General features: G+C 37.3%; 3 long non-coding RNA genes across 5 annotated transcripts; 2 read left to right on the plus strand and 1 right to left on the minus strand.

Moving 5' to 3' along the window:
- Positions 1 to 17,235: 17,235 nt before the first annotated feature.
- Positions 17,236 to 44,033, minus strand: LINC01830 (long intergenic non-protein coding RNA 1830). 3 transcript variants are annotated; one of them, NR_187228.1, is made up of 4 exons: positions 35,594 to 35,619; positions 30,333 to 30,402; positions 29,421 to 29,650; positions 17,236 to 17,731 (listed from the first exon to the last, which is right to left on the minus strand). It is a non-coding gene; the product is annotated as a long intergenic non-protein coding RNA 1830 (long non-coding RNA). The 3 variants fall into 3 exon arrangements; NR_187227.1 differs by lacking the exons at positions 29,421 to 29,650; positions 35,594 to 35,619 and adding an exon at positions 43,949 to 44,033; NR_187229.1 differs by lacking the exon at positions 29,421 to 29,650.
- Positions 35,776 to 37,585, plus strand: LINC01884 (long intergenic non-protein coding RNA 1884). Its single transcript, NR_110577.1, has 3 exons — positions 35,776 to 35,822; positions 36,302 to 36,485; positions 37,377 to 37,585. It is a non-coding gene; the product is annotated as a long intergenic non-protein coding RNA 1884 (long non-coding RNA).
- LOC107985857 (uncharacterized) lies at positions 42,031 to 48,081 on the plus strand. Its single transcript, XR_001739331.2, has 3 exons — positions 42,031 to 42,105; positions 42,729 to 42,852; positions 47,933 to 48,081. It is a non-coding gene; the product is annotated as an uncharacterized LOC107985857 (long non-coding RNA).
- The last annotated feature ends 24,008 nt before the right edge of the window (positions 48,082 to 72,089 follow it).

The following is a 72,089-nucleotide window of genomic DNA, read 5'->3' on the forward strand; positions in this document are numbered from 1 at the left end:
GAACAGCACAGCATATGCTCTGCAAGTACTTCCAAGAACCACCTATATCTTGGCACTTAAATACTTCACAACAGAGAAAATGTGCTGATAATTTATATATTCAATATGTGTTCATGTGTGTACATGCCCAACATTCACACACACAGAGCCAACACTCAGCAAACTCTGCATCACTAAAACTTAGCTTATGGGCCCTGCTTCCATTTCGTATGCTTTCCCTATTCCTAGTATCACCATACTCTCTTCTTTCTTCAGTCTTTAGCCCTGTTCTTAGGATTGTGTTCTTACATCAGTTTCTTACCCCTTCAGCAAACTCCAGGGTTCTTAGGGAACCCAATTGCTAATCCCCATCATGTAGAATAAAAAGCTCTTTCCTCTTTTTAGAAGAATTTCATGCATAACTAAGTATGGCAGGGAAAGTCTTTTATGACCTTGACCTCGTAGAATATAGTCCGCTACTTAGTAATTTTAATACTTAGTTTCTGTATACCTAAAACCAGGCATGGTCACGTGGAGGTACACTGGCATATACACACCCCACCAATACCAAGATCTGTGAGTTAAAACAGACCGACAGAAATGCCTCCTTTATTCTCCCTCTGCTTCAGTCTTTAGTCCCCACTGCCTCTGGTAAGTAGGACAATGGCCATCATTTCACCACAGCAAAGCAAACAAAGGAAGTGACACTAAGGATGCCCTAGATGGGGATTGCCTGTCTTCAAGTTTTAGACTTCTGATTTGGATTACTTTCAGAGCTAGTGTTACTCAATGGACTTGAAAACAAACTCATTTTGCAGTTATTTTCAGGAGGAATCTGTATCCTATCTCCAATATCCATGTGACTCTAAGCAGTTCACCTCTTCTCACTGTAACCTCTTCTACAAAACATCCCCAATGTCATTGTCTGCTCCAAATTTACACTTATTGTAATAAAGTAGACTAGGCAGTGAGTTCACAAACCTCTGGGTGTCTCAATCCTTCGTTAGCAAATTCTTGCCAGCATAGCTGTATGCATGACAACTCCCAACTCCTCCTCACACACTGATGTACAACACAACACACAGATACCCAGACCTACACATTCCCATTGTCCCCAAGACATCCAGAACTGTGCCCAGTCCCACACAGATGCATCTGCACACAAAAATGCACACCCTGGGTGCAAACATAGTCTCCACATATATTTATGCAAGTGTTTTATAAACAGCAAAACCTTGCTAATTCACAAGCCTCTTTGGCTGGTGGATTACTGGAGTGTGCAGATTAGAATTAAAACAAATGATTACAAAGTCAAGGATAGCCCATTGCCAAACACATTCTGTTCTTTTGCTTAGTGTTGTAGTTTTGCCTTAATTTATGGTAATCCTACCCACGCTGCAAGTTAATGTATGGCTGGTTCATAAATGGAGTGCAATCTACTACTCCATTTTGGCTGGGAAGGAAGAGAAGACCGCCAGGTTTTTAAACAAGTCTTAAAAAAAACAAAAATTACAGTTCTGCCACATATTAATGTGAGAATAGATGAGATTCCTCACTGTTCATATATATGGTGTATGTGGACAAATATATATACTCATAATGAAGTCCCAGTTCTGTGAAAACTCTTAGAACAGATGTTGAGTTTAATTTCTGTCATAATATATGATAGTTTGGTTTAATAAAAAAGAATTTACAGACTTCAGTAGCTTCATGTCCAAGGGCTATATCTCTGCACCAACTGTCATTTACTCCATCATGTCTCTCCCCTTCATTTCATGTGGGATTTCAGACCCATATTCAGTCCTTCATCCTTCTACCCTGTCTTGTGGTTTCTTCTTCCATGACAGGAACTGATGAAACTCTTTAATTGTGTCTATCTCTCTATATATTACACACAGAATTCAATACAAACTCAAAGTAGATTTTCACCAGAACCTCACGCCAACCAAGCTTTCCTTCAGTTTCCAGCCAGCCTTGCTTATACTTCAATCTAAGAACATACCATAAATATTCTACTTTCTTCAATTTCCTGATTCATCCCCATTGAGTTCAAATATACATGAATTTTTCTTAGCCTGAATTTTTTCCTCGACTAGAAACAGGTCATAATTTATCTTTCCCATGCATAGAATTTCTGATAAGTAATATGTATTTCTTCCCACTAGAAAAAAATCCCCGTTGTACCTGAATCCCACCCATCTTATGGAACAGCATTGTTTAAAAACTTTGGATTGAAATGTAATGTATCTACAGCATGGTACACAGATCACAAGTGTTCAGCTATTTGAATTTTCAGGATTTGAATACACTCATCTAAGTAACTCCCTAGCTCAAAAGAAAGAATATTACTAGAACCACTGAAATCCCCCTGCTGGCCTCACGGTCACTATCCTCTATTCCAGGAGTTGATAGAAAACTAACTGTCATCTATTACCACCAATTAATTTTGTCTTTTTGGGAACTTTATATAAGTGAAATAATGGGATATTTATCTTTTCATATCTTATTTCTTTCAGTCAATGCTGTATTTGAAAGTCAACCATATTACTGTATGCAGTTGTAGTTCATTCATTCTCATTGCTGTGTAGCACTCCATTGTACAAATAAACCACATTTTTTTCTCCCTGTTGGTGGATAGTTGGGTAATTATTTTTATGGTATTATTAATAGTTCTGCTATGTACCTTGTTATGCAGGGTTTTTGGTGAATATGTATAAATTTTTATAGGAAAATACCAGAAATGGAATTGCTAAGTCATAGGATGTACAGTGTATGTATGTTCAACTGGAGTACATACACCCAACAGTAGTTTAAAGTCAATGGCTCTAAGAATGTAAGCCCTTATCATCACTGTCTGAGTGTCCCAAGGTCCTACACACACACCAACACACAGTGTTTAGGGTCATTTTTTTAAAAAAGCAGTGTTGATGATAGTGTAGTAGTATAAACACATTATTACATTTTGATTCACATTTCCCTGACTGAGCACAATTTTATACATTTATTCATCATTTGACATCCTCTATTGTGAAGTGCCTAAGGATTTAAAATTAAGCATCTTTTCATTTGTTTATCGGCTATTTGGATATCCTCCTTCAAGGAGTTCAAGTTTTTGCATATTTTCCTACAGAATAATCTGTCTTTGTGTGTGTGTGATTGGTAGGAGTTCTTTATATTTTCTGAATAGGAGCCCTTGTTGGATAGGCATATTGTGAATAACTTCTCCCAATTGAGGGTTGCCTTTTTTCTCTGTTAGTGCCTTCTTTTGATGATATGAAATGAGATGTCAATCATAATACAATTCATTTATCATTTTAACTTTTATGATTAGTGCTTTTTCTGTCCTATTTAAGAAACTGCTATTGCCTTACTCCAAGGCAGGACATTTTTAAGTTTTTTTTATAGCCTGTATTTAATTTGATCCTCAGGACATACCTGTGAAGTAGGCAGAAGAGGTATCATTTTGTCCATGTTACAGAAGAAGAACATGGACTGAGAGAGGAGAGTGAGTAAGACAGTTCTCAAAGCAAGTCTTCTGACTCCAGCTTCTGAATATCCTGGAAACCAAAGTATACTCCAATCTCTTATGATTCCTAAACTTGGGTCACTATTCATGCCAGAACTAAACCTCTCCATGGCATGGCCTGAAAGGACACTGCTTGGGAAATGTAAAGCCAAGAAGAAGGTCATGGTTATGGGCATTTACAGCAAGTGATTCACATTAAAATATGATGGTATTCCCATCACCTAAACCTGAGGCCTCTGCTCTACAAGAGTAGATGTAGAAGTTTTTAAGAAAAAGCCAAAGTCCACTTCTCTTTTAACCATTGAATGAGGCAGAGAGGAGTGAGATCCCTCCTGTTCTCATTACAGCTATATATACATATTTTTAAATAAGGAGATGAGGTGGGAAAGAGAGAGGGAAATGAGTGAGAGTTACAGAGAGGAGACTGAAATAAGAAAGAGTAGTACAGAAGGAGAGAAAGAGGAGGAAGAGATTAAGAAATGTGAAAGACAGTGAGTCAGAGAGAGACAAAGATGAGTGAAAATGGAGAGAGCAGAGATGAAATAAGAAAGATTGAGAGAGGAAGGGAAGAGGAAAAGAGAAAAAAAATTGTTAAAGAAAACTAAAGAGAAAGAGGCTTGCCATCTATAAGCACTGTGATCTTGGCCATACTGTTTTATCTCTTTAGTCTTCACCTTTTTAAAATGGAGATAATAACACATACCCACTGTGGCTGCTGTTGGAATGAAAAAGAGATAATGCAGGTAAATGTATTTGCTCAATCACCCCTCTGTGATGGTGGCTTAAATAAAAAATTTGTTAGACAAAACTATTTTAAAAAGCTTCAAGACTGGCCAAATCATGAAGTCAATGATGGATAGTATGTTTACATCTACAGCCTACCAAATAGAATTCTTCGTTTTGCCATTAACAAAAATTGATTTGATGACTCCTTGTATATATAAATCCATGGCTACATCTGGAGGTATCTGGACTCACTCCATGCTTAGCTTTAGGAATGATGAACAACTTTAAATTAAGTGCCAAAGCTCAATAAGCCACTGAGTTTCATTAACACTCTTATTAATGATCAGATTACATGTTAAACAGAGATAATTACTTTCTTGATGACAAATAGGAAGATGTCGTAATCACCAGGTATAAAAAATAATACCCCCAGAAAAAAAGATATAAAAAGGGACCAAAGTGTAGCAATTTTCCTTTATCAGACTCTTTGAAAAATTTTCAACTAAGTAAGTTTTGGCACGTGCACACACAAACACAAACAAAACATCTTATTATTCTAGGAGAAATGCCTTCTCTTACAAGGTGTTTGAAATAATTCTGGAATTTAGGAAACTTCTTGGGAAATGAATAGAGTGGACTATCTATGGCTTGGTCACCATTTCTGTTTTCATAAGACTAACACCTTCTCTCCAGCCCTATTTGTTTTTTTCACTTTCCTGGGCTCCCTATGTATTTGTCTTTTCTATAGTTGCTATGTGTCTCCAGAATTGTTTCATTCATTTAATCACTGAAAAATTATGTATCATTTAATAAATAATCCTGAGCACCCTGTTGGGATTAGAAACATAAAGTTGGAGGAGGGATGGAAAGCTATGGCAGATCTCTTTCTTGGCTCTCAGAGCCTAGCTCAGGTGTCCATTCCTGAAACTGATAAAGAGGTAGAAAAGCTTATTCAAAGAGAAAGCAAGTCCCGTTGTTGATATTTTGCAGCTCTACACCTAATGGGGAATAGGAGGTGTTTTTTAAAAGTAATTTCAGAAGCCTCAGAAACCATATCTTGACCTCCATAAGCACTGTTGCCTGGGGCAACAAAAGTTCTCAGACTCAGTTCTCCTCTGCGCTCAGGGAAATAATAATGCCTTATTATTCTGACGTACAGAACGACAAAGAAATTTCTTTGCATTTACTTTTTCTGATGCTTACAAAATCTTCCCTCTCTCCCTGCTAGTTCTATTTTCAGATGATAGAAAAAGGAATTTTTTTAAAAATGCATCTCTTTAAAAGGTCAAGGGAAAACTTGAAAAACTGAAAATCACTTGGAGACATCTAAAGTCTGCTTCTATATATGAAAGTGCATTTAAAAGAGTTTATAAAATGAATTTTTAAAAATTAGTATATGCAGCTATTAGGAAAACATTCCATACCTTAATATTGATGTACCACTTGAAAAGGGAGACTTTTAGATGTGCTCATGGAATACACTAGGGAAAGATGAAGAGCTGCATACACTGATCCCTAAAGCCAAACTTAGAGGGGTCATTGGGGTCCTAACCTCAATAATCCAGGCCAGAAAATGTCAGACGGGGTCATCCCAGGAAAAAGTTGTGTTCTATTTGGTGTCTAGGGAGATGCTTTCTGAGGGTGCCTAGGGAGTAGTGTAACTTTAAAGGGGACCCACAGACCTACGGGGAACCCTATAAAGGTGAGGGAGGGATGGAGAGCCATGGTGGATAGCTTTCCCCATCCAAGTTCCCAGAAGGTCCTCTGCCCAGAAAGAAGCCAGATGGAGGGTCTGACTTCACAGCCAGGCTGTCCTTAATCTTGACTATAGCCCTACCCCACGCAGTGCTACCTACAGTCCTCTCTCCCAATGCAGTCCTAGCTCCCTGCTCACCTCTGTGCAGGCAGTACCAGAACACAGTACTGGCTCCTTTCTATTCTCCCCAGAAATTCCCCAAAATGACTCTGATTTGCAAAGGTCTGTGAGATTGAGATTGAAGTTACCCTAGAAACATCTCAAAGGTGAGAGAAGAGGAATGAAAAGAACCTGAGTGGAAATTTGGGAAACTGAAGCATAGTATTTGCTTAGGTATTGCTTGTCTATTTGCCTTGAGGTGTTTCGAAAGCACAGTGCTCTCATTCGCAAAGCTATCAGGGGCCCATACACACAACTGCACTCTCTTCTTGTGTATAAACACACAACACACTATTTTCCACACCAGACAAACGCATCACATTATAAAACTTTTTAACATTGCTTGTTTCTACAAAAGCATGTGGTTAAGTGAGTTTGCTATAACTTAACTCCTTTTTATATACCTACTGATAATTTATTTTGATCTACCACTGCTTTTTCCTTTTTAAGCAAAGATTATGCCTCTCAATATGGAATTGTAATCTCTTCTTCTGGTTCCACAATGAAGGACACACCATATTGTCTTAAAGGGGAACTAACATCACTTTATCTAACACATGAAAATAAAGATCAAGTTCACAATAGAGATTAAAGGACTTGGGAAGTTCTTGAAGGGAAGTTCTTGAAAGGTTTGTAAAGCCAAGCTTGGAGTCACAGAGGGTATTTTTTGCAGCACTCTAAAGCTGCATTCAACTGACCAGTATTTTCCAACCCTGGAGGCTACATCCCTGAATAATCACACGCTACCACCACTTTCTTTCTGAGATGTTGACAGTCAAAACAACTTCCCTTTTCTCTACTGTAGAGCTTCTGCTTTCCAAAGAAAATTTTCCCTGATAATTAATTCTCATTTCTCCTCTGTACCAAAACAGAAACACTACCATCTTGTTTATTAAGTTTTCACCAGGAAGGGAGAATGTGAGAATCTTCCTGTAAACGTAGGCTGGGGGGAGTCAACAGGTGCAATCTAGAAAGTAAACATAGGTTAATGAAGCACAAATAGTGTTTGGAGCTAAGAATGTCCTTGGGACATTTTAAACCATATCTAAGGATTACGCTTACTGGAAGCTCTGCTGGCCTCCTATCCACACAGCTGATATCACATAGGTCATACTGCAGGGTTAATTTCACTTCTGCCAATTAAAGATCCCCAGCCCCAAACTCTAGAACCTCAGCATCATTACGTCACACTTGTTTCTTCTCTGGCCCCTAATGTTAGGCCCCATGCTAGTGACCTCTCTGCTTTGTTCCATTTGGAGCACTAGTTGTATAAGTAGATACTTGCCTGGTGACTTCTATCAGAATCTCTGTGTATAATTCTGAAAGAGGTAGGAGCTCGCTTACCTGGGCCCACTTGCCATGCTAGCCTTTCTTTATCATAGAGTGTGATGTATCTTAGTGTGATTTGTCCTTTTATTTGTCCTTCTCTAGTAAAAGTCTGTTTGGGAGTTCCCCAGGTAAGAAATGGTGTTTACTCATTTCTGTCCTTGGCCCCCAGATTGTTTCTCATATATAATAGCCTATTATGAATCATTTTATATATTAACTTTTAATTTATTTGACCCTACAGAGCCATCGGGTTTTGAACTAATTGACAGAAGAAATTAGATCTCACTCACTTCAATATTAATCTTCAACTTTGTGCTCAAAATTAAGCACACTCCTATCTTATTTAGCAAAATAAAATTATAAAAGTACGTACTTTAAAATCCACTTAGAAAATATCTATGGCCAGAAATATTTGCAAAAATTAGAAACTCATGTGTTACTTTATTCATAACTTTATTTATTTCATACATATTGAGCCCCTGCTGTGGGCCAGACATTGTGCATGTTATTATTTCATTTAATGTACTCACTCCTGAACCTTTCAATAATACAGTGCACTTTTTGAATACAAAATAAAGTTTTACAAGGGAAGAAAACTCCTGGACCTTTTAAATACCTGGTTATCAATGGCAAATATATCAATTTAATATCAAAATTGAGGTATGAAAAACAAACTCCATTATGGCATCTCATCATTCATTCCTTTTCCCACCAATTCCCTTGTGGCTTACTCAAGTATTCCTGACATGAATGGTGCTGGAGTGGTCACAGCTCATAAGTGAAGCTTCTCCTATCCAGATTTCATTGTCATTAGAATTTACTCTATTGTCAACAAAGCAATACTGCTGATGGTTGGAGAAAAACAACTGCCACGGTATCCAAGTGTGGGAGAAAGCTTTGTTTGAGCTTGGCTCACTTTTTGGAAGAAAGGATAAAAGGCTGCAGAGTTCAAGTGCACAGGACGTGCCTTGATTCCTGCAAGATGGGGTGCAGAACTCAAGTGCCTAGCCTGTTAAGAAGGCTCTCCTAGAGCAGCCTCCCAGGAAAGCAGCCCTCTAGTGAAAAAAGACAGCATAATATCTCTGAGTGGCCATTCCATGACACGCCAGGCTCAGAGAAACAGTTTCACGGGTTGCTAGTACAGTATGGCATCGCCTGTTAAGATTGTGGTCAATGACGGACTACATATATGATGGTAGTACCATAAGATTATAATGGAACTGAAAAATTCTTATCACTTGGTGATGTAGTAGCCATCATGAGGTCATAATACAATGTATTACTCACATGTTTGTGGTTTTCTGATGTAAACAAACCTACTGTACTGCTAGTCATATAGAAGCATAGCACATATAGAAGCATATATTATGCTCCTATATGTCATATAGAAGCATAGCACATAGTCATATAGAAGCATAGCACATAGTCATATAGAAGCATAGCACATAGAATTATGTACAGTACATAATACTTGATAATGTTAAGAAATGACTGTGTTACTGGCTTATGTATTTACTATACTATACTTTTTATTATTATTTTATAGTGTACTGAGTGTCTTTATTTAAAAAAAAAAAATAGTTAGCTGTAAAACAGCCTCAGGCAGGTCCTTTAGGAGGTACTCCAGAAGAAGGCGTAATTACCTGAGGAGATGACAGCTCCATATGTGTTATGGCCCCTTGAAGACCTTTCAGTGGACAAGATATGGAGGTGGAAGACAGTGATATTAATAATCCTGACTCCGTGTAGGCCGAGGCTAACGTGTGTTGTTTGTGTTTGAGTTTTTAACAAAAATTTTAAAAAGTTAAAAAAATAGACATTTTAAAAATAGAAAAAAAAGCTTATAGAATAAGGACACAAAAATATGTTTGTACAGCTGCACAATGTGTTTGTGTTTTAAGCTAAATGTTATTACAAAAGAGTCAAATTTTTTAAAAAAGTTAAAAGATTATAAAGTTACAGCAAGCTAAAGTTAATTTATTATTGAAAAGTTCTTATAAATGTAGTGTGCCTTCTGTCTATAATGTTTATAAAGTGATAGTGTATAGTGTACAGTAATGTCCTAGGCCTTCATATTCACTCACCACTCACTAACTCTCCCAGAGCAATTTCCACCCTATACAGGTGTACCATTTTTTATCTTTCATACTATATTTGTATTGTAACATTTCTATATTTAGATACACAAATACTTACCATCGTGTTATAATTGCCTACAGTATTTAGTACAGAAACATGCTGTACAGGTTTTTAGCCTAGGAGCAAAACTGTCCCCTGCATCCTAGGTATGTAGTAAGCTACGGCATCTAAGTCTGTGTAAGTACACTCTGCGACGTTCACACAACAATGTAATCGCCTAATGATGCATTTCTCAGAACATATCCCCGTCGTTAAGCAACACATGACTGTATCTCATTGATTGTGTCAAATTAGAGCTGGCTAACCAGAACTGACAGTGATTCATTCAAAATAAAGTGTCAGGAAAAATCAAAGCTTGGGCTTCTTTTTCCCGCCTCTAAGCAATACAGACTTGCCTATCATTTTTAATATATGAGAAATGGATGGAAAAGTAACCTTATCGATAATCAGTGAAAGGATGAAAGATGCCTCTCCTTAAAGTTTAGAAGTCTTCAATGCTTCCCCACCCCCACCATCTAAATGGTACAGTTTTAAAACCTGCACCTTTTCTTAGTATAAGGCCCTCCACAGTCCCCACCCTCTTCCCCAAATTCAATATGAAGCAAACAAGTCATCTCCCTGGAATGTATCTCCTCTCCATTCTTTATAATTGTCTCTGTTCCGCTTAACATGCAAAGCCAATCTCAACACATACCTTCCTATAGTCACTATGCTGACCACGGTATTCACTGAGGACTCACTTTTCTAAATTGTCTAAGCCACTCTTAAACTACCAGGGCAGCTATTGCCCAGCACTAGGTCCTGTAGATAGGCTATCCTCTCTAAGAAGGCACAAGTCTTTCAAAAGTAGAATCTTCTATTTATTCCGTTTGGCATCACAAAATTCTGAAACCCAGACATCTTAAAACAACATAAATTCATTCTCTCTTCTTCCTGGAAGTTAGAAGACCAAGACCAAGGTATCCACAGAGCCAGTCTCTCTCTGAAGGGTCTACGGAAGGATCTGTTCCATTCCTTTCTCTTAGTTTCGGGTATTGCTGGCAATGCCTGGCATTACTTGCTTACAACTGCATAACTCCAATTTCTGCCCCCAACTTCACATGGCCAACTTCCCTCTGTGTCTGTATCTTTCTAAGCCCTCTCTTTTTCTGATAAGAACACCAGTCATATTGGATTTAGGCCCCATCCTATCCAGTCTGTCCTCATCTTACCTTAACCAGTTACATCTGCAAAGACCCTATTTCCAAGTAGGGTCACTTTCTGAGGTTCTAAATACACATACATTGGGTGAGGGGCGAGCACTATTCAAAGCAGTACAGAGCTATACCTCATCCTGCTTTGATGCTTAGTGTCTTCCTTCCACTAGGAGAATTTAAGGACTCAGCTGCAACGATGACACTATTTGTGGAGCACGTGTTGTATAAGGTCATATGCTGGACTATGCTGTAGACCCTTTATGTACCAACTCTGACACAGAAGGGCAGGGAAAGTACCCTTCCTAGAAGACTTGATTGTGGTAAGAAAAAGCCAATGCCTTTGTTACGGTAATTGCTTTTGACCTGCTCTTCTGGGAGACCTCTGGTAAGGTACAATGGAGTTCACCTAAGCAAAGTTTTAGTGGAAGAGATCAGGAATAATTAAGGCAGGGAGGGTGGGGAGAGGAAACAATCATGGAGAAGTCTCATCTTCAAGCATGGGAAATGTCAAGCCGGATTCACTCTGTGTAAAGGTCAGCCCTAACATGCCAACCTTTTAAATTTTTATTTGAAGGACTGTGTTTAAAATACCATGCTACAAATTTGCTAAACAAAGAAAAAAAAAACAATTCACTCTGAGAGAACCACGTATATAGCCACAGAAGACAGAGACACCACATTAGGGCACAAAACTAAATAAGAACAATGGAAATTCCCTGAAGTTTTAGGGAAGCAAATGAAAGAGCACAGGAACTTTTTTAAACATGTAGGAGAAAACTTTGGTGAAGGAAAGCAAGCAAACAACAAATGAAACTTCACTTATCTTGGAGCCAAGAAACTTGTTTTCCTGTTTTAGTTTGCTATTTGCTGGCTTTGTGACATTCAGCAGATAAAGACATTTCACTTTTCTCTACTATGGAGTAACACTTGGCTTACACACTGTAAATTATTGCTTTGTGCAACAAAATGAATCAAATGTTTTCAGAAATCATTAATTATTCGACAAATACTTGTGATTTTTTGATACTTTCAGATAAGTAGTTACGTATTATCTTAATGATTACCAACATTGCAACCAAATGTTGTCTGCCATTTTGAAGTAATACAAATCTGTTCTTGAGAAAAGTCCTAAGGGATCAAGCCAAACTTGTTTCCTAGCAGAGGCGTTTCACAAAAGGTTAGGCAAAATTGAAAGCCATCATCAGACATTTAAAAATAAGGTTTTAAAAGCTGACCTAGTTGTTGAACAAATAGATGTGTTTATTGAATACCTACTATGTGTATGTGTTGCCTAGGATTGAAGGAGAAGCAGAGCTGAAAAAATCAATATCCCTGAGCCTAAAAAGATCAGAATACAGCCATACGCTATTACAAAATGTCAAGGTAATATATAAAGAATACAGAGGTAAGGAAAAATAAGAGCTGGTTAATTTTAGAGTCAAAAGAGATCCCTATGAATATAAATAGTTAAGGAACCATCATAGAGGAAAAGGTGGTAAGCTAGATAGTAAAAGATACCTTGGTGATAATTTTGATTCCATATAATAGAACAAATACTTAAACACTTGGATGGAATAGAGGTTGGAAAGTATGAGGATGAGGAAGGAGGGAAAGAGAGAAAAATGCTTTAGTTTTAATCCTAAAGGCATTATCAGTTTAAGTACTTCTCTGTGACTGAGGTTATTATCCACAATATCAGGGTGGACCCTCATGTCAGACTGAAACCAAATGGATTTTAGCACATTTGCCAGACCTAGAAGAAAACTTAATGAGAGATGTTAATATCTTTACGGTCTGTTCATTCTAAATAGGAAAGAAGATAGGAGGTGAAGACTGAACCCATTTGCCTTTGAGGGAGCAGGACACTTAGACAGCATTCTCACTCTTTGTGGCCAAATGAATTAATTCATCTATTTCTTATAATCTTCTTAATGGTAAAATATCTGCATGTGTAAAAAATTATTGTTTTATATATTTACACACACATATATTCAAATGAATGTATGTAGATATACGACTACACTAGTATCTGTGGGAAAAAGAGAAAAAAATCCTTTATGAGAGATGAAGTATAAAAAATGAGAATGGAATTCGGAGTTGCAAAGTGGATGCTTTTTTAGAAGATTGAACGGAAGAAAATGATCAGACTGAAATTAGCTGGATTGGAACAATGCTTTCTAAAAAGTGACCTATTCTGAGATGGGAAGATCATACCCTTTCAAGAAGAGACAATCAGCTTTTGTGTGTTATGTCATTGTAAAAGCCACTTAGAGAAACGCAGCCCAGCACTTGCTTTTGAGAGGAGATGGTAAGATGACAAAACGATGAACTTAATGGACTATGAGATATTTTTAAATAGCATTTTTCATTTTAAATGTGGATCCAAAACCAATGCTTATAGAATGAGGACTGAAAGCTTTAGTTCAAACCAGCAAGGCCTTCTCCAGTATCTGCACCGAAAGCTCTCTGACAAGAATACACTTGATTTTCAACCAGCAAGAGACTAGTTATTCCATTTAGGGAAATGACATCCTGATGACCTAAAATTACCCTTGCAGTTTCTGCAGACTGTAGCTTCAGCAATGTGTCTATTCTGGGTTGCACAAAAAAAGAGTTTCGCTATGGCTTTTGGAGAACCCTTCCTGGGGAGTATCATGCTTTTCCCAGCTTCTTTGCTAAAGGTGACATGAATGTCTATCAACATGGCACTTACCAGCCACCAGGGTTGGTAATTCATTCATTCAGGAAGACTTTGTGAATGTTTACCATGTGCCAGACTCTGTGTTAGATGCTGGTTATACAGATTAAAAATATAGTGTCTGTCCTCAACAGCTTAACACCCTTTGGGAAGGAGAGTCAAGTAAACAGACAATTAGAATACAGCAGAGCGATGGCCAGCTAACTGGATTCCTGAAAATGTGTTTGACTTCATCCTATCCTCTCTTTTCTCATTCATTTCCTAACACTGCAGTCTGGCCCAGGCTCCTGCCTGATACTGATCTTCCAGGACTACACAACCTGCCAATCCAATGGCCAGTTTAACCTGCGCCACACCCATTTTCCAACAGTATTTGTCACTTTGCATCACCCACTAACTTTCTCAATTATCTCTTTTCTTGGTTCCCAGGACTGTGCAATATCTTGAATTTTCTCCTTATAACTTTGAAAAAACAATTCTTTCTAAGTTTCCTCATGTAGAGTCATTTCCATTATTTAGCCCCTAAATGTTAAGACTACATAGAATTTTGTTAGTTCTTTCAATATGTGCTTTCTTTATATAATTTCATCTCTTAGCCTCCCAAACAAAACATAACCTCCAAATCACTCCCATATATATTCCATTGTCAGTTTTGTCCATGAGACTTTGGAAATGCCTCCAAGCTTCCATTCAAGATGGTAAACAGAGCTTATATATTTAACTACACCATAGTAAATTTCCATTTATATTCACAGTGTTATGTAAAAACATATACATTTTAAAAAACTGCATCAGTGTTACCAAACAGGGAAGGATGCCATTCACATATTCAATATTGTGAGGGTGTTTTTCCAAGATTTATTATAGGTCTTGGATTACTAGATTGAAAAATTACTAGCCTATGATTCAATGCATGGGAAGGCAATCCCCCAGATCTCCAAAACACTCATGGCAGAATTGGAGAAATGGGTAAGACCTGGGCAATCAAGAGAGTCCAAATCTCACAATTTGAATGACTTCAGCATGGACACCAGGAAAATCCTTGAGAGTCCCAGGCTTGGACTCTTACTCTGGGGCTCTTTGACCATAGACAGTCTCACGAATAATGCCAAATAAAATGGGGACATTTTCTCAACAAGCCACTGACATTGGCCTGTCTACTCTGTTCTATTTCCTGTACTTTTACATTGCCAGATAAAGATACCAGTCCTTGTAAGTGAGGAGTAGGAAGGGAGCTAAAGTTACAGGCATTCATGCAGTAGGAAGGTTTGAGTCTTCTGACACGGGTTTATTTCTCTGTTTGTGGGTGTTTGTCACTTGCATCTGTTGTAGCAGCCAACATTTATCAGGGACTCAGTTATTGTTTATTGGGCAATGCAAATGTCCATGTTGTGAGACTCTTACAGGAAGGCTTCCTCCAAAACCAGGCACACCAACAGGGCAAGCTCTGTGTGCCTCGGTCCACTCTCTGCTCCAATTACATTTCTAAAAGATCAGACTTGACCCCAATGCCCCACCCCTTCTCCTCCAGCTCCTGCTGCCTGCACTGATGGACCCTACTGCCTGGTTGGCATATCACTTGGTTTACAGCAACTGGAAAGAGGAATATAATGTAACAAACCTTGCTGCTATTTACAAGATAGTTCTTTCTTTGTTTTTACTCCCTCAAGTTGGTTGTAACACTGAAGTTAGCTGGGCTACTGCCTCATATCCCTAACTGAAATGACTTTGCTCAATGCTGTGGTTTGAATGTGTGTGCCGTGGTTTGAATGTGTGTGCCACCACCCCCAAATTAACATGCTGAAGCCTAGTCACCAATGCGAGGCTATTAGAAGGCAGGGCCTTTGGGAGGTGATTAGATCATGAGGGTGGAACCTTCATAAATGGGATTATGACCTTATAAAATAGGCCCAGAGAGCTGCCTTTTCCCTTTTATCCTATGGGGACACAGTAAGAGGATGCCATCTATAAATCAGAAAGCAGAGTCTCACCAGATACTGAATTTGCCAGTGCCCTGATCATGGACCCTCCAGCCTTCAGAATTGTGAGAAATTTCTGTTGTTTATAAGCTACTTATATAAGCTATATGGCATTTTGTGGTAGCAGCCCAAATGAACTAAGACACTTATCAACAAACCCTCTTCAGTAAAGTCCTACTTTAAAAAGTGTGCACCCTATGCCATGGTGTATCAGTCAATTATTACCATAATCATTTTGTGTGACAAACAACCTCAAGATCTTAATGGATTACAACAGTAACTACTTATTTTCCTTGCTTCTGTGAGTCAGGTATGGCTTTACTAGGATAGGATGGGCTTGGCTACAGGTCAGATTAGCATTGTTCCAACCATTTTTTCTTTTGCAGGCAACAGACACCTGAGCCATGTACTCCTCCTGATGGATCGCAGGAGCATAAGATGGTAAGCCGAAACACAGAATACATCACAAAGCCCATCCTTGAAACTAGGACAATGTCCATCAGCTACAAGCCCTATGATTAAGTCCATCAAAGGTGAAGTAGATGGAACTCCATATAGACAAAAATAAAGGTGACAGGTAAGAATAGGAAACGGTTGAAGTGGATGAGATAAAATTCTAACCTTATGAATAATTTCAGGAATATAACAAGTGTCTTTCCAAGTTATGGTTGGCTATGTATGATAGATTTATTTATTTATCCCAATTTTGCCCTCCCTCCAAGGTATGAGATTATACATTTACCCCCTTTATAGTATGGCTTCTTAGTTACTGGATCTTGGGTTAGTCTAGCCTTCAATTTGATACTGTAAACAAGATGTTTTATGCTGATTCTTTTCTTATCTATGCTGATGCAAATTTCTCCTAATATGTATCCTGGTGTGATACACACACACATTATTTGACACCCATATATCTATGTATATATGTATAGGTCTGCATATATATTTGTGCAAGCATAAATTTGTAAGGGAGGGGAATTAAATGCATAAGGCTTAAATTGCCATCTTGAACCAGAAGACCTTTGGGTGTAATTTTTCCATGTTTGTTTAAGTGTGTTTCTCCCAAAGAGACTGTATATCATCTTGGTATTCTAAGCACATAATATTGTTCCAGGACTAGTCATATAAATAAATAAATAAATAAATAAATAAATAAATAAATAAATATATGTGTGTGTGTGTGTGTGTGTGTGTGTGTGTGTATACACTCAACAAATGTTCAAATTAAATTATTAATCAAATTAATGATTTGGCTATTCTTTCCAAACATTTTATGACGATAAAAACTTAAATCCTGTACTAAAATCTTGCATCTTTTCATCCCATTCATTCTGTGACCCAGCAGCTTAATCCTGCCTTGCTGACCTTGTATATTCTCTAGTTCCATGATGCCTCCTTTAAGGTGGGGTGAAATATGTAGCAAATAACTCAGGGTAAAGGCACAATTATCTGTTAACAGAATTTAAGAGATGTGAGTTTTTATCAGAGATGGTACATAACAAAAGTTAGTATCAGTAAACTGTGGTTCTAACTTTTATGCTACTGTTGGACTTTTTAAACCCCTTCACCTCTCTAACCTCAGATTTCCCAAAAGAAAATGGAAACACGTTTTTAGAAGCTACTTTTCCTCCCCACCTTACCTGGCTATATCAAATGAAATGTTTGAGAATATGCTATGAATAAGAAGTGTTACAAAAATATGATCTGCAAGTATTAAAAGAGAAATTTAATAAATCCAGAGACTATTGTTTAGAAAGTAATTATTACTTGTGTCTCTCAGGGCAAGGAGAAGGGAACAGAAGGATACGGAGAAGCTATTTGTAGTTCACCCCTGCCTAGATAAAATGACTTTAAACACAGTATACAATCGCAGAATAAGAAGTATCCCTCAAGATATAAAATTCTTCCCATATTACCTCCCCCATCATCCACATCCAAGAATCCAGCATGGGGGCAGGTAAAGGGGAAAGAAGATCAGCAACTTCAGAAGGGGGTCTCTATGGGAGGGAATTGTCAGAGTCTGTCAGCCTCACTCAACCTTCAGGGTTCTGGTTAATGCATTTTGACAGGGAAGAGAGTTGATTCTGAATAAATGAATCCTTTCATGTAGAGAACTTCTGGGGAGCAGTGCAGAGTGAAAAAAACCAGCACCCATGACTTCCTCATGTGGAATTCTGGGCTGATGCTCCATCTGACTCCAGGTAATCACGGGGCATTTCTTTCAAAGCCATCCATATTTCTGGGCTGGAAAAAAAAAGTTTCAAAGACTAAACCCCATGCTGAGGAGCTGATTTCTTATAACAATAGCTAATGATGAGTGTTCTTGAAACCCCTTTTTAATCAAAGGACAGGGATTGTCAGAGCAGATATCACTGTATTAAGTCCAAACTAAAAGCCTGGTCAGGGCTTCTATACTATAGTTAAAACCATTAATAAAGGCAGCTCTAAGATATTTCTGTGAGAGATTCAGAAAGAACACTAATTAACCCAGACAGGGAATCTTCCAAAGATGTATTCCTTCTGTTGAAGAATATCCTGTATTGGCATTTTTGTGAATCATTCTTGACATTTTGCCAGTTCTGCTGTCAGCTTTCAAGGGATACAGAAATAGTGAGTAGATTTTTAAGAGCAAAAATCTATAAAACAAAGTCTGATTACAACACTACTGGCTGGCTTAAAAACAAACACAGAGATGATCATTAAAAAACAAAACTTCTAGCAAAGTCTCCTGTGGTAAAATAGCTTCATCTTGTTGGTATGAGACCATGTCTGAAGGAGCCAACTTAGATTGAATTACAGTGTTCTCTGGATTACAAGTGTAAAAGTGTTTTGTGTTATTGTTTAGTGAACATGTCTGGGTGAGCAGACAGTCATACACATATACATATATTCATTCAGTGAATATTTATTAAACAGCTATTCTGTGCCAGACACTGCTAATAAACTCTTAAGAGAGCTGCCGTTATTACTTTTTATAAAATACTAGTAATTGTTCTAAAAAGAGTAATTGCTAAATGTTTATTTTATGCTTCAAGTAACTGAACATTTTTAGACATAAGTAGTATGCACAAGCTCATTATTAAAAAACTAAAGTAGAATATTGGCTATTAAAGTGGAAGTAAAGTATCTATTCACCAGTCCCTGACTTCCATAGCCCAACCACCACTTCCTGTGGAAATATTATTCATGGAGCGTGATTTAAAGAGTATTACTCTCAAACATTCTTACCACCCAGAACTTGCTAATGGCATTCAAAAGTGATGTAACACAAGTCACATTTCACACTTATACTTTCTCTTTATTCGCATAGTACCCATACTACTCTAGAAAACAGTATTTTTAGCTCCCTCACTTTAGCCCCTAAAATGACTGAGAATAAGAGAAGATCGAAGTTTTCTTCCTTTCCTTTCCTTTCTGCCATCCTCCCTCCTTCTTTCTCTTTCTTTCCTTTTTTTCTTCTTTCCTTCTTTCTTGTTATTGTTTTTAAATTATATGCATAGGCCAATATAACACAGACACAAGTTTGCAGGTTGTCAGGAAAATAAGAAAGAGAACATTTTGACTAAGAACTCCAAATTGAACCAGAATAGAGGACATAGTGCATTTCTTTGTAACTTGGAAAGTTGGGTCATGGAGAAGCTACTGTGTAAAATAGGCATATAAAATTTTGGCATTAAAGAAGACTCTTGCTCAGCCAATGACATGTGGACTGCCTGGATATCCCCAAATTCTGATTCCACATTTGTTTTTATAAAACAAAACAAATGAACAAAGAACAGCCCCATATTCACCTGCTACTTGCTACAAAACATAGGCCTGAGAGAATTTATGAGCAAAGGCAGGATGCTTACTTTAAATATGTTTGTATAGCATTTGGAATCCTCAGAGAATGGGGCCTGAATAAATAAAACACCACTACTAATAATATTTCACAAAGCTCGGTGAGAGAGTGGCTGTGGACCCTGGCCATTCCCTGGGCATACCTGCCTCTTATCAAACTCGCATCACAGTCTGATGGGGTGTCCTTCTCTTGCCCTTGCCATTCAATAACTCCTGCAAGTGCAGAAGACAATGGGGGTTTTAAGGAAGGGTCAGGATTCTCTGCCCATCTCCATTGCTCCTGCACTCAGCCACGTGGTCACCTCCTGCAACTGGCATTGTGCAGAACGTCATGGAAGAGAAATGGTCCCTGGGCAGAGTCTGTCAGCAGGAATTTTGGCTGAGGAAGAGAGACAGTTCTTGTCCAGCATCGTATTTCTTTCTCTACCTTAGTAATAGCCAGAGAATACTGGAAATGACCGACTGAGTAAATTGCTTTTGGAACAAATGCGCTCCCTCCCACTGGTCTCCTCCTTCTCTTTTTTTGGTTTCTGGCTCTCTCCCCTCCCTCCTCATCTCCTCCTATCCCTCTGCAAGCATGAAAATCTCTCCTCTCTTTCAGATGATGCAAAGCTACTGACAAAGGTCAGGAAAACATGTATATATGTAATATGTAATGTTTTGCTAACAATTCAGGATGTCGCCTCCAGCTTTCCAGGTCATGAAGTAGGTGTGGTCTAGGTCAGAAAAGCCATCCGTCTTCACATTCATGCAGCCAGGCCAGCATGTAGGGGCCACTTGCAAACATCACTGACCCCATAACAAGGTCTGTCTCTTGAGATTTATCCACAAGCATTGGCCTGAAGCCCCTTGGCTGGTAAAACATGACCCCAAGAGGAGGAGATAGTTCAGATTCCTGACTGGGTGCACCCAACAGAATGAAGTCATTAACGTTGTTGCTACTTCCAGCTTCCCTCTCAGTCCAGCCTGGGTTCTCCTCCCTGAAACTTGCTCTGGATTCCTTTGAACAGCTTTGTTATCAGCTGCACAGATACTGTAAACCAACCTTCAGTGAGTGTGTCTGTCTCTGGTAGTGGTTAAAATTACACAAAGACACACCTTTATTGGGAGTTACTGCTGTGAACTTCCTTTACACTAGGGATATAATACAACTTATAAAGCAGGTGTCTGCCAAATTAACGAGCATAGTCTGCACTGCTTTCTGACACCAACAACAAATTCTCCGGCTCTCTAGAAACCAACTAGATATCCTACAATTCAATTCTGTTCTGACACTATCTACCTAGAGTTAGCATCAGAGCCCATGAGTTAAGAGCTCAGTCCCACAAGACCATGCCCACTTTAGACACCAGTCCTAAGTCCCAGGCTGTCACCTGTACTTCTGACTGGATATAAATTCGAGGGTTTTCATTATCCCCTTTTAAGTTTTGCTACTTTTCTAGGACAGTTCATAGAACTCAAGAAAATACTTCATTATTTATTGTAAAGGATACATCTCAGGAATAGCCAAATAAAAGAGATACAAAATGCAATGTATTGGGGGAGAGCGTGTGCAGAATTCCCATGATCACTCTGGGCATGCCGCACTCCCAGCAACTCAGAAGCTCTCCAAACCCCACTGTTTAGGGTTTTTATGCAGGTCTCATTGCATAGGCATAATTGATTAAATTATTGGCCATTGGTGATTGGTCTCAACCTTTAGAATCTCTCCCCTCCCCAGGGGTCACTGCTTGAGGCTGAAAGTTCCAACTTCTAGTCATGCCTTGATCTTCCTGGTGAGCAGTTGCCATTCTAAAGCTGTCTGGAGCCCCAAGACACCAATCACATCATTAGCATACAAAAGACACTAATCCCCTGGAGATTCCAAGGACTTTAGGAGCTGTGTGCCATCAATCAGGGACAAAGATCCTCATATATTCCTTATTATGCCATGGGAAATAATACAGTTTACAAAGCAGGGTGTCTGCTAAATGAATCTTAATTAATGAACACAGAGATCCATGATTAGAGGTGTTGCCATGTGTGTCCCCACACTCTCCACCCACATGCATTAATGTCCCTTAGCAAAGAGCCTCCTGCATTAGTTTGCTAAGGGTAATAGCCAAATACTACATGTTCTCACTTATAAATGGGAGCTAAATGAACTTATGAACACCAAGAAGTAAACAACAGACACTGGGGTCTGCTTGACGGGGGAGGGTAGGAGGAGGGAGAGGAGCAGAAAAGGTTAACTACTGGGTACTGGGCTTGATACCTGGGTGCTGAAATAATATGTACAACAAACTCCCATGACTTGTGTTTGCCTATGTAACAAACCTTCACGTGTACCCCTAAACTTAAAATAAACATTAAAAAAAAATCAGGCAGGAGAAGGAAATAAAGTGTATTCAGTTAGGAAAAGAGGAAGTCAAATTGTCCTTGTTTGCAGATGACATGATTGTATATCTAGAAAACCCCATTGTCTCAGCCCAAAATCTCCTTAAGCTGATAAGCAACTTCAGCAAAGTCTCAGGATACAAAATCAATGTGTAAAAATCACAAGCATTCTTATACACCAACAACAGACAAACAGAGAGCCAAATCATGAGTGAACTCCTATTCACAATTGCTTCAAAGAGAATAAAATACCTAAGAATCTAACTTACAAGGGACCTGAAGGACCTCTTCAAGGAGAACTACAAACCACTGCTCAATGAAATAAAAGAGGATACAAACAAATGGAAGAACATTCCATGCTCATGGGTAGGAAGAATCAATATCGTGAAAATGGCCATACTGCCCAAGGTAATTTATAGATTCAATGCCATCCCCATCAAGCTACCAATGACTTTCTTCACAGAATTGGAAAAAACTACTTTAAAGTTCATATGGAACAAAAAAGAGCCTGCATTGCCAAGACAATCCTAAGCTAAAAGAACAAAGCTGGAGGCATCATGCTACTTGACTTCAAACTATACTACAAGGCTACAGTAACCAAAACAGCATGGTACTGGTACCAAAACAGAGATATAGACAAATGGAACAGAACAGGGCCCTCAGAAGTAATGCCACATATCTACAACCATCTGATCTTTGACAAACCTGACAAAAACAAGAAATGGGGAAATGATTCCCTATTTAATAAATGGTGCTGGGAAAACTGGCTAGCCATATGTAGAAAGCTGAAACTGGATCCCTTCCTTACACCTTATACAAAAATTAATTCAAGATGGATTAAAGGCTTAAATGTTAGACCTGAAACCATAGAAACCCTAGAAGAAAACCTAGGCAATACCATTCAGGACATAGGCATGGGCAAGGACTTCATGTCTAAAACACCAAAAGCAATGGCAATAAAAGCCAAAATTGACAAATGGGATCTAATTAAACTAAACAGTTTCTGCACAGCAAAAGAAACTACCATCAGAGTGAACAGGCAACCTACAAAATGGGAGAAAATTTTTGCAACCTACTCATCTGACAAAGGGCTAATATCCAGAATCTACAATGAACTCAAACAAATTTACAAAAAAAAAAACAAACAACCCCATCAAAAAGTGGGTGAAGGATATGAACAGACACTTCTCAAAAGAAGACATTTATGCAGCCAACAGACACATGAAAAAATGCTCATCATCACTGGCCATTAGAGAAATGCAAATCAAAACCACAATGAGACACCACCTCATACCAGTTAGAATGGCGATCATTAAACAGTCAGGAAACAACAGGTGCTGGAGAGGATGTGGAGAAATAGGAATGCTTTTACACCGTTGGTGGGACTGTAAACTAGTTCAACCATTGTGGAAGTCAGTGTGGCGATTCCTCAGGGATCTAGAACTAGAAATACCATTTGACCCAGCCATCCCATTACTGGGTATATACCCAAAGGACTATAAATCATGCTGCTATAAAGATACATGCACACATATGTTTATTGCGGCACTATTCACAATAGCAAAGACTTGGATCCAACCCAAATGTCCAACAATGATAGACTGGATTAAGAAAACGTGGCACATATACACCATGGAATACTATGCAGCCATAAAAAGGATGAGTTCATGTCCTTTGTAGGGACATGGATGAAGCTGAAAACCATCATTCTCAGCAAGCTATCGCAAGGACAAAAAACCAAACACCGCATGTTCTCACTCATAGGTGGGAATTGGACAATGAAAACACATGGACACAGGAAGGGGAACATCACACACCAGGGCCTGTTGTGGTGTGAGAGGATGGATGGGGGAGGGATAGCATTAGGAGATATACCTAATGTTAAATGACGAGTTACTGGGTGCGGCACACCAACATGGCACATGTATACATATGTAACTAACCTGCGCGTTGTGCACATGTACCCTAAAACTTAAAGTATAATAAAAAATAAATAAAAAAAATAATCTGCACTAATGCAGCCAGGCCTGGCCTTGTCTGGATCTAGGAAAGATTAACAGAGAGGCTGACTCCTCTAAAGGCCTGAAAAGAAATACTGACCACCTTTTTCTCTGAGGGCTGCTACCTGTGAAGTTTCAACTACGTAACAAGACCACCTTGCCTAGTAAAACCTCCTCTTTTCTCCCTTCTATAATCTGATTTGTCATCATAACCCATTCTGGGCCATTCTCTGAAACCTCATTCTTTCTGTAACCTCAAGATGGTATATAAGCTTCTGTACCCTATGGGGGGATGGGGGTTGGGTCTTCGTTCTGAAGGTTCTTGTACATACACATTAAATAAATTCATATGCCTTTTCTCCTAAGAACACAATCAAACAAAAGCCTCACCGGTGAGTTAATTCCACACCCCAGGACCTACCTCATCTGAGACCCAGTCTTCAGGGACCTCTCTCCAGCCCTGTCATCTGATATCATTGAAATAGATTAAACTTGACTTTCTGAGCTCCTCTTTTGGCTCCTATAGCCTGCAGCTCTGCTTGCATGTGCCTATGTGATTTCTCATTCCAGTCATATTACAAACTAACCGAGACACAGATCTTGTGCAAAAATTTTCTGCTGCCATCTCAGCATCTACTTCAGTGTCTTCCCAAGCATCAGTAAATGTTTGCTAATAATTAATTAATAAAATAGATCTATAAAATGACTATTACTGGGAATAATAATACTGATAATAAAAATAATATTTAAGTAACATTTATAACTTGCCGGGAACTTTACTAGACATACATTTAATAATTAATTTAATTTATATGAACCAGCTGTGAAAGGGAGTTAACATATTCTCTACACAGGAAAAACCAAAGTTTAGAGAAAAATGCTAAAGAAACTGACACAGGGTCATGCATAGAGGAGGCAAAAAAAAAAAAAAAAAAAAAAAAAAAAAGATTCCTGCCTCATAATCCCCAGAATGTTGAGGCAAAGTGGAATTTTGAAGGTATCATTAATAAGATTTTTCAATGCTCAGTAGGGAAGATTGATTTTCTCTAACAAAATGGAACTCTGTCTTCACAAACTCATACAGAAAGTTCTCTTCATAAGTGATCAGGATTTGCAATGTGCTTATCCAGTTGCTCCTAGATTTTTAGTAAAAGTCATCTATATATCACAGAATAACTGAGCGAGGAGGACTATAAAAAATAATCCAGTTCCAAAAATTGTTTACTTTCAGCATCCAGTTGATATCTTTAAGCTTCTGTAGGCAGAAAATACTTCAGAGCTTGAGTGCATGACATACAAATGGTCTCTGATGTTATTTTTCAACTTATTTTTTAACTTTATGATGGTACAAAAGTGATACATATTCAATAGAAACCATACTTTGAATTTTGATCCTTTCCAGGGATACTATGCTATGATGGGGTGCTATTCTCCCTCTCTCTCTTTTGCTGTCTCCATGCTGGACACTGGCAGTGAGCCACAGCTCCCAGTCAGCCACACATTCATGAGGGTAAACAACTGATACAGCCATTCTGTTTTTCATTTTCAGTCCAGTATTCAATAAGATACATGAGATATTCAGCACTTTGTTATAAAAAAGGCTTTGTGTTAGATAATTTTGCCCAACTACAGGCCAATGTATTGTTCTGAGCATATTTAAGCTAGGCTGGGCTGAGCTATGCTGTTTAGTAGGTTATCTGTATTCAATGCATTTTTGACTTAAGATATTTTCACCTTACAATAGGTTTATTGAAATGTAACCCCATCATAAGTCAAGGAGCATCTATGCTTCAAACAGTCCTGGGCAAGAAAGAGTTGAACTTTGCTCTACACCCCCACTATATTCTTGCCTCCTAGTATCTTGGCTATGTCTACTAATTCTCAATTGCAGCCTTTACTTTAGGGATGTAGTTTTCAAGATGACCCTTTTTGGGATGTTAGTGTCTTCCAATGTTGTACAGATTATGTCTAGTCTTGCCTGTTGACCACAGTCTAGCAATTAGTATTATAACCTAACATACCTCTAGCTTCCAATTTGGCTCGATTATATATGCCTCAGAATCTTGGAAAGATGTACAATTTGTTTATTTATTTCATAAGAAGTGAGAATTAAATTGGATCTTTAATCCACAAGTCATATTTTCTTTCTTCAGTGCCATGCAATAAAGTCAGTCTCTTTGTCAGTGGAGAAGCTGCTCGTCAATACAAATTGAGCACTTGGTGACAGGAAGAGGTACAGATGTATGAGATGAAGGAATAGTAGCTAATGAACTATTTTAGGATATCAGTTAGCATTCAATAGTCAAAATTCACTTAACGAGAATAAACTAAATCCTATACATTCGATATTGATTTCTACCTGGATTTAGTTATTCATAGAACCTATAAAAATTGTGACTCCATAATTATGGGGATCTTGAACTGAATAAAAGAGGAACAAGGACATATACAAACTGCTAAGGTAGAAGAAAATTGAAGAGATTAGCTGGGTTATAACTAGTATCACAAGAACAAAAACAGAGATATAAGAAAATTAACAAAACATAAAAACAAATTCAGAAAACCTTTGGTCTGAGGCCTCTTATATTAAATCAGCTCAAACTTCCACCACAACCGAGATATAAAGGTGGATGGACTGCACTATCAGTACCTTTTGGCACCTGTTGTTTGTTCCCCTTCAAGACTCTTTTAATATTCATATAAAATAGTGAGTGACCAGAGAGCATAAGGTCACTTCTCCTAAAGATCAGAGGCACACAATGTCCTCAACCTCCTTGCATAAACATGCACCCACTTATCTCCCCCAACTCCAACCACAATTCTACCTGTTTGCCCAACCCCTTAACTTAACCAAGTTCAACTGTCTTTAGGTAACAGGTTACAATCTTGTGAGGATGTCAGATTGGGATTACGTGTTTCATAAATGTTTGGTTGAGTTGACCTATAAAATGAATGCTATTTTCTTCAGAGAAAGATTTAATGCAATTTTCCTTAATGAGTTTAAAACCATTAATGCTTTTTATTTCTTAAATCTATTTTTGCTCCTTATATTTACCTAGAAATGTATTTCCTACATATATGCTCTGAATGTATTAGCATTTCATTACTTTAACTTGTGTTTCTCTGTAGCTATGGCCCATTTTTTATGCCTAATATTGTTTATTTGGGGTTTTCTCTCTAGTTTATAAGGAAAATTGAATTGTCTATTTTGTCTTTTCAATGGACACACTTAATCTTTTTTGATATTCTCTCCATTATATCTTTGTTTTATTCTTCACTAATTTACTACTATTATTTTTTGAAATTATCTCCTTCTTAAGTTTGTGCTTACTTTATGCGGTAGGCAGATTTTGAAAATTGGCTTCCAAGGTTCCATGTCCTAATCTCTAGAACTCGTGAATATGATGAGATAGCTCTCCCATGATAATGTTACACTATATGGCATAGTTGAATATAAGATAAGGAGATTATCTGAATAAGTGTAATGTAATCCTATAAACCCCTTTAAAACCAGAGTTTTCTGCAGCTGGTAGTGGAAGAGATAGACACTGGAAGCATGAGGGAAATTTGATTTGCGATTGTTGAGATTGAAAGTGTGGCTAATTGTGTTTATGCGGCTGAGTTATGAGTTCTGGTCATTAGTGTGAGTGACAGTACTGTAAGGAACTTCTCATTTCCACGTATTCTTATTGGTAAGAGAGAATAATATTTAAGTAACATTAGAAAAGATATATCAAGAATGGCAGAGGTTTCCTACCACTTATAAACCATTTTTTTCTAGACTATTGTAGAAGAAAAATAGAAACTCTGTTTTATATAAACCACTGTATTTTAGGGTGTCTTAATCACAGTACTTTGGCCTGTACCCTAATCATTACAACATAGTTAGAAATTGCCCACTTAGTCGTCTGCATTTTAACTCTCTCAGTTTTCTGCTTTCTCTCTCTAATTTTCTGTTTTCTCACCTCTCTGTGCAGCATTCCATTGTCATTTTATATTGTCAGATCTGTCATCCAGTTGGCTAATTCCCTCTTCAGCTACATCTCATTGAATGTTTAATCTGTCTATTGAATTAATCATTTCAATCACTGTGTCTTGCCATTGTAACTAGTTCTTTTGCAAATATATCCCTGTTGATTTTAATAGTATCTGTCGTTATACTTTAATAGTCTTTTATTTATTTAAAAATATAAAATATACTGATCATCTCTGATCTCATAATTAATCTCTGTAATTTGTTATTTCTGTTTTCTCTTGCTCATGATTGTTAATTTTATGATTTAATAACTTTGTATTGTGAATACGTTTCTTGGTGCTCCAGCTGTGAATATTTGTTGACATGAGATCTATGTTTAAAATATGTTATTCCAGAGAGGATAATCATTTGCCTTTGACTAATGCCTGAAGTACTAGCAATTTAGAACCAGTTTAAATTACATTTTTGGTGGGAAGGGGGTTGGGAGGCACAGAAAGTATGAATTATAAGCCTCAGAACTCGAGAGAAGTCTTGTGAGTTGGAATTCTCATTAGATTTTTTTACAATAATTATTATTTAGACACAGTACCAACAGGGGTAGCAGTCCACACATTTCCCACTGTAGGGTGCACTTATGCTTTCTTTCAGTCTTCTGAGAAAGCTGGCCCTCAGTCCACCTAGATCCATGTAGTTGCTCCAACTTTCCATGTGTTAGATCATCAAGAATAAGTAGAACTTCCTCAAGCAAAATCGATTCTTGCTTTCTCCTGATTTGGGCTTTCTTATATTTCATAAGCTATAAAACACCTTTTTAACTTTTCTTTTAGCTCAACAATGCATTGAGAAATATACATTCAGGTGTGTCTTACTAGAAGAGTCTTTCTTCTACAACTATTAACTTTCTTTTCTTTCTTTTTTTTTTGAGACTGAGTCTTGCTCTATCACCCACGCTGGAGTGCAGTGGCACAATCTCAGCTTACTGCAGCCTCCGCCTCACCTCCTGGGTTCAAGTGATTCTCCTGCCTCAGCCTCCCAAGTAGCTGGGATTACAAGAGTACACCACCACACCCAGCTAATTTTTGTATTTTTAGTAGAGACGGGGTTTCACCATGTTGGCCAGATTGGTCTTGAACTCCTGACCTAGTGATCTGCCTGCCTCGGCCTTCCAAAGTGCTGGGATTACAGCCATGAGCCACCACACCCAGCCTACAACTATTAACTTTCATACTTTCAGATAAGCTTTAATTTCCTTCAGAGCATACATAGTTGTGTTAAATTCTCTTCTCTTTCTTAAAAATTATTTCCTATCTCTCTTCTTTAGAATGTAACTTCCTGAGACAAGAAACGTGGTAATCTCATTTACTGCTGTATTCCAGTGCCTACGGCAATGCCTGGCACATAGAAAATGCTCAATAAAATTTCCCTAAATAAATACATTACAAGATATATATACACACACATACATACATGTATTATACACATGTGCTGTAGCCATACATACACATGTGTGTGTATAATACCTATATAATTTGGATTTGAACAATTTTTTGTTTATTAAACTGCTGGTCTAACTGGTCATAGAATACTTCAGTTTTGTTGTGTGATAAGTAAAATATTAAGATTAAAGATGCATCATACAAAGTTAAGACACATTGCATTGACTGTTTGGTGAAAAGGTAAATGGGAATCCTTTGGACAAAATTGTTTATTAACATGACAGAAACATCAGATAAATACCTACTTTTGAAATGCTGAGTTATTGTAATATGCATATATAGTCACTAAATGTTAACTGTAATTTCATGTTGTCATTCCAGTTTGCATCCTTAATGCGCGTCATTTCTCTGGTGGGTTTGAATGGTGCTGTTTTACAGACTGTCACTTGCAAGTTTGAGGCAGCTGAAGCTACTGTAGAATGACTGACATGAGCATTGAGCAGACCCTCATAGCCTCTGCCAGCAAGTCTTTATTCTGAGTAAAGGGAGCAGATTAGATAATTGGATGGTTGAGCAAGAATTCATGTTTGTGTACTTGACGGACGTGAAAACATGTGTTCAAGAATGCAAATTTGAGGATGAAACTTGTTTGCTACAAGACAAACACTGAGATTGGGGTTTGGAGACTTGAGTTTTAGAAGTACCTATTAACTAAATAGTTATAGGTACTTCTGGACACTTCTGGACCTCGGTCAATTTATCTGTAAAATAAATGGCTGTTGTAGTAAATTTCCCTTCCAATTCTACAATTCTATTATCAAATATTTCTCACATTTATAGGACTCTCTGAAAATTAAACAAAAATCTTACAATAAATTATTCCTCTTCTGAGAAATTCAGTATAAGTTGGGCCGTTGCTGGACTTTCCAACATCTGAATTATAAGTACTACATGATGCCTGTCTCCAAGTGTTTCCCTAAAGTAGTTGATAATATAACGAAAACTAGAGCTCTACACAGAAAAAAAAACAAAGCTTTATTCTATTACCTGGAGGGAAGAAAAGCTAGGGAGCCCTCTAGGGCACTTAGGGTTATAGCACTGTCTCTAATCTAGCCTGAGGTTCTTGGACTATGGATGATGCTTCCTAGTTGGAGCTCAGCGCTACTCACCTTCTGCTTTCTAAATCTCTTTGTCTCTTGTTTTTCACTATCACTTACCTCTCTGGTTTGATTCTATTCCTTCTCTTCTTTCTTCCTCTTAACAATTATGTCCAGTCTGTACCACCTACTGAATGATAGAGAATGACAGCATTACCTTCTTAACATATGACAATCATAGCCCTTCAAATAGTGAAGCAATAGATCAGCTCTGACCTCTGTTTGCTTTTTACAAGCAGAGTACAGATAACTAATATCAGAAATGAAAGAGAGGCCATCAATACTGATACCATAAACACTGAAGAAGATAGTAAGAAATACTATGAACAACCCTACGCCCACACATTTGATTATTAGCTTAAATGAAATTGACTAATTCTTTGAAAGACATCAGCTGCCAAAACTCACACAGGCTGTGTCCCCTTAACAATACCGGGAGAGGCAAACACTACATTATCAGCCTCTGCCCACTAGCTGATGGGAACAAGAGTTTGAGGTAGTACAATGCCAAGGAACCCAGGGACACTCTCTTCACAGCTTTTCATTTGTCATCTATCATGTTGGCTCAGGCTGCTTTCATGCTTAGAAATTGAGATTCTCTGTGACTGCAGCTTTGCAAACATCGGCATTATGTAGCCAATACTTGATCTTCTTCTCATGATCTTTGTCTCATGAGATTGGACTGTGCTATCTGTACTCTTACCTGTTGATGAAGGCCATGTCATAATCAGATTGATGGGCCAAGCCCAAAACGCCATCTGTAGTAGCCTCATTCATTAAATAATAAATACTACCACTTCACTAAACAATGTGTTTCTTGGATTCCTCTTTGGGTATCATAATGTCCAACCAGATCAATTTTTGTCTACCTCCTTGTCCTCCTTTCTGAGTTTCCTTTCTATTGGCCCATCATGACAATTTCTAGATATTGCCTATATAATGGCATGATGTCTCATATTTTAATCTACAGGCAGAGTAAGAAGCAAAAAGCAGTTTAATGCCTCAGCCATTGGAGGTACGTCATAGCAGTCAAGAAGGTAGCAACACTGGAATCAGACCTGGCTTAGATACCTGGTGCTGCCCTATACCCTCTACATAAACTTAAGCCATCACTCATTCTTTTTATTTGGTCAAGTCTAACCTGAGTATACAAATATCAAATTCATATGGATTCTGTAAAAAAATTATATATAATTTTATATATATATATATATATATATATGGAATATATCACAGAAACTGCCTAAATGCTCAATAAATAGAAATTAAAATAAAGCCTGACCTAACATTTGCTTCACAAATAACTACATCATCTGTCCACTAGCAGCATTTTATTTGAATCAATTCTGTTCCTCCCAATATCTTTTTCCTCCTTTCTTCTATATATAGAACTTAAAAGCTCTCAGGAACCATGTGTTGCCCTTTTGTTGAGGAAGGGGTCACAGCTTGTTCAATGTCCCATTTTGTGTTGAGGGCAATTATAATTAGAGCCCTGGTCTATACCCCAGGCTAAAGCATCTGGGAGCCTGGTGAGGATGGAGTGGGGCCACTGAGGGCTTGAGCCCTCTTTTCCATGCACACTAGAAGGCAGGAGTAGATCCCCCCCATTCCTGTTCTTTGCTGGCCCTGATGCAAGAGAAAAGTAGGAAGTAGCAGAGAACCAGAGAGGCAAGCACCTTGGTTATGTAATATCCACCAAATACCGTTCTAACATATATTAGCCAATTATATGTTTCTCAAACAGCCTGGGAAGCTTCTCAAAATATTTTTATCAACATAATCAAGTACTGTAAGAAAAACAGGTAAGCTAGAACCAACATACCTCTGACTGTAAAGTGCCGAAAATTCTAGGGTTTAGTTCAAGGCTAACCTTAACTAGGAAGCTATTTTGAATTTTACTATGAAATAATGCAAAGAGAAAGGAAGAGACCTTCGGTTAAACAGCTGCAATTAATAGGATGGTGAAGTCTATGGAGAGCTGGCCTGGTGGAACTGGCTTTCATGGCTAGACACGGACAAATTGCCCAAGGTGGAATGAGTATTCTGTGGCAAACTGCCCTAGGAAGCCTAGCCTCTTTGTCTCTATCTGTGTCTGGCATCCACGCTGAGTTTATCTTAATTAGAGCTAAAATGTAAAACTGTCTCCTTGATAGATTTCCTCCATGGTCCTCTTCAGAGTAGGTGGAACCAGATATTGTTTTCAGAGGATTGAGGTCATCATCACCATCATCTTGACCAAATGTGTATCCTGACCTTAATGTAGAGACCCACCTAATATCTTCCTGACAGACTAACATGGGGGGAAGTCACATATTGGAATCTGTTAGTTTCCATATGCATGCTGAATATTATCTTAGGCCTGAGAGCCAATTTTGTCTTGTTGAAAGATCTAATGAGTTTCCTCTCTAGGAGATGGGCAGTCTAGCAGTAAGTCAGCCTGGGAGTAATTTTGGCTCTGGCTTGAAACCCAGTCCCAGGAGAGAAGTTTTTACTGTTACTTATGGGCCAAGGTCTCCTCATCTCTTTCAGTTCCACTTTCACTAATATGGGTCCATCTGTCCCAGTTCTCCACCTGGAAATTTCCCACCCCTACCATTCTGACTATAGAAATTGCCTTAGCTCTTACCAGTCCTTCTGGGCAATGGTTCCTGAATGCTGCCCTTAATCTTCAATTCATAAGCCACAACTTTCCAGTAAGCACCTGGACTCTCCATGTTCTTCCCACCTGGACTCTCCACCTAACCCTAGATCCCACTCCCATGACACAGTGGGCCATCTACTTGGCCAGCCGCCACCTCCAGTAGGCTGCTCAGCCTGCAGCCTGCCACCTGCTTGGACTGCTGTCTCCAGCTCTCAGCGATCCTCCTTTCACCTTTCACTTATTTTCCCCCTTCTTATCACTTTCTTTCTTTGTTCTTCTCCTGATCTCTCTTTCACCTGTCCAAAGGCCCTCCGTCCCACTTGTCTATGGCTCACAAGTCTCTGCAGTCCAACTGGACTCTTCAAGTCAAATAATTCCTGCCTCCACAAAAGTTGAATTATAGATCTTGCTGGGCTATAGTAATAGCAGTAGGGCTAAGTAGGAAGGAGCAATTAGGTACACAAATGAACTAAACTTGGCTCTTAGACTGAGTCTTAGTATTTCATTGGATAATGTGGCAATGAAGAAATTAGTTACAATGAAAGGCAAATTATACCAAAAGACATTAGAGGTGAAAAATTAAAATAAAAAGTCCATGTTTCTAGCTTCCAACTCCTCTGCTCATTTCATTTCTTATTTGTACACAGTATGCTCTGAACCCCTTTATTCTGCAGAATGATTATAGAGCTTCCTACAGCATCATTGTCCACCTTAGCCCTATCTGTGGCACTATACAGACAGGACTTCCTCACGATGAGAAAATAACACCTTTTACTCTGTGGCATACATTTCCCTCCCTTTCATTCAGTATTTGGGATCTACATGCTGAGTTCAAGCCCATATACTACATTTTCCTCTTTTTTTTTTTTCTTAAATGCTCAGCTCATCTCATGAGTGAAAAAAGAATTTTCTCTTCTGCCTCCCACATCATAATGCAGCACAAAAAGTACTCCCATCCTCCATCTGATGTCTATCTTGTTCAAGAATCTGCACCCATCTACTCCATAGAGAGACATAAAAATTTCACTTAGGAATGAGTCATGAATTGTTCTTTAAACGTTGGATCAAAGGAGCTTGTAAAGCCCAGGTTATTAGTGCATGTGTACAGTGTGTGTGTAAGGGAACAAGTGGATGGTTCAGATGCAAAAGTCTAGGAATGGGACCTGGACCTCTTGTTGCCATTACTCCTGCCTAAGGATGAGAATGAGTAACAATCTATAGGGTGTTATTCTGTATAGAACCATATAATTATGTAAGTTTGAGAGAGGGTGGCATGACATAAACAAAAAGTGACAAATATTAAAGACATCAAAGTCATCTCTTAACCTTAGAGTTATTATCAGTCACTTACCCCTCTTATTATTCATTTGAGCACTAGTTGCTCAAATATAACCCATGGATTGAACTGTTCATGAACGCACTATTAGAATAGATCATAGGGTCCTTTGTATTTCTACAATTTCTTGTACAAATTTCTATCCCCTCTGTAACATAACCATCTGCTTATGTTTTAGTGTTTCTTATTAGGTTGTGAATAATTTGAGGGCAGGGCATGTGCCTCAATTACCTATGCAAAACAGCTAGAACAGTGCCTGATACCAGATAGATGCTCAATAAACAATCATTGAATGACTGAATGGAAGGATGAAAAATGTGGCATTCGTTGAACTCATTCTTCATGATTGGAAGATTACATTTTGTCCAGAATGTTTTATTGATCCTGGAAGTTCTCTGTTTTTCAAGGAAAGTGTCAGCAGCAAAGGAAACCATAATTACTGAGGTTGCTAAAAACCTTGGTTCCTCCAAAGAATGCTTTATCAACCACCATTACGTTTTCCTGGTAGGTGAGCAAGTTTAAGAGGTTTCCTGGTTCCAATAGGAAAATTGACTTGAAAACTGAGAGGAAGATGGCTCCACTAATTGCTTTGTCATCCCTGCTAGTTGGTGACTTTGAATGAAATAGCATTTTAATTTCTTGAACACCTACTCCCTTTAGACACTTGCTAAGCACTTTATATATAAGAACCAATTTCATTTTCTCCTAAGCACTGCCAAATAAGTATAATTATGCCTGTTTTGTAAGATGATGGAATTGAGGTACAGAGAGATTTGAATAAGTTGCTCAGGATCATGTAGCTAGTAAGTGATGGACCCCGATTTTTTATTTTCATCTTGTTAGAGACAAGTTCTCACTCTGTTATCCAGGCTGGAGTAAAGTGGTGTGATTGTGGTTCAGTGTAGCCTCAAGCTCCTGAACTCAAGCAATCCTTCTGCCTCAGGCTTCTGAGTGTATGGGACTACAGTCATGGACCACCACACCAGGATCATTGTTTTCTATTTTTTTGTAGAGATGGGGGTCTCACTAAGTTTCCCAGGCAGGTCTCGAACTCCTAAACTCGAGTGATGCTCCCACCTCATCCTCCCAAAGTGGTAGGATTACAGATGTGTGCCACTGCACCAGGCCTCAGATTTTTTTTTTTAATGGCCCACAGTTACCAAACCCTTTTCTCGGGGATTAGATAAAAAGTTTTGAATGACTGTCAGTGTAAACACATTGCCTGCTAATGATCTATGATCTTATTTTAAATGGAAAATATTTTCTTTTGACCTAAATAATTAAATGCAAAGTATTTGCTGTGATAAAAGTCTTGGAATCCACAATAAAAATATTTGTACCTACCAGTCATGACTGAGCATGGGATGACTAATGGGTTACAATCAGAGTTGGGAAGGTGGGTCATTATGATGTCATCTGGCATGTGATAATATAGATCAGGCCTGCACTCTCATGATTTGGAGATAGCCTCGTAGAAATGACAACCACAATGTTAATACTAACATATGTATTACATGGTTTGTTTGTTCTTTCGCTTAATATTTTCAGAGCACCTACCTATTATAGGCACTGTGTAAGTTGCTAAGGATACAGACATTAATGTTTTATTCATTCAATCTCCTCAGTGTTTCTTTAATAATTTCTTTGCATCCTACACCCACTGTTTCTAACATGGCCTGGGTCCTTAGTTATTCTTTCCCAGAAACAATTCTCCTGAACTGCCTCTCAACCTCCTCACTCGTCTCTCAACCTCTAGTCTGTGTCCTTTCCAATTTAATTTCTGACTAATGTCAAGAGTTATTGGAGGCTCTTTGGTTAATATTCTTAACCCGTAACATGGTGCACAGGTTTCTCTTAATGACACCTGTATCTCCAAGACCCTCCTGAAACCTTTGTTAGCTAGTTTGGTCGACTCTCTCTTTGCTCATATACCCATTCCTCTCTGATACTATGTGAAGCTGGATTTAAACTGTTAGTTAATTGTCAGTTTCCTAACTACCCTATGATCTTTTCAAGAAAAGGGATTTGAATACATACATTTTGTCTCCACAGCACTTCTCACAAAACTGGGACAACTAACTGTTTATCCAACATCTGCTGGCTAAATAAAGACATGATCTTCACCTTTTGGGATTGTTAATTTAAAATGGTTCCATAAGAGCAATGCAAAGACAGAGATATTTGGCAGCACTGCAGCTGGTGATTTATATGGCTCTTCACAAGGTGTTATTTTGGGGTGAGTGATCATTTTAATGATCTTGTTTCAAATGGTCACACCCTACGTTCATCAGGACATTCTAGCCTTTTGCACAAAGACTTAGATGTACAAACATGCAGGATTCATAGCAATTAACTCCTACCCTCATTCTTTTATCTGTTCTCTTTCCTGCCTTTGTTGCTGTCCCTTACCCCTCCCTTCTTTCTCTTTGTCATCCTTTTTTCTTGTCCTGGATAGGATTACTTGACTATTTGATTATTACAATAGAGTTTTCTAAAGATTCACCATCAGAATGATTTAACTGACATTTAAACATATTATTAAGGAAGTAGGATGTTGCTTGAAGGTCATAGTTTGGATTTGAAGTTTAAAGGTTTTCATAATGTTTAGTAAAGGTATCATAAATGCCATCTCTCCAAAACTAGTATTCCCATAGTCAATGACAATTGGATTTATTCAGGACTTAAATTTATTTAGCTTTGCCATGTAATATTTGTCAAAAAAGATTGCAGTTTCCAGGAAGTTCTTGTTTTGCACACTTGCTTCTTTGGCTAGCCTTGGCAGACACCTGAGACCTGTGAGGATAGTCTGTGTGAGGTGCTGCATGTCCTCATGTTCCTTCTCAGATAGAGTGGAGGCACCCACCAGACCATAGTTTCCCATTTTCTCAAAGGCAAACATCTACATCACAGGTGTGATCTGGGGTTTAAAGTGGGAGAAGTTTGGTGGGGCAAAGTTCATTTATCAGTCTAAACCCAACTAAATAGTAGACTAAACTCTCTCCATGGAACGGCCATTTGAATGAATTATCTATCATAAGTGAGTTCATGAACTAAAACTTCTCACTAAATTAGGTTTGCTCTATACACAACATATTCCAAAGGCTACTGTCTGTATTATGTCCTACAGGTATCAAGGTATGGATGCTTAAATCAGCTGCAGGAAGTAAGAAAGAAGAAAAAAGGAGTGATAAAGATAAAAAAAAATCAACCTTGGTCCTTCCACCAAGACCCATTAATTTCCATATCATCATCTGCATAAGAGGGAAGATTCCTACATGACCAGGTTACTGCAAGGATGTGAATTTTGAATATTAAAATATTATACACAATTGGAAATAACTGAAATCTACCAATGTTTTTACAATCCAGCATATTTACAAAAACAAATCCATCAAGACATCCAATAAATTAGTCTTGATGAGATTTGTAATGAGGCATTAAAGATAAGCTAAGTAAACTGTTAGAAACTTAGAAAAATATATTGTAGCGTAACATATCTAATCTTAGCTCATATTTTATGCAAATAATTAGACAATAAATATTTAAAATAAACAAGAAATTTAAATCTTAAAAGAAACTAGACAAAGCAAATTTAATATTTTTGATTACCTAGCAAAGTTCAAAGCCATTATACTCTGAGTAGAAATTACAGTAGCTGGAAAGAAAATACTTTTTTTCCTTGTTACTCAAATCTATTGATTCTGTTTCAATCACCAGTGAAAATTAAAGATTTTAGTATAAATGAAGTCATATTTAGCTTTTTAAAATTCCAGGGCAGTGTGGAGTTTGATATACTCTCTGCTTTCTGGAGAAAACTGCTCATTACAGGAGCTAATAGAAGAAAAAATAATTATTCCTATTGTTCCAGTTGTGCACCCACAGATATCATTTCACATAACAGTCACAACTGTTGATAAGATTCCTAAATAGATCACGGAGGATCACTTGTGAGCAAATATTCTCATCTCTTTACAAAGGCCAAAGATATTTTCTTTTTGTAACTGGATGGACTTGCATAAGGTAATGAGCTTCATCTAGTGATAGCAAATGGCTGCAATTACAATTTGTGTTAGGGCAGTGTCTGCCCCAAATGTCATGGATCTATATTGGACACACTGACACTAGATGAGTAAGACTACTCTGAGATGGAATGAGAGCACTCTGTATGTTGCTGGAAGAGAACAAAGAGACAGCATAGGGGGTATGACTACAATCCCTCTCCCAGCAAGTCACTACTTTCAGGAAAGTCTCTGCCCCTGATGCCTTACCTTCCAAACCCCACTGCATACACGGACATCCCTTTCCTTTGCCCACACAAAGGGTGACATTAGCTTCATACTATGTCTCTAGCACAAAGACAATACCACCAATGACAACAGAGACCTACAATCTTGCTACAACACAACCCCTGTTCTCTACAGATAAAACTTGGGGTTGTGAGAACTTTAAAACGTGTGTGTCCTGTGTGCGTGTTTGAGAATGGCTCAAGCATCTCCTTTCTGTGCATGCCTTTCTGACCCCATGGGCAGCTTTAAACCTCCATCATTCACATTCAAACCCACTGAAAACTTCTAAAGGTTTAGAAGTTATTTTCAGCACCCTGAGGTACAAACCTCTCTAATCAACAAATCTGGACTTACATCTGAGGATAGCAGATAGCCTCAAGAGATTTTACAATGTTTTGCTCCCAAATAAGCTGAAGATATAAGAATATCACAATCTTTTTCAATTTCTGTCTCTCTGTGCTTGTATGTATTTTCAATACAACTTCTTCACTTCCATTGCAGATTATAACGAAAGACAAAATATATGCTGCAGTTGGGGTGGAGAAATTGAAGGAGAGAAACACAGGTGAATCTAGAAATTTGAGAAAATGTCTAAATAGAACACTAATTTTTGGAGGCCTAGGGTTTCTGCTAAATCAGACAAGGTAACATATGCATATGAAAAAGGAAAGTGATCTTAAGAGAAGAACATGAATGGTCTTGTCCTTGGACTAGACATTCAGAGAGGGGCCCTGTGCCAGAGATCTCCAAGCCCACCCCCGGGTCTGGTAATTTGCTAGAAGGATTTGTAGGATTCAACCATCATTATACTCACAGCTAAGACATATTACAGTGAAAGGATACTGTATTAGTCCATTTTCACGCTGTTGATTAAGATATACCCAAGACTGGGTAATTTACAAAAGAAAGAAGTTTATTGGACTTATAGTTCCATGTGGCTGGAGAGGCCTCACAAATCATGGTGGCAGGTGAAAGGCAAAGAGGAGCAAGTCATGTCTTACATGGATGGCAGCAGGCAATGAAAAAGCTTGTGCAGGGAAACTCCCGTTTTTAATACAATCAGATCTCATGAGACTTATTTACTATCACCTATCACAAGAACAGCACAGGAAAGACCCACTCCCATAATTCAATCACCTCCCACCAGGTTCCTCCCATGACACTTGGGAATTGTGGGAGTTACAATTCAAGATGAGATTTGGGTGGGGACACAGCCGAACCGTATCAGATATGAAGCAAGCACAGCAATGGGAAAAGACACTTGTGCTGAAAGCACTAGCTTCAAAACAGTCTATGCCAGTGGAAGTCACACAGGACTTAATTCACCAGCAATGAGCTGTGGCAACACAAAAGAAGTGTTGTCTATCAGGGAAGTACATTACAGACTCAGCGTCCAAGCTTTATACTGCAGGATGTTCACATAGACACCTTCTGCATAACACATTTAAAAATGCCAAGTGCACAGAAACAAAGCAGGTATACAGTATAAAGAAATTGTTTATACGGTTTCTGCACAGTGAGCCACTCTGACCATTCAGAAAATGTTTAATATCAGTGTGAGCAACTATTTACCAGTCAAGTTACCAGACACCAGTCAGTCAAAGATGGACCTTGTAAGAAGGCCTTTCTAAGGAGAGGCAGTCTCAGGCCAGCTGCATTCACTCTTCTCTGCTCAGCACCCTAGCTCCCGAGCTGCTTTTTTCCCATACTGTGTGCAGAGCTTTAAGAAGACCTCATCTCTACATAGTTTACTATTCACATTTCAAAAATATTCACATTTACTATTCAGATATATTCACATTTGGAAAATACATTTCCCATTCTTTATTCAATTGCTTTAAGGAAAGCAGGATTAGGGAATCATGAAAGAGTTGGTGTTCATAACAGAAGCTTCTCTTAAGACAATTTTGGCACTTCTGAGATTTCAGGTAAAATTTGAAAGCTTTTGAGACATTTTGTTTTAACTTTGGGAAAATTTACTAAAACTCTCAGTTCAACCTAGAATTCCAGGGGGCCCCAAGGAGTTTTAACAATTTGGATTCAGCTTTCCAGACTTCCTGTTTTCTATGGTTTGAGTTCTTCCCATGATAATCTATGGCAGAGCACAGAAGACTCCATGTAGCCACCTTGACTGGGCACCCTTATTTTTTCCACTCACATTTTGGGCTCCTGGAGTAAGAAGATAATGCAGTTACGGACAAGGCTCTAGTGTCATCAGCACAACTTCCAGTTTCTTCTCCCAAAGAGGAATTGAACAATTTTGGCCATATTCCTCCCTTCTCACCTGGCATGTATCTGTCGAAACGCCATTTTATCTTTTTCTAAACTAACATTATGGTTAAAGACTCTTTTTGAGAACTGGTCCCTGATTTCTGACTGCAAGTTTCCTACTTCCTCTGAACGTCCTGCCTCTCTTCTCTGTGCCTCAAGTAGTACATGTAAGATAAGTCACTCTATGTGATCATCATTTTGGTATATGCATTCAATTCCTACGTAAATGTGAAATTCTGCATGACAGAGCCTCTTCAGATATGCAACAACATGCCCTCTGAGAAAACAACATTATACGTATCACTTAAGTAAGAGAAAGAGAAAAACAAAGTCAAAATAGGCTTGAGCAAGCAGGCACCAGGAAAGGGTGGGCAGAAACTACCCACTCGTCCACGAATTAGAGCTTGGAGTTAGAAAATAGAGGAATGATGTACAGATTAACGTAGCAAGAGAGGTCTTTTCTGGGGGAAGCTGGAAATCCAACCTTGTAAGCAAAAATTGAGATCAATACTAACAAAATTATTTAAGGAGTCAAGACAGGAAAAATTACATTTCAGTATTTCCCAACCGATCTATGAAACATAGTCCTGTTTCGTGTCAGTCAAAGAAAAAAAAAGAAAAATATTCATTTCCAAATAAGTTTGAGAAATATTGCATACTACATTCCATTCTTACTGTAAGAATGGAATGTAGTATGCAATATTGTAAGGAATTATCATTTTAAAAGCATCCAGAAGACCTGTAGTAAAGGTCAAATTTATTTGATTAGAAATGCACCATCTTATTTTTTTAAAACTTCTGTATTTTGTTTTTTATTAGCATAGATTTAGGTTCCATGGAAGATAGTTTGGGAAACAGTGTTATCCATGCATTCTTAAAATCAGTGTTTTATTATCCTTGGTCTCTGTGAAATATCAGTCTATCAGCTGATTTCTGCCCCTACAATTTCATGAGTTTTGCCTCAGACTCATAGTTATTGCCTAATATGTTGCTTTATGAGTTAAATAGGACCTAATATCATCAGTGTACTTGCATAAAAAAGTCAGGCTGTATACTTGACAATCCGAGTATAAAATGGGAAAAACCCAACCCTAAGAAAGAAAAAATAGATGTATTTCATAATAAAGTCTATTCAAGGGCTAGAAAGCCTTATATTGTCAAAACCACTCACAGGTGATTATTAAGTGAGAGAATATTGCGTCTACTTTCTCAGATGCTGCTGGGTCCCAGGTTTTAAAACCACAGTCTGACCCAGGATCCTTTCCCCAGCTTTGCGATTCATTTGCTGTGAAACCAAGTGTAAGTTACTTGATTTTACTATCTTTGGTTTTCTGATCTATAAATGAGGGTAGCAGTGCACACCCATCACAGGCATGGAGAGGAAATTAACATAAATGACTTCGACCTCTTTGCAAATATGAAATCCTGGTGATCTGTGCTAAAAAGACTAACTCTGTCTTCATGCTCCATTTCCCTTTCTCACTCCCCCAGGGAGACTTATGCTTGTCTCAGGGCAGTGGAAAAAAAAAAGTCAACATACAGAAAGGTCAGTGTGTGTGGCCAACCAAACGTGATATCCAGCTAGAAGTCCAGCTTATTCTAACTGAGCATTAAGTAGAAACAAGGTCTCTCAGATGGCTGTTCCCTTGTCTCATCTCTCAAATAGCTATCCACTTTTCTACAGATTTCAATTAGGTTTCAAAGTTTGTCTGCAGTGATGATAATTTCTGTCATCTCAACACCTTTGTGACATGAGTAGAACGAGCATTAGAGTTGAACAGGTTATTATTTGTTTTTCAGATAATAAAAAGTGAACCCAAAGGAATTAAAGGAATTGATCAGTAACACAGAGTACTAGCCTTAGACTTAGCTTCTGAAAAAGAGACACTATGTAATGTACCTCACCCTAAGTTGTCTTACAGTGGCCTCATTCAGGATCAGAGCTTAACCATCACGACACATGGGTGAGGGGAAGATAAATCACTGTTCCTCCAGCATCCAAAAATATATCCAATCCCCCATTCTTCATGGCCATGTGGAAGAAAGGTAGGTCTCACAACCCTAAGCTGTCAAACTCAGAACCAAATGGAAGTCTTTTGAAAGCTTTAGTAGAATCACAGAATCTCATATTTGAATAGGAGCTCAAAGGTTATCTGTGCAGCTTTCAGGCCAATGAATTCTGTATGGTACCTTGTTGCTTACTCAGTCTTTGTTCAGCTCTGTCAACATTTTCTCCATCTCACCATCAACTACCAGAGTTGTCTCACAGCTGTGCATGCCTAACCATCTCTATAGGCAGAGTGGTTTATAAAAGTATGAGTTATTTCACTCAGGATAATGAACCCCAACTCCAACCATGTTGCTGTGAAGGACATGATTTCATTATTTTTTTATGGCTTCATAGTATTCCATGGTGAATATAAATGTCACATTTTCTTTAGTCAATTAATTATTGATGGACACTTAGGTTGAGTCTATGACTTTGCTCTTATAAATAGTGCTGTGATAAACATACAAAGACAGGTGTCTTTTTGATAAATTTTTTAATTTTCCTTTGGGTGGGTAGCCAATAGTAGGATTGCTAGGTCAAATGATTTTTCTATTTTCAGTTCTTTAAGAAATGGGTACACATGGACATGAAGATGGAAGTAATAAACATTGAGGACTCTAAAAGGAGGGAGAGAGGGCAAGGTGTGAGGGTGGAAAAACTACCTATGAGGTACCATATTCACTGTTTGGGACGTAGATTCGTGAGAAGCCCAAACTTCACCACTATGCAATACACCCATGTAACAGAGGAATAAAGCCTAGAATAATTTTTTTAAGTGTGAGTTTTATTTTTCTGTCTCTGTATTCCCAGGAACCAGTCAAAATCTGTTCCCAAAGATGTGTCAACAAATAATTTGACAGCATCTCTTTTCTCCCAAACTAGAGCAATTCAATAGCCTTTTATTGTTTTTCCTACTTTCACCTAATTGTTTCCCTTAGTATAGCCTTTTTTTAATCCACAAAGCAAACAAAATGATTTTATAAAGTGCAAAGCAGAATATGTCAAAACCTATATATTTCTTAGAATATACTAATATAAAATTTAAGCTCGTTACCATTATCTACAAGTGATAGACTTTCCACCTGATATTACCTTTTTTTCTTGGAGTCTTCCCACCTTCCCCCATCACTTGTGATGATCTAATCAGGGAGGTCGCCTTTTGCAGATAGAACACACTACCCTTAAGCCAACCAATGGGCCTTACATTTATGGTTCCTTCCGCCTGAAATTCTCCTTCCCTGCATTATGACATAGCTGGATCCTTCCACCATTCAGATCTTTGGTTTAACCAATTTATGCCTAGTGTTCCACTATTGGAACACTAAACTTGTGGGAATTATTTATATCCTACTGCTCAAAGTCATCGCCAAGGTCTGATTTTTCACAAACAAAAAATTTCAACCTCCGGCATAAATGTGTTAATGTTCATTTCCCTAGAGGAGTCTTCCCTGACCACTAGCTTACATGACTATCCACAAATGCCTTATCACACTCTGTTATCTTAGCTTGCTTTATTTCAGTGAAGTAAACTTATTTTTGCATTAGTTTACCTGTTTATTGTATATTTTTCACAATCAGAGAAAAACCTGGTAAGAACAGGATCTTGCCTGCTCATTCACCAACCTCTCAATCCAGACCTTAAAAACAACTCTCAGTGTATAGTGAGTAGACGATCATTTACTCTCTTCTGAAATAATGACTAAAGGAATGAATAATCCATTCAATGCTCAAATCCCTCTCAAACATACTTATTGATATCTTAACCAAGTGCTATCCTATTTTTCCATAAGTAGAAGCAGTGATAAAGAATTCAGTAGTTTTCCATTTTTTTTACACAAGCTTTCCCTCATTTAGCATATGTTTTCTTTCCAATGTGTTCTTCATATTGATGAATGTCCCCACCTGTTGTAAAGACACAAAGCAAGTCTACTCCCTTTTTCACATCATGCTTCTTTGATTATTGCCTTTTGAATCTCTTGCACAGGATCTTTTATGCAGGCTAAGAATACAAGGCCGATCCTCCATTTTATATTTTGTACTTTTAAATTTCCCTAACTTTTTCCTTATGAATATATTCATATATATAATATATATACATGTCTCATACATTTTTTATCACATCTATAATTTTACTAGTACACAGTGGATAATATGTGTGTGTATGTTTGTTTGTGTGTGCATGTGTATATTTGATGCCACCTGTTTTAGTCTGTTGTCACACTGCTAACAAAGACATACCTGAGACTGGGTGATTTATAAAGAAAAAGAGCACAGTTCCACATGGCTGGGGAGGCCTCACAATCATGGCAGAAGACGAGAGGCACATCTTACTTGGCAACAGACAAGAGAACTTGTGCAGGGGAACTCCCCTTTATAAAACCATCAGATCTCATGAGACTTATTCACTATCACGAGAATAGCACATGAAGACCTGCCCCCATGATTCAATTACCTCCAACTGGGTCCCTCCCATAACACATGGGAAATGTAGGAACTACAATTCAAGATGAGAGTTGTGTGGGGACACAGCCATGATATGGCTGTGAAAAGTTTATATCACATAAACTTTTGTGGCAGCTACATCATACCAATAATTTACACTGTTTACAAACCAAAAACAAAACCCAAAAAAATCCCCAAACCATTTTTACAGCACTACAGCAAGTCATGTGTGGTGGCCAGGCTCCAATGCAGGCCCAAGGATCCCTTCTGGCTTCAAGCCATCCTGTAGCTTCCTGCTACATTGCACGATGATTGGGTTGGTCTATGTGATGTACAACACAACACAAGTGAAAGTTTATCACTTCTGAGGCTAGGTTATAAGTGATATCTGCTATGCTCCCTCTTGACTCCGTTACTTTGGAAGAAGTCAGCTGCTATGTCATGAGGACATACCATCTTAATGGAAAAGCCCAAACAATGAGAAACAGGGCCTCTCATCACCAAGAGCCATGTGAATGAGTCATCTGAGCAACAAAATATTTAGCCCCCATTAAGCCTTGAATATGACCTTAGAAAGCAGAACCACCAAACTACTCTACTCTGAGAAACTGTGTGAGAATATAAAACTTCATGTTTTAAGCTGCTAGTTTTAGACTAAATTTGTTATACAGTGATGGATAACTAATAAATCAAGCCTCCCCCCATCCCATATTCATATAATTAGATTTTTCAGATCTAAATTTTTATTCTCATACATTCTTAGTAATATCACATCATTACATTTGGTTCTTTTCATTCCACTTAGGATTTCTAAAATAAATAATTAAATAATGAACAAAACTGATGATGATTTACACAATATCATCCGACAATTTGGAAAGTCTGTTAGCTTTCAAGTTAGTATTGCCACTCAAATTACTGATAAAAATGCTAAAATGGAAAAAGTATTCAACAGCATCCTGCTGGCCTTTAGCAATCTCTCTAGTTCATAATTTTCTAAGCTCATTTCAAACATACATTTTACCAGCTAATAATTTATTTTTTTCCTTTGTAGCCACACAATGTCTCTACACTTAATCTACAAAGAAATGAAAATACTTGTGTTATGTCTGTTGCGTTTTCTTGAATTATAAGCCTTAGCATTAAGTTAGAAAGGAAAGAAAAAATACTTCAATTTGGACATGACTGCTGCTTAGCCCATTTTGGCTTCTGGAAGTATTTTTTCTATTCTAGGGGCTCAAAGGCCATTGTCTTCTACAGTTTTAAAATAATGCCATGAGTTGGGCAAGGACTTCATGACTAAAACACCAAAAGCAATGGCAACAAAAGCCAAAATTGACAAATGGGATCTAATTAAACTAAAGAGCTTATGCACAGCAAAAGAAACTACCATCAGAGTGAACAGGCAACCTACAGAATGGGAGAAAATTTTTGCAATCTACCCATCCGACAAAGGGCTAATATCCAGAATCTACAAAGAACTTAAACAAATTTACAAGAAAAAAATCAAACAACCCCATCAAAAAGTGGGCAAAGGATATGAACAGATACTTCTCAAAAGAAGACATTTATGCAGCCAACAGACACATGAAAAAATGCTCATCATTACTGGACATCAGAGAAATGCAAATCAAAACCACAATGAGACACCACCTCATACCAGTTAGAATAGCGATCATTAAAATGTCAGGAAACAACAGGTGCTGGAGAGGATGTGGAGAAATAGGAACACTTTTACACTGTTGGTGGGATTGTAAACTAGTTCAACCATTGTGGAAGACAGTGTGGCGATTCCTCAAGTATCTAGGACTAGAAATACCATTTGATCCAGCCATCCCATTACTGGGCATATACCCAAAGGATTATAAATCATGCTGCTATAAAGACACATGCACACATATGTTTACTGTGGCACTATTCACAATAGCAAAGACTTGGAACGAACCCAGATGTCCATCAATGATAGACTGGATTAAGAAAATGTGGCACATATATGCCATGGAATACTATGCAGCCATAAAAAAGGATGAGTTCATGTTCTTTATAGGGACATGGATGAAGCTGGAAACCATCATCTGAGCAAACTATCACAAGGAGAGAAAACCAAACACCACATGTTCTCACTCATAGGTGGGAACTGAACAATGAGAACGCATGGACACAGGGTGGGGAACATCATACACCAGGGCCTGCTGGGGGGTGGGGGGAGGGGGAGGGATAACATTAGGAGATATACCTAATGTAAATGATGAGTTAACAGGTACAGCACACCAACAGGGCACATGTATACATATCTAACAAACCTGCACGTTGTGAACATGTACCCTAGAACTTATAGTAAAATTAAAAATAAATAAATAAAATAAAATCATGCCATGAGTTGGCATAAAACTCATCTGCTTCTCCTTTTAAATGAATATGAAAATGGCATTTGCCCCTTTTTAGTCCTGGGTCACCTTCTCAATCCTGCACTGTTCACTGATGATTACTGCTTGTGGTCCTCAGGTCTGTACACATTGGAAATCTCTTTATGCATTTTGGAATGGTCACCTTGCTTCCCAAGGTAGCTACATGTCTATGCACATTTATTTAAATATGTTTCATTACATTGAATTAATCTGTATTTCCTTTTAGATCCTACTTACTGGTACACCCATCAACAAAAAACAAACCCAAAATGGAGAAGAGAAGAGGATATATTAACCATTACATATTTTATAAACACTACAAACCCTGGCAAGTAACATTTGTGAAATTAGTGAATGAATGAATTAATAAATGAACATAAGTGTGAAGCATGCTTATTTAGAAAACCCAGTTCTGTTCATTAACACTTACAATTCAAACACGTATGTGAATCTGGTTAATACACTCTTTACCACAAGATGAGGGTGGTTATAACTTATTTATTTTCCTGTACTTTCTTCTGAAATATATTAAATTTTCTGCCAAGATATAAAATCAATAAGCAGAATACTTCTTCAGTTACTTACTGTGCATGAAAAAATAAGGAGACAGAAATAGAACACAATTTTGAAAAATATAAACCAGTTTTAAGATATTTCCAGATTTGATATTTTCCATTATTACCTTTAAATAAACTCCATCGAAAAAGGAGTCCTTTGCCTATCAGCAAAAGAAATTCTGTTATATGCAAGTGATAAGCCAATCTAAGGACATATAAAATAAGTTATTATGCAATAAATATGTCATCCCCAATCAGAGTAGAAGGATAAGAACAATAAAAAGAGCTAGGGTAATAGAAATGGAATTTTAAAACATATGAATCCTGCTATTAGTCTATTTCTCAGAACATACTCCAGATGCAATAAAGTGCTAAATTCTTTATATAAATATATAAAGACACCAGTAAATAAATGAGCAATGGACAAAAAACTGAATTCCTCAAAATAGGAATAGAACACTTTAACAAACACATGGAAAGAAAGACGTTCACCCCCATGAGGAATCAAATAAATAAAAAATAGTATAATAATAATACACACTTTTTAATCTAACAAATTAGAAATTATTTAAATTTAATACACAGAAGCAATGCCTGTTGGCGGAAGATGAAAGAGGCACATTTACATTAACATAAATGGGAGTATAAATTACTTATAAACCCTACTGAGAAGTCATCTGTCAATATCTATTTTAAAAAGGCTTAAATGTATTAATTGCCTTTAACTCACTAATTCCATTTCTAAAAATTTCACTAGGCTGGGCACAGTGGCTCACACCTATAATCCCAACCCTTTGGGAGGCCGAGGCAGGTGGATCACCTGAGGTCAGGAGTTTGAAACCACCCTGGCTAATGTAGTGAAACCCCGTCTCTAGTAAAAATACAAAAATTAGCTGGGCATGGTGGTGCATGCTTGTACTCCCAGCTACTCAGGAGGCTGAGGCAGAAGAATCACTTGAACCTGGGAGACAGACATTGCGGTGAGCCAAGATTACACCATTGCCCTCCAGCCTAGGTGACAAGAGCAAAATTCCGTCTCAAAAAAAAAAAAAGAAAAAATCACTAGAATGATCTCCCCTTTTCTGTGTGGCAATGTCTTAGCAAACATTAGATCATCTCCCACAGCCAGTTCAAGCTTCATTCTCTTCCTGGAGCTTACTGTCCCAACATGGAAAATACCTTCCTCTACCTTGTTAAAGCTGATCTGGCCTTTCAGGAGAGGTCTCTGATTATTTAAAAGAAAAGCCTGCATGTTTGTGGAAAGGAAAAGGAGAGGGAGATAGGATATACAGTAAGGAACTCACATTTCCATCAGGAGTAAATGAGATGCTCTTTGAAATAGTGAAAGGCCCTTTGGTCTTAAGAGCAATATAATCCTGAATTACAGAAGAGCAAGGTTAGAGCTAACATAGCAGAGAATAAAGGAGATGATAAGAAAGGTAAACGTGTCTGAATGAGAAGGCCAAGAAGATGAAATCAGGAATGAAAAAGATCCAGGTTGAAAATGTTGCTTTCAACTGGAGTGATGAGATAACATTTCGGGAAACAACTGTGAACCAACCTTGGAAAGGCAAGCAAGATTGTAATCAGAATATTAAGCTGGTGGGGAGGAAGTGAGTTCCAGGCCATGCTTTTCTAGATACTAAATGAAGGGTCTGATTACAAGCCTCACAAGTTGGAAGGCAAGAGAAAACTCACAGAAACTTCAGAAAAGATTTACATAGGCATGGAAATGACCTGAAGCAAAAACAAAAAGAAGAAGAAGAAAAAGCCACCAATGGGCTTGCACACACATACACACACCAACATACACACGGCTTTTATTTCTATGTTGTTTGCTCATCTTTCTGAACCTCAGGTGCATACAATTGAAATGTTCATATTCATTAGTCAATAATACGCTATAATAGTTGGGAGAAAAGCTGTGTGTTGGAGAAGCAGAGGCAGGGCTTGCATGTCTGACATAATGTAAAAGAGTCTTGGAACATGTCCGGGGTCCAGGATCTAAAATCCCTTGTGACCTTTGAAACACCAAGCTCTGTGCCAAAATATGGAAGGCTATACTGACGCACCATAATCTAAGCCCAGGGCATAAAATCCCTCGTGGCTTGGATAGAATCCAGGGCTCATGGCTCTGGAATAGATTTGCTGGCTCCTTGCTCCTTGCTCTCCCAGGATTGATCGTATCTTGAGTTAAAAGAACCTGGTCCCCATTATCTCAAGTAGCAGAGCATATGCTAAACCATCACAGATGTAAATCATGTACTTAATTCAATGCGCCCTTTCGACCCCCACATTCTCACCATTTGTTTCTTTGTTTGATCACCAATAAATAGTCTGGGCTTCCAGAGCCCTGGGCCTTTGCAGCCTCTATACACTAGCGATGGCCCCCTGGTCCCACTTTACTTCTCAAACTGTCTTTTTCTCAATCCTTTGACTCCGCTGAACTTTGTTGCCCCTATGACATGGTGTTGGGTCTGATCACCCCAACAATAGTTATCAGTCCAAGTAAAGTCACTGCATCTATTGTGTTTTCATGTCCCCTCAGCAAGCTCATTATGCTATATGCCTCTCTCCAAGTATATGGATTATGTCTTCATGCCTGCCTTCCATATGTTTAGATATAGATATTTCCTTGGAAAATATAAATCTGATATTCCTTAACTTGAAAACTCATCTGAGAGAATTCATATAAAATATTAATTTTATGTCAGAGAAGGATAAATGAATATTATCTTGTTCTCTATAAATTTCTGTATATTATTTAAAAAATTAAAACACTAAAATTATATGTAGTAATGTGTGTGGTTTTCAAAATCAATATAAATGGCATTGTGCTGTAATTCTCATGCTGTTTTTCAGCTTTTTTTTCATTAATTTCTATGTTCTTGGGAGCTATCCACACTAGTTTATGTAAATATGATCCTTGGCATTAAAATATATTCTGGGCGATGCATAGTACACATTTTATATACCAATAATCATGTTTTCAGCCCTTTACTTCAAAGTGTCTTGCTATGAATCTAAGATTTTCTGTGAAGTCCTGCTGGGTCCCCAGATGCACATATTCAATTTCAATAAGCCCTACTAGAATGGCTATACCAGTCTATACTCTTACCAGTAGTGCATGGAAGTTGCCACACTATCTTATGCCCTTAATGTTTTGAGGCTTTTGACTTTTACCATCTGGAAGTATGCAAAGGGGTGTTTCAATGTTTTAATTACTTTTCTGTGGTTACTAAAAGGTTGAGCGTTGTCTCATGTTTTTGTTAGTCATTTGGATGTTCCTCTCTTTGAATTTCCTTTCATATTATTTGCTCAATTTTTCAACTGGAGATTTTACCTTTTTTTGGCTTATTTAGTGTTGTCCTTTGCCTTTTCTAGATAATAACATCTTCCCAATTTTATACTTTGCAATTGCCACCACTCAGTTGTCATCCTTGTGTTAATTTTCCTCTGCTACCATTTGTTGATGAGGCTTCTTTAATTTTGATATATATATAATTTGTGTGTGTTTTAGATCTTTTTCATTTTGTTCATACAAAGACCCATTCTTCTACTTTTTTATTAATATTAGCTTTTATGTTTCACATTTAGGAATTTAATTTTATTTGCATAAATTGTCACTAGATTAATTAACTAATAATTTCATCAACTTCAGAAAAAGAAACAGCCTTAAAGAGATCGCTATGCAAAGTCACAGAAGTTAAATGGCATTTGAAACAATAGAAAAGCATGACATTCTTCTGGAATCATTTTTGAAATGGATCCATGCATTTATTTTTACTTTCAAAAATGAGTCATTCTCAACGTGCGAGGTTGGTAGCTTAGCTTAGAGGAGTCTAAGGAAGGGAAAGCTCAAATTCATTAATAAAGTAATAAAAGTAAACTATTAAGTAAAACAATCATTTTTCCAAAGCAGATGAAAATCAAAGATGGATCAAAGGAGAACTGTGGTTCTTTTGTCAAAAACTATAGCAAAGAAAGCAATATTCTAACAACAAAAGAAATTCTGCCATTATGGGTTGATGATTTTTTAAAATTTTTTATATATTTTTTTTAAAGAGTAAAGGCGGACAACACTATGAGGAGAATGTGATCCCCAAATTATGCTGCCATTTAGAGCACATTATATCTGAGTCACCAGCAGCGCTGACCTTGAGTATGTTGGGGTAGGTGGGCAAACGTGTCTCAAAGAGGCAGCTGAGCACATTTCTGATGCTGGGACCCTGGGAAAGTCAGTTCTTTTTCACCTTAGTTTTTATATCTGAGTATAACTTTAAAATTCAGCCTCATACATAGCAAAGGACAACCCAAAGGCTGAGAAAGGAAAGTTTTACCCCAGAGCAGGTGCTCAAGTGCTCCTTCCATGACTGTGTGAGTGGTACGTGGCCTTTCCGAGGCAGAGGAGCTCAGATGGAGCAGCCTCCTCCATGATATCAGCAGGCCTGGAACAAGCTCCTCTTTACCTGATCAACTCAATAGTGGGTGGAATGAAGTTTTGATGTGAGTCCAGTTAATTTTACTTTTTAACCGCAAAGCCTGGCTTACTTAGCTATGGCCTTGGTGTTTGAATATGCTTTTTCTGTGATAGCTGATTGGCTGCTATTGTCAGTATGTCCCGATGAGACTGGTCAGAAGCTGAACCTTGAAATATATGTTCTTCAAATAAACGTGAAAGTATATGTGTGTGATTTACTCAACTAATTTTTAATTAGTTTCGATTAGTTTTAATTGTGGGAATATCTTAATCCCACCATCAAAGATACTGTAATCTACTTGGGACAACAAGATGATTAGTTAAAAACATGGGAATTGAATGACAGGGCTGGAGAATAACAGGCTCATTATTAAGACTAATTAAAATTTTAATTTCTTCCAATTGGTCAAAGAGCAAAATTGTATATGTCTCCGTGAGCTACTTCCGTTGTGTCAGATGCTAAGTTCATGCCAATGTACCTGACAAACTCAACCCTTGTCCACAGTAAGAATAGATACCTGATACAATGATATTAATTAAAAATAAGTTTTAGATAAGTGAACAAACTGCTGAGAAAGAGAAATAAAAGATGTTCTTAGGCACAGCATGTAGACCCTAAGGTAGTCATGTTTGGAAGTGGAAGGTGGCAGAAATCTGTTACTGGGCATTCAAACAGACAGCTGAGAGATAACGCAGAGTTAGTTATGAGAAGAGGAGAAAGAAGAGTATTTCTGGCATCAAAAACAGCAATTGTGAAGCCCCAGAGGTCAAAGAAAATGAAATACTGCCACGACATTTAACAGATGCTGGACTGCCTGTCCCAGTAGAAAAATCTGATTCTTCTACCATTTTTATCCAAGATTACTCCATCATAGGCAGATTTGAATTGACTTTATCCATCCCTCAAGGGTTCAAGTTTTAACATCCAAAACTTTATGTTCAGATCAAATTCATTATTTTTAAACTCTAAAATAGCCTTTCTTACTATTCCTTTTTAAATTCATTTTATAATTTCCCTAACAGATCCCAATTCTCCTATCTTAGCATAACTCCAGATCAACCACCTAGGATTATTCGATGGAGTTATCTGCATGAAGTAATTACTTTTTTTTTCTTGCAACCATTTCATATTCCAAGATAAGTCTTTAGACTTTAAGGCATGTACTATCTGTTCAGTTTGCAAATTTTCTTGGAAGTTAAAAGAGAAGAGTCAGCAATTTACTTCACTGACTGAAAAAGAAACTTTAAAAACCATTCCACCTCTGCATCTTTTGGCACTTAGAAAATCTTGATTAATTCTTTAAGATGTCAAAAATGGTAGTTAACTGTATGTCTTTTGTTGAAGATTAGAAATCTTTGTTCAGGGCATTTGAATAATAGTTTTATGATAATGTTCAATTGTGATGAAGACAAGTCACATTGAATCATTTACTCATGAGTTGAAACCTGGGAAACTGTCCTGCATGTCAAAATAATAGAAAAGTGACTTCTGAAATGATATTGGAGGTAAGGCACTTTATTTCAAATGCCTCTGATAACAAAAATGAAAGATTGGAATATAATAATTTAGGATATATTTTCTTTTCCTCAGTAATTCATGTTTACTACATTAACATTTGAAATTGGACTTGCAGGTGTGTCTTCTTTCACAAAACAGGTGTCTTCCTAAAAAAATACAGAAATTACTGAAAAGGAACTCACATTTTAAATGTGCTGGGGAAAATTCCAATTAAAAGAAATATTATGAAGTCTCCTTGACAAATACAACAATATTTCTTCTATGCAAATGATTCATATTAATTGGCTTGGTTCTTGAATTAATATGTTTATATATTGGGCTTTGTTTAATATGTGCTCAACAGTGTGGAACATAAATCTGATACAAACGTTTTACCTTTTGAAATGTTACTTAGACTTTAGGAAAAATATGTCTTTGCTGAAAAGGAAGAATTGAAAGGAGAGAAGGAAAAGAGAGAATGAAGGAGGAGGACAACGAAAAAAAGAGAGAAAAATGATTTGTAATATTCTGTTTGTATATTGAGCTTTAAAGCAGCCACAGGCTGAGAACACCCTTGTCTGTGATCTCTTGGCATTTTTTGTAAATTTTTTAAAATTTTTTTAAAATTTTTCTTTCAGATGTTGGCATCTTCATGAAGGGGCATGTTTGTTATTAAAAGCCTGATAAATACTTTCAATGGCCATTCTCTGGCTCAAGCCATCTGCACTAGGCCAAGAGGTGGCATATACTGGGTGGGAAAAGAAATGTTTATGAAATTTGAACTAAGTTGAAACTACTTAAAGTTCAAGCCTTAGGATCAAGGACAAAAGAAAAGAAAAGCCAAGATGAAAACAAATGAGCTCCCTTCCATTCAAAGACTCTAAAATCTGTCTTTATGGCCACAGATTGTACAGGTTTCCCTGCCTTTTTTTGCCCCCATTTTCTTGACAAAGACCAGTTTCTCACTGATAACATTGCACTGATCACCTGCAATCATCACTTTTAATAATAAGCCTGTTATTCTCCAGCCCTATCATTCAATTCCCACGTTTTTATGTAAACATCTTGTTGTCCCAAGTAGATTACAGTGCCTTTGACAGTAAGATTCAGATATTCCCATAATTTTCAGAGCCGCAATTATGCATCAAGAACATCATTGTGTTTTAAACAAAGCACTAGTTCATTTAATGCTCACAAACCCTGAAAATGGGTATTATTCTTCTTTCCATTTTCAGAGGAATCAACTAAGGTGTTGAGGATTTAAATAACTTGTCCATGCTTTTACAACTCAGAGGCAAAGCATATTTCAAAGGCTTGTTTCAAAGCTCTTCATCTTTCCACAATGAAAACATGATGGAAAAACAAAAGAGTCAATACTTGAGTAAATGAATGTTTGAAAAAAACAACTAACTACTCAGTAATTATCAAAATAAAGAATTAAAAACCTCTGTGTAATTTCAGGGAATAAAAAATATTTGTTTAGCTGGAAAAAGTGACCTCTCCTCTCATACTCATTCTTCAAATCTTTCCAACCCAAATGGCCCATGGGAAGAATTTAAAAGCTTCTATTTTATGTGTAAACTTGTCTCTTATTCATGTCTTCCTTTCCTCAACCAACAGTTCTACCTGAAGCTGTCCAAATCCCACTCCCTTTGGTATGTATTTTCCTAATGTAGCTCCCCTCTAAACCACACAATCTTGTGTCCACCCTCTATATTAGATGCCTGTACAGTGCTTTCCACTTAGAAGGGTCTCAATGAATAAATGTCAAATAAACAAATAGGCAAAAAGATAACATATTTTTCAGTCTTTCAATAGTGTCATATTTCTTAAGAGTAGCATGCATTCAAAGACATGGCAAGTCTCACAGATATGAAGTCCTGTGTGTTATGTGTTCGTTTTCATTTCCCTCTCCACGCCTAGCTCAGAACTAGGTAAATTTAAGACACCTAAGTGCTGGTCATTTTATATGCAACCTCAAAAGACGTTGGCGAATAGATTCCATATTCCACGAGATGAAGAAATGCCATCACAAGGTCACTAGCACAGCAGTTAGTTATCACAATCTCCTTTCTGACCCCTTTCCCCTCTTTCTTATATTTCTCAAATGTAACCTCATGCCTCTGAACTTCTTGCCATACCAAAGGTTGTTCTTGGGAAAAACCAACAGTAGTGCCATGAGTGGAGTCATTTGAGTCATAGGTTCCAGCCTATGGTATGTATCGAAGCAAAGGTATCTCTTTTCTCTCCTAAAGTAGAGGGTGTTTAGAATCTATTAGCAAATAAAAGAATATTCTGGGCAGTTGAATGCCCCTTTACTGTAGTCGTAAAACAGAATAGCTAACTCTCATACACAAGGTTACCTATCTTAACTGGAATCTTAACTGATGGGCTCCGATATCTACTGTTTCCCAAGCAAGAAATGGTCTCTGATCTGTAATCACATGCACCATTTACACTGTGCATGTCATGGGTCACCAGCTATATTCACCCACAATTCTTCTTGATTGAATTAACTGGAAGAAACAAAATGTCACCTACAGTTGGCCTAAATTAACCAAGAAAATGTGGCTATACCCTGGTGACAGTGTTTTCATTTGTTTTGTTTTGTTTTCCTCAATGAAGCCAAAACCTATTCTGAGCGTCTGACAGCAAGAGTGTACAAGCTTTCAAGACTCAACAGTAAAACCAAGACACAACGTCTGCAAACACTTATCTCTAATGGGCTTTGAAAGGCTTAATTAACTCCTGCAGGAGTAGTTCTTTGTAATGTTCAGTTTGCATGTTTTCTCAAAGGTCAAAGATTATGAAGATGGAAAGGAATGATTACTTACTATACATGCCTCAATTGGATCAGAAGAACACTTTTAATACTTTAAATCTTAGTGATTGTTTTATTATTAAAATCCTGGAATTAACTGATTACCCTTAGAAGGTTCAATTCAAGGAATACATTGTAAGTGGTCATGTTTGTTTTGAATATAGCTGTGGATATACTTGCAGGGCAAGGAGGGGTAGTGAGGGATTTCTTTTCTGCTCTCTCACCTTGTTTCCATAGATCAGAAACAATTAACAACACAAGTAACACCTGAGCAGAGATTTCAGCTCTGGTCTTTCTTACTGCAAAAGTGAATTCACAATGTTTGCCAAAGAACCTGTGTTGTTAGACTATTTTGAATATTTCCATTGACATCACTGAGCTTCCTGGTCAGGCTGAAGAACTATTCTAAAAAGGATTTAAAGTTGTTATTTATTAAGATATTTTTCATGATTCATTCATTTTTATATAATAAAATAAATATTATTAAAGAAAATCAAATATCTACTCCTGCCAATCTCTGAGGGAAAAAACAAAGGGTAGGGAAGATTCAATCTTTTTAAAAGTCCCCCAGTTTCTTACAAAACCAAGACCGGTATACAGAGAAGTGTGATACGTGATCATAGAATACAAAGGGTCATATTGGGGCAAATTAGAAGCATGGGTCAATCAAGTATTGGTGAGAAAGGCACATGCTGCCCACAGTAATAGACATTTTGGCTGAAAACTAAAGGAAAGAAGAAGCTGACCTGGTAGAGAGGGTTGAAATCACTTTAATCAGAATGAAGTTATACAAAATCCTTGAAGTGAGAGAGAGCACGGGGCATTTGTGAACTCAGGAAAAGCCAATCTCAGCCTGCCTAGAGCCTGTGTCAGAAGGAAAAGCAAACAGGGGCCATTCACAAGGGACTTATCTGGAGGCTCCTTGGACTCATTTAAATATTTCAATTTTAAAAGTAACAATTTACAATAAAATTGCACTTTATAAACCTGATACTGGATTTTAGAAAAGAGTAGATAGGAGGGAGAAAGCCCAGGATGTGTAGAAATCGGTTGGGTAAAGTTCTTGAGGAAATAACTGCATGGCCTCATAAAGTATAAGGCAGAGGGAAATGGAGAGGGAGTAGGTTTTAAAGATGCTTAGGATATAGAATTAATTGGGTATTTGGTGGACTAGACAGGAAGTCAAATGGGGAGATCAAAGATCAACCTAGGTTTCTGGCTTACAGATTATTATAGGTGTTAGAGGTACCATTCACCAGGGATGGGCATATAGGAAGAGCAGGTAACTGTGCAGGGACGTTTGTTGTTGTTGTTGTTATGAATGGAAAAAGACTGGTGTATATATTCATTTCTCTTTAATTTTTTAAATATGGAGCTAAAATACAAATTTTGCCAAATTCACTTTTCTAGCCTATTAGTTCCTACACCCCAAAGCCCTAACTCATCACAGAATCTTTTTTAAGGTAGTTCTCTTGTCAGTAGAGCTCCTCAATTAGATCTCGTGGTTTATTACTTATTTTGAAATACAATTAATATGCAGTATATGAAATCTTTAATAGAGGTTACACGATTCGAACCAAGCTTTTCTTTTTAACGGGGTTAAAATATTTTCAATAATCCCAAAATACTGTCTGTTTAAATAAGAAACTACATATCCACCTTAGTCTAAATTTGCAACAGCTCTTTGATGAAGACAGAGAGAGTTCTGATATTTGTGATTATAGTGGAGAGAGCACAACATCTAACAGGCTTGTGACATGGCCAGGGTGATCCACAAGCAGAGACATTGTCTCTGAATCTCAGTCTCTCCAGTCCTACTCTGGGGCTCATTACTCTTCCATACAATCTGCAAAGGGCATGCCCAGATGTTGAGTTCAGCAAAGATGCATCTCATTGACCATTAGAATCCAGCACTATCACTACCATCATTATTATTTTGCCTTGAAAAGTTTGCTGCTCTGACCAGTCTTCTGACGGGTGGAATTCTCCTTATACTTTAAAGCAAAATACATTAAAAATGCATTTAAAATGCCATCGATGGTGTTTGTAAAAGTGTTTTCCCTCAAATGAACTTTAAAGCCTGGTTCACCAACAAACTGCCCACCACTGGGAATGCATTCTAATAAAAGCACATGCATTATGGTTGTAAGAATACTTGAAACAGCATTTGCATCTGCTACAAGACTTACAATGTAATGGATTTCTAACTAATTAGCATGATTTCCCAGACTGAATTATCCCACATGTAGGAGTAGCTGGATATAAAAATAAATTTGATTATAATATGCATAAATTGCTCATTTCTTACAGAATTATGGCTTTTTCTTAAGTGAATGCCCAACTTCCCCAAATGGTCAATGAAAATGTGTTTCCAAATGGCTGCTCTTTTTGGGTTTGTGCTGCTTTCCGGGAGTTTGGCTACTCGTGGCAGCTGCTTTGTTGAAACATGACATGCACAGCACATCAGGCAATGAGTGTGACCTACATTCAGGATGTTTATGCGTTCTGCAGAAATTGGGTAATTTCACTCACCGTTTTGTTCTTCTGCTGATGTGAGGGGTCTTGAGCATCATTTTGGGCAATAAATCCCCGGATGCTAAAAAAAAAAAAAAAAAATCACAGTACTTACAGAAGAATAAGATTAAAAGGTACAAATCCACTATAGTGTATTTCTCCCAGTTCTATGCCAGGTTTTGTTAGAATGGTATAAAATCAATGACAAACACACTCCTCTACTCCTTGGAGCTGCCACAATGACTCATACACAAGAAAATTATAGAACAAAACAAGACAGAATAGAACCAAATGCCAAATGACCGACAACCAGTAGTATATTCTGTAATTCAGAAAAATTATTTGCTATAATTGCAAATGTATAGCACTTAATCTGGGAAAGAAACAAAGTAAGATTTGGATGGCTAGAATGTAGAAGAGACATTCCACATCTATAACCTAGTATGAAGGTAAGAAAAGCATCATTCTTTCATGTACAAATTCATCCATTCATTACAAGCTGCTATTACATGAGAACTATAATAATTCTGTTTGTGTGATGTGTCATTTTGTTTAATATCCCATATGCAGTTTGTTAATAGGTGTTATACACACAAAGTGTTTCTTTGTCAAATACGTTTGGGAAGCAATGGGTAAACAAAATTAAACATGAGTATTTCAAAACTTCTCAGTATTCAGTGTTCTCCATTTTCTTTAAATGAGAAAAAACTTTGTTTTAAATTTCAAACTTAATAGATATTCAAAAAATTTAAAAAATCATACACTGCTGGACATGGTGGCTTAATCCTGTAATCCCAGTATTTTGAGAGGCCAAAGCAGGAGGATCACTTGAGTCTAGGAATTTGAGACCAGCCTAGGCAACAGTGAGATCTCGCCTCTACAAAAAATAGAAAAATTAGCCAGGCATTGTAGTGCATTCCTGTAGTCCCAGCTACATGGGAAGCTGAGGTGGGAGGATCACTTGAGTCTGGAAGGTTGAGGCTGCAGTGAGCCATGATCATGCCATCCCACTCCAGCCTGTGCAACAAAGGGAGACCCTATTTCAAAAAAAACCTAAAAAACAAAAGAGCACAGCTTTCACTTAAGCAAAATAACCTATATATGAGAAGAGGGTAGAAAAAGTTTATGCTGTTAATGAAAATTTGATGTCCCCCTCCCATTAATTCCAAATTACAATAATGTAACACCAACACTTAGTGACACCTACTTACCTACTCTGCACCAGGCACTGTGGTACGGTACACGCTGAACTTGCATTTTGTACAGCTATCACCACAACTTTCTTTTTTTTTTTTTTTTTTAAGACTCGGAGTCTCACTCTGTCACCCAGGCTGGAGTGCAGCGGCACGATCTTGGCTCACTGCAACCTCCGCCTCCCTGGTTCAAGCAATTCTCCTGCCTCAGCCTCCTGAGTAGCTGGGACTACAGGCACACGCTGCCAGGCCCGGCTAATTTATTTTGTATTTTAGTAGAGACAGGGTTTCACCATGTTCCCCAGGCTGGTCTTGAACTCCTGAGCTCAGGCAATCCACCAGCCTCAGCCTCCCAAAGTGCTAGGATTACAGGCGTGAGCCACCACGCCTGGCATCTCCACAACTTTCTAGATTACCTATTGCTATTCCTATTCACGGATGAGAAAACTAAGTCTCAGAGATATTAAGAATTTTGCAAAGGGTTGCACAGTTTGACAATTTGGTAAATCATGTTTCCTATCATTCTTTCATTGTTTTGTGTATAAATCACAGGATGAATATTCTAAGAGTAAGGATGAACATGGTCAAGAAGTTTAATACAAGTGGTAGTTGAACACCTGTCGATAGACAAGTTCAATTAATGTTTATAGATAAAGAAGGTAAGGCATTGCTTTTGTCCCAACAGGAGACATGTGCAAGGACTAAGGAAGGTTGTTTCTCATTCACCTTTTCTCAGGGGGTTATGTAAGGACATGATTCAGAAAATGAAGAATTGCTCAAAAAAGAGAAAAACTCTGGATCCAAGAATAAGTAGACCCAGCAAGGTCAAACAATGAAAAGCGTTCTTGTATTTACTTGTATATTACTATTCCGATTCTAAATCTAACTTTGGAATTCTAGCCCCAGCTTTGAAGTTGGTCGAGAATAGATTGTGATCTTGTCTCTTCACCTTCTCCAATCTCTTCTTCCCCAAACTATATTTAATATTTTGTTGATAGTTATAGAATGAAGTCAACTTTTCTCACCCATCTCATAAGATATTGGTTCTCATAAATCCCAAGTAACTACTAGAAGCCCCAGTTGAAACTTGAGGTTGGAGCACAATGTACGTTCTATAAAAACCTAGGGACCCCATTTATAACATAGTAGGGCTAAAGTTAGTGCTTCATGGGACAGAATGGAACACAGTTATTCAAATGCTCTTTGTTATCAGAATACCAGTACCTCTTATTCCAAATCAGCCCTGGCAAGCATGAATGAATAGTTGGTCCTTTGGCGGGCCTCAGCAACAAAACCTAAAGGGAAATTTGCCTTCAGCCTGGAGTGGGCAGTCACAATCGCTGTGTAATTAGTGGTGACCAGCAGGAAGTTCAATTGTGTTTTTCACATGGTCTGAAGAAGCTGATTTGCCCTCATTCAACTAACCCAATAGGGAGTGTTGGACGTAAAAAATCAACTGATTCCCAAATCCCATTTTAATTATTTGTTGTAGGCCCCAGTGGCCAATTTCATCAGAGAGTTTGTTCCATTTGGGTGAGAATGCTTATTCAGAATACCATGGAGACTTATTTCCAGAGATGGCAAAAAAAATGTGTGTTCCTGAAATGAAACCTTTCCATTATTTGCAGAAAATATAAAGGCACTGCTTCTATTAACTTTCCAGCTATCACTGATTTCATTTAAGCCAAAATATTAGATTTAGTCTATTCACAATACTGTAATCACAGCGTAGTTATCGCTTTGAATTGCTGGTATTTCTACCTACTTCATTTTAGTACTTAATTTGTTTCTTTTTTTTAACATGTTATACCTCAGTATTTTAATTATACTCAGCTGAATATACAGCTGAATGCTCTCAGCATGCTTCATTATTTATATTAGTGGAAAAGCACATAAAATCAAATTGCATGCTGACATTCTATAATTTGTACTTGCATATCTCTAAAATAGATTTCTATAGATACAGCAACTATTCACAGTGGCTCAAGATATGCTGTGATTTTAAAATTTAACTGAATTTTAATGTACTCCAAAAATAAAATTTATGAGTTTTCACTAGAAAATGTCTTATCTGATTATTCATATTCTACAATTATTAACTGCTCCTATTCTGCATTTGATTGAATTGTAAAAAGGTGAATTTCTTCTCTTCTTACCCCAGGCATTAAGCTGTAATTTCTGCACATTTTCAGTTTTCCATATCTAAATTGGAAATTATGTTAGATCTACTGAAATATCAAGTATAAATAAAATATAAACCTTTTTTTAAATAGAAATGGACATTACCATTTAATTTAGTCAGGAGCTGTATGGCCATGTCGCCTTTCTCACCGTAATTTTGTGTGTGTGTGGGTTACGTAGACACGCTTTATCAAAAAGTTGATTTAAACTCTTTCCTTTTTCATTTGGAATTAAGAGGCAGATGCCCCAGAAAGTATTATGAAAGCCTATGCTTTTATTTTTAGTACCTCTTCAGAGGACTCAGCTATGTTCTTGGGTTTGGCAAAATCATCTCTCCATCAGCTTGTCTCAGACTAGGATTCCCCAAATACATGCTTTGGTTTGGTCTTTAGGCTTATTCTCAACATTTAAAAGGCAGATAAATAGTAGAGAACACTGCCAAAATGTGTTTCTTCTTTGAATAATCAGAGGCACAGATGATATTAGTAGAAATTTCCTCTGTGATTAGAGTTTTCTCCACTGTGCCACACGTGATTGTGAGAGAAAGAAGAGAAATGGTCCGTGGAGTTGAGGGTAGAAGAGAGAATATAGCAAGCCCTTAAAGAACAAGCAAGCCAATGGAAGGCAGAATGAGCAATACAAGGGCTTTTCAGGTGGAGCCATTTTCTGAAGGAAGAGGAAAGCATATCGTGAATTTTAAAAAACAACACATATATAAGTAAAGTATTATAATGGGGCTTGCGATTAGTTAAAACACAAAGCAAGTATGCACGAGTGATGAGAAATAAGATCTAGCACCTGAGAATAGAGGGGCCTTGCACAGGTGAAGATCCTGGCTGCATTTACTTAATCTGACAGGCAATGGGGAGCTCTTGAATATTTGTTTGCAGAATGCTGGAGGTTGTCCGGGTTGTGTTGCAGGAAAATGAATCTGGCAGTGTGTGTTGGATATTGGGTATATTACTGGAGGTTGAGTAAACAATTTGGAGGCTATTAGAGCAACCTGGGAAATAGCTGATTCAATTTAAGTCCAATTTGGCGATTTAGTGAGTGCCTAAATTGAGAAGGGCACAGTGCTAGACAGTGGGTAGGCACAAGTAATAAGACAGTCTTTGTGGCTCTTTGAAGTCACGGACCCATGATATACTTAGTAAGTGTTGGGAGAAGAAAGAAAGGAGATCTATCAGAAAGGAGGGAACAAGGGAAGAAGGAAACAGAAAAGGGAGGAAGAAAAGCAGGCAGAAAGGAAAGATGGGACTGAAGAAGGCTAGGAAATGATTTAACCACAGATGGAGAATAGCAAATAAAAAAATCTGTATAATTATCTGCTAATAACTATAAAAACTTTAAAGAATTACCCAATTTCATAACAAAAAATAAATGATTAAAATTAATTCATTTGCCAGAGACTATTGGGGTATAGAAATATCTGGTTTCCTCTTCTTTCTGATGACACACATATATATGAGCAGAAAGGCTGTACATCACTTACAGCATAGCCCGTAGTGACCTCACACTCACCATTCTACATCCTCCTCTGCGTGCTAGCGTAGTGGAGTAGATCTGTTTTCTCCTTCCCTTGTTCGCTCCTTTCTGATAGATCTCCTTTCTTTCTTCTCCCAGCACTTACTAAGTATATCATACATCTGTGACCTCCAGCCTTCTGCACACAAATATTCAAAAGCTCCCCGTTGCCTGTCGAATTAAGTAGATACAGCCAGGATCTTCACCTGTGCAAGGCCTACAGGAGGACTAATCCACAAAATGAAAGGAAGGTGGAACTGGGAATGCCTGAGTGAAACAAAATCCTTCCATCCCAACATGCTGTATTAGATAGTGGCTTGAATGATGATTACATGTTTATTGTATTAAGCCATGTAAGTACGTTAGCCTACCCTTCCTGAAATGGAAAAACATGTTCAAGAACTACCAATCAAATAGATTCTGACTTGATTGATATCATAAGCATGTTCTACCAATCATCTGAGAAAAAGATAATTGCAGATAATAAATAAAGAACCTAGGTTTTGGGAAAATATCCTGACTGATTTTAGAAGTTGTAAAAACTTGACAATGTGTGTGTGTGTTTATGAAACAACCTAATTTATTAACATAGATGTATGTAAATGTAACATATGTATAATTTTATAAATAAAATTTCAGGGATTATAATCTATAATTGTGCAAAATTTATTCTGAGCAAGAAAGGACACAAAGTTAAAAAAGTCTAATACATTTTATTACTCTAAGTGGTAGGCTAAGAACTACAATATTATCTTGAAGAACACTAAAGGGTGTTTGATAAAAATTGAAATTCACTTGTAAACTTAAAAAAAAAGCTTTAAGTAAAATTAAAACAGAAAGTAATTAACATGAAAAATATATATATAACTGATATCATCAACAAATATCGCAATAGAGGCCTTCATATATATTAAAGTCTGTTATAAGGAGTGAGGAGTGCTTCCTATCACTATTATTATTCTATAATGGTATGAATTTTCCAGGGGAGTGGAAAGAAAAATAACACAATAAAAAATTAAAACCAAATTTCAGTAATTTTAAATAATAAGATTGCTGACCTATACAATGTGAGATAATCAACTGAAAAATAGTTGGTTTCACTATATGACATGTCAAGATATTAGTTGCTTAAACAATAATATTAATACACCCTTCAGAAGCTTACTAAAGAACACTCACACACACACATATATGGGAAAATGAAGAGTCATACAAAGTTCTTATTTAAAGATAAAGACATGGTTTTACCTCTCCCCAAAAATTTTCTTATTAAGTTAAAATTTATTCAAAACTCTACTTAATTTAATATTGGGAGATAATAAAGTGATTAAAAATGTCATCAAGAAGAAAGAGGAAGAAACAATATCCAACATCATTTTTTAAAAGTAAAGTCTGTAGTATACCGAAATTTGTTGCAACATGTATTTAAAATGCATTGTGGTGTTTTAGTATTGGAAGTAATATGGTAAAGAGCTATTTCAAATAGAAAACGGTGGATCTTTCAATGATTATCATTGACACAAACAGCTGATTGTTTATAAAAAGAAATAAAATAACATCCCTACCTCACACTTTATTCACACGCAAATTTCTAGCTGGAGGGATATGTAAATGTAAAAATGAACGAATCAATTAATAAAAATGGATTACTAATATAAGAATGAGTATTTCTATAATATTTAGGGTGCAGAAAATAAGTAAAATAAGACATAACAGAGCAACACTTCTTAACACTTCAAGTTTAAAAAATCATTAAAACGAAATTGAAAAATATTAAATGTATTTACAACACATATCAACTCAAGCAGTGATTATGTTAATACATTATTGTGTTATTATAAAGATCTATTGCCGTATGATAAGATAAACAACAAATAAAAAGAACTGAAAAGGTTAAAAAATAGAAACAGGCACTTTACAAAAGGCCTATGAACATGTAAAAACCGCACAAGTATAATCATAATGAAGTGAATGCAAATTACAACCAGAATACACTATTTTTCTCTATCAAGCTGGCAGAAACTATAAAAAGAGAACTGCCAGTGTTGTCAAGGGTTGGAGGAAAACAGAAATGCTTCCATAGTGCTGCAGGTGTATGAATTGGCACAACCTTCCTGAGCAGCCATATGCAAAGCATTTTAAAAAGGACTAAGAATGTGCAGACTTCTGATTAGTAATTTTTCACTTCAGGTAACTAGCAGCACAGATATAAGTAATAATTTACAAACACTATCACATAGAGTTTTCCGGCAACATTTTTTATAATAGCAACAACAAAAAAGAAAAAATCAGTTAAATTTTCAATGGTAACATCATGGTTGGCTAAATGTGTTCATAATATATATTTAGTTTTAAAGATATAGTTAACGTATATCATAAGATGGAGCAATCTCAATTTGTATCACAGACATAGGTAGATGCATAAATTTTTGCCTACACACACATACCACACACACATGATTACATGCACTAAACTGGAATCATAATGGAAGAAAATGATTCTGTGATCACTTCTGAGGAGTGGACTTAAAATTTTTTAAATTTCTTTGGCTTACATCTATTTTATACTTTTTCTAAGATGTGCCAAATAGAATTGCATTTAGGAAAACAAATATGTTGTTTTAAGATACAAAGAAGCCCAGAAAAGATATTGTAAGAAAACAGTTATCATATTCTTCTTATGCGATAAAAATACCTGACTTGGGTAATGGAAATATCAAATTCATTGGTGGTCAGGAATCTTCCTCTAACTAGGTCAAATTAGGTTATACTCCATGACAAATCGCTTCCTCTGTGTAAGCCTCACGTTATTCCTTAGCAAAAGGAGAAGATTCAACTATACGTTTCCTGAAATCCCTTGAGATTTCATGATTACTGAAAGTATGTTGTACACACATGTAATTTATTTGCATTGTTTTAAACTCTCTAATTTTCTCCCTAATATATAAGCTCCTGTGCCCTGATTCTTTGCTGAGGGAAAAATTATACTTTCTCTTTTGTTATCAAAATACAAGATCTGGTCAAGTAGGGGGGTCTAAAACAAAATAAGTGAGTCCCATCTCCATTGCTCTGATCAGAGAGTGAAGAGAGGAGTCACACAGGGACTGGAGGAATCTATGCCTGTGAATGGCTAGTGGAGAAGCTGCTCCGTCACACGAGGAGAAAAGCAGAGAAGTGTATGGAGCCAGAAGAACTTTGAGCAACAGAAGTTGGGTGACCATGTAATTTATCTCACAAACAGGGACTTTTGGAGAATTTAAGGAGTATTTACTAAAAATTATTCTGAAACAATAGGTAAAATGAGACTGTCCCAGGAAAAATAGGACTTAAGATCATCCTAAATATAAGTCCTGGAATTTGGGGAAAAAATACTCTTCTCCCTGAATAAAACCTAAGAAGAAAGAAAAGAAGTTACATTTAAGTGATAAAATCTGTCACTGAGGGACATTTGAGAGAAGTTTGCTGGCCACTAAGAAGGTGCCACTCTCATACAAACTGTAGATCTGTTAACTTTCCAATGATGTGAGACCTTCCTGGATTCAACTTCATACTCATATGGAGGCCTGCTGGCTGGAGTATAATTTACACTCCTAATAAAATTTTAAAGAACATAATGATTTGTTTATCATACCACCATAATTCCTTGGGTCACTAAACATGTTCCTACGTTTAACTATACTTGTAGAGTATCCAGCACACGACACTGAGTGACCAACCATTGTCGTTTGAGGACAGGATATGAGACTTTCAATGCTAAAACCAGGATAGTTCCTGGAAAATCGGGATGGTTTGTCACCCTACCAACAGATCAAACCTCCCTCTGGTAAGGTACTCAACTGATTTTCTCTCTATTCATTTCCATATTTTGATGTTTCTGCTCTCTAAATTGTGTCTAAATTGTGCAATAAGTATTGTGGGCTGAATTGTGTCCTCCCAAAATTCATGTGATGAAGCCTAATCCCTAGTACCTTGAAATAGGACTGTTTGGAGATAGAGTCTTTACAGAAGGAATTAAGGTGAAATAAAGCTTTTGGGGTGGGCCCTAATCCAATATGAATAGTGGCCTTCTAAAAAGAGGAAGAGACACCAGAGATGCACAGGCACAGAGAAAAGGCCATGTGAAAACCAGAAGAAGACAGCAATATGCAATCCAAGGAGAGAGGTTCTCAGAAGAAACCAATCTGGTGATGACTTGGTCTTGAACTCTTACCCTCCAGAGCTGTGAGGAAATAAATTTCTGTTGCTAAAGTCCCCCCAGCATGAGGCACTTTGTTATGGCTTCCCTAGCAAACTAATACAAAGACACCACAAAAGCCATTTTGTCCTAAACCTCATTGCCTAAAAGACTTGAAAATCTAAATTCTCTAGAGGAATGGTTTCATGGTGGTTGGAAATGTGGCAATCCATCTAGTCTCAACCTAATTTTTTTTCAGTGATTTGTACTCTAGGAATAGCTATCCAGATTTTTCACAGGGCTTCAAATTGCATTTCATTTCTCCTTCATTAAGAAACCTGCATGATTTGCATTCTGTCCATCTGTCCAAGTTCATTTCATCTCTCTGAGGAGTTGACCTGTCTTTCTGCTTAGTACATATAATTGGTTTTGATGTCCATGTTAGATCAAGTTTAATTATCAGGTGGCCAATAGTCCCCAATGGCTTAGTTATTTCAAGTTTACTCATTTAGAATATATTGTTATTTAACAACACATCAGAACTGAAATTATTGTAGTTAGAGTCTGTCATTTAAGCCTTTAAATCATACCCACAGTACATTATAGTTTTGTTCACTAATTACTAAGTATATTATGAAAAAGCAAATTAACATTTTGAAAATAAGCAGCCAGCATTATACTCATGAAAGTGGAAAAATACTTTTTTTTCCCTTCTCATTGGGAAGACTTTAAATTTAATCTTTTTTTCTTACTTTAACATTTACATTTCTTGTTGAAATAGAAGCACAGATTCTTGGTCTCAGTCGACTAGAGAATCATGTACTTCACTGAAGATCACTATTAGACCAAATAACTAGTAATCTGATCTGGTGTTAATTTTAGTCTCTGCTTCAATAACTCTTCTCTGAAGTCTCCTAAGCAGATGGGGTGATCTTATTCCTAATATTACCCACTGTTCTCCCCCCGCTAGTTCACCATTTGTTATAATCTGAGACACTCCTGATTCTTTTTTTTTTTTTTTCATGAGAATATTCCCTGAAAGGGTTACGGACATGGACAAATATTCTCTCATCTATCCAATGGTGCAGCAGAGGCTCTCATTACTTAAATGTAGTTCCCCCAAAAAAATATTAAGAAGAAGGGTGATGAATATTGTATAAACTGTTTTTTAAGACAGGATCAAAGATTGAATTCCTTCCCAGGGTTGCTGAGACTGTACAGACCTGAAAGATTCTAACTAGTGCCTAGTATAGCACCTGGGATACAGTAGGCCCTTGGTAAATGTATTTTCAATCAATAAGTTAATATTTTCAGGAAAAAAACACTATAAAAAACAATTTGGCAAGGAGAACCATCAACATTAGATGTTGCATATATTCTGAACTATTAAAGTAGACATGAAGTATGAAATAGAGTCAGATGACATTGAGGAAGAAGCACATTTCCCTACCTAAGAATCTGCAGGCAGCTAAAAGAAAGTAGGTGCATAGCATCTGAAATCTTCACAGTGCAGGCAACCAAATTCAAGAGATGTAGTTTCTTTATGATATCACCATTTATGGTTTAGCTCTGATGGAAGTTTCCCTCAAAAGACAGCAATGGCAGAATTTGCCCCAATTGCTTCGACCTGCCCCAGGATGCAACTTATGAGGCCTGCTTTGCAGACAATTGTGATGGTGTGATCATTTCTTCTGGGGCAGGCTCAGTGGTATCGTAGTCTTTTGAATTGGAAGCAGTAAGAGTGAAAAATATAAATACAATCCAACTGTTAATCTCCTTGATCCCTTCAAGACAATATGCTAATTTTATGCAGGAGAACATTCATAATCACATGATATTGTTCTTTAAAATCAAAGGTTACATTCTCCTTTGCATTTTCAAAAATATTTTACTCCATATTGCCTTAGAATCCTCTAATAAGATTTCCTATACTGTACTTTCAATTTGATTTTTTAAATTTGTTTTTTCTTAACTAGTTTTATATTTACTTATGAGGTAATTTTCATAATGCATAATTTATGCTACACTGAAAGATGGAATCAATGATCTTAAATAGAAATGAAAATGTTTCATGTTTCAAATTTGTTTTGGCTGATAGTTTTATGACTATATTATTTTTATTTTTTGGACTTTTTTATTTTATGGAATATATCTGTAGCTAATCTTTCCTTAAAATTACTTGCCCATTTGAAAGGCTTATTTTATAGGCATATGAGATTTCTCTTTTGCTATCTCCTGAAGCCAGAAGACTTGCTAATGTTTAGGTATCTTTATTTCTCTTAGGATGGGTATCAGTTAGTGTTACATTTGGCTGCAAGTAAAACAGTCCCAGAAAACAACAGCTTACATAAGATGTCACTGATTTTTCTCTTAAATAAAAGAAGAAAAGAAGTAATCCAGGATGAGCATACTTGGCAGTATGTACTTAAACTGACTCCAGTGGTGCACTAGGCTTTGGCATTTGTCCTCAGATCCAAGATGGACACCAGAGCTCAAGACCACATCCACAGCAGGACAGACAAAGAGAGAAAGAACAGCCCATCATCTCCCTCTAAGGGGACCTCCCAGAAGTCTCATGTAACATTTTTATGTATATCTTACACAACTTGGTCTCAGGACCACATCTACATTTAAGGAAATTCTGGAAATGCAGTTTTTGCTAAACACATAGAAAAATCAACATTACCTTTCATGGAAAATCGGGAGAATAAATGTCAAGACGAAATCAATGGTTTCTAAACATGGGGGTTTAAAGAGATGCTTGTAATTGCAAGGTCATGCTGAATTCCTAGGCCAACGGTAGCTGATGGAATCAGAGTCAGTATAACAAGAGTAGGAAGTTATATGCATAAGTATTTGCTGAATGAGAAACACGAATGATGGAGTAATGTGTTTCTGATGTAACTTAAATGGATGACAAATATTTGACTTCATTCTGCTCTGTTTCAAGAACTTCCTGTCTATCCCTCAGCCTGTGTTGTTAAATGCCAGGAAGTCTGGTTGAAATTTGACTGGAATGGGGATCAATAGTTGTCAGCCTGGTCATAGTTTGCCCCTACTCGCTAAGTGACCTTGAATTATTCACTTTTATTGAGACTGGGTTTCCCCATTTATAAAATAGGCATAAAATACATTTTTATTGATTCACTCATTCATTCAACAGATATTTATTGATTCGTTTTTAGGTACTAGCCCTAGTGCTGGACCCTAGGAAGGTAACCAAAACACAGTGCATGCTCTCCCAGAGTTTAGCAGAGAAGATTGACTGAAAATAATCTCCAAATTAATGTATTTTTATAAATGATTATAAAGTAAATGCAGGGTGGTATAAAATCTAATGAAGTCCCTAACTTAATTCACAAGGCTTGTGTAAGAGCAATATGCAATGTTCATCATGGTGTTGTCTGACAGGAAATGAGTGCTCAATGTGTTTTAGTTCCT

This window comes from Homo sapiens, chromosome 2 (genome assembly GCF_000001405.40).
Source record: "Homo sapiens chromosome 2, GRCh38.p14 Primary Assembly".
Classification (NCBI taxonomy): domain Eukaryota; kingdom Metazoa; phylum Chordata; class Mammalia; order Primates; family Hominidae; genus Homo; species Homo sapiens.